This window comes from Danio rerio, chromosome 17 (genome assembly GCF_049306965.1).
Source record: "Danio rerio strain Tuebingen ecotype United States chromosome 17, GRCz12tu, whole genome shotgun sequence".
Classification (NCBI taxonomy): domain Eukaryota; kingdom Metazoa; phylum Chordata; class Actinopteri; order Cypriniformes; family Danionidae; genus Danio; species Danio rerio.
The window spans coordinates 45892076-45953023 of record NC_133192.1 but is presented as its reverse complement, the minus strand read 5'-3'; the positions used below and the strand labels follow the sequence as shown (position 1 = coordinate 45953023).

At 32.8% G+C, this 60948-nt stretch overlaps 1 protein-coding gene and 1 long non-coding RNA gene across 3 annotated transcripts; both read left to right on the top strand.

Annotated features, from left to right (window-relative positions):
* Window positions 1-12607: 12607 nt before the first annotated feature.
* On the top strand, window positions 12608-15048 carry foxa2 (forkhead box A2). Its single transcript, NM_130949.2, is given in 2 exon segments — window positions 12608-12858; window positions 13588-15048. Coding segments are annotated over 2 exon segments (1230 nt in total). The 5' UTR covers window positions 12608-12786; the 3' UTR covers window positions 14746-15048.
* Window positions 15049-16906: 1858 nt separating this feature from the next.
* linc.alien (linc RNA alien) lies at window positions 16907-34940 on the top strand. 2 transcript variants are annotated; one of them, NR_133015.1, is made up of 2 exons: window positions 16907-16952; window positions 34503-34940. It is a non-coding gene; the product is annotated as a linc RNA alien (long non-coding RNA). The 2 variants fall into 2 exon arrangements; NR_133016.1 differs by lacking the exon at window positions 34503-34940 and adding an exon at window positions 18413-19084.
* The last annotated feature ends 26008 nt before the right edge of the window (window positions 34941-60948 follow it).

Sequence of the window (60948 nt, the reverse complement as noted above, 5' to 3'; positions counted from 1 at the left end):
AAAAACTGTAAAGTAAAATGAATAAAATAATCATAATAATCAAAAATTATTTGCTCTTCTGCTATTGTGTGGGCTTTCTTGGCCTTTGCTACACGGTTAGCACAGTAAGATGCGTAGAGTATACATATGACACACTGAGGTTTTAAGCCTCCACAATTTACATATTCAGGGTCGTACTTGCGCTTCAACATATTTGTTGCTATAATTAAATGAAATTTCACATGTCAAACAGTATGGCTATTGCACGCACATTTCAAAATAAAAGTCCGATATATGCAAAATAAGATTTTAACATTTTTTTTACTTTTTCTTTTCTTTTTTTTTTTTAACCACACTTTGCGACCCACTTTTGGGTCTCAATCCACCAGTTGAGAAACACTGCTGTACGGTACTTTATATGTTTATACACAGACAATATATAAGTAGTCGACATTTCAAGTGGATGAAAAATTAAGGATTTGATTAACTTTGATAAATATTGATGACTGTATATTTGATATATTTGAATATGTATGTATATGCTTCCAACTGTTAAAAAATTTTGTAAACAGCCATTTTTGCTATATTTTTTAATTAGTTGCATGTATGACATATTTACAGTTGAAGTCAGAATTATTAGCCCCACTGAATTATTCGCCACCCTGTTTTTTACCACCAATTTCTGTTTGACGGAGAGCAGATTTTTTCAACACATTTCTAAACATGATAGTTTTAATAACTCGTTTTTAATAACTGATTTATTTTATCTTTGTCATGATGAAAGTACATAATATTTTACTAGATATTATTCAAGACACTTCTTTACAGCTTAAAGTGAAATTTAAAGGCTTAACTACATTAATAATATTAACTAGGCTAGGAATAGATGGTTTCTGTTTGGTTACCATAGCTAAAACAATGGAGTTTGGACTGCTTGAATGACATCCGTGTTAACTGTTTTAAAAAAAGGTGAGGAAAATGTGTCAACCCAATGCGAAAGGGTTTACACATTTGCAAGACTTCTGCTCTGCTGGTATAGTGAAAATGAAAATGAAGTGGAACCTAGTTTCTTTAACCAGGTCAAAGCAAACAAAAAAAAACTGTAACTCATTTAAGTTATTATTAGTAAACTGATTTATGTTCTATTTGCTGTGATGACAGTAAATAATATTTTACCAGATATTTTTAAAGACACTTCTATACAGTTTAAAGTGAAATTTAAAGGCTTAATTGGGTTAAATAGGTTAACTAGGCAGGATAAGGTACTGAGGCAAGTTATTATATAACAATGGTTTGTTCTGTAGACTGTTGAAAAAATATATATTGCTAAAAGAGGCTAATAATTTTGATCTTAAAATGGCTTTAATAATGTAAAACTGCTTTCGGTCTAGCTGAAATAAAACAAATAAGACTTTCTCTAGAAGAAAAAAATATTATCAGATTTACTGTGAAAATTTCCTGAAACTGTTAAGCATCACTTGGGAAATATTTAAAAAAATATTCAAAAATTCAAAGGAGTGCTAATAATCCTGACTTTAACTGTATATTGCCAACATTTGCTTTAATCACCAAAACAAAACAGTAAGATCTTTTTTCAATGTATAACTTTTAAAAAATCAGTTCGTTCACTAGCAAACAATACAAAACACAGATTTAAAAATTACTATTTGTACTAATTAGTGCTGTAAAACTGTATATACAAAGCCATCCCAGCAGTCTGACAAAAGCTATATTTTTTGTTTAAAAAGATTATACAACATGAAAATGTGATCAAAGAACACATATAGAAATCATATATATGACAATATATGCAAATTATATATATATATATATATATATATATATATATATATATAGATATATATATATATATATATATATATATATATATATATATATATATATATATATATATATATATATAGATAGATATATAGATATATATATATATATATATATATATATATATATATATATATATATATATATATATATATATATATATATATATATAACATACAAGTTCATTCATTTTCCTTTGGCTTAGTCCCTTATATATCAGGGGTCGCCACAGCAGAATAAACCGCCAACTTTTCTGGCATTTATCTTTTATACAGCGGACCCTTTCAGCTGCAAAATGTGCTGCATGTATGACACTTTTTACTATTCATTCATTTATTTTCTTTTCGGCTTAGTCCCTTTATTAATCCAGGGTGGCCACAGCGGAATGAACCGCCAACTTATCCAGCATGTTTTTTACGCAGCAGATGCCCTTCCAGCCGGAACCCATCTCTGGGAAACATCCACACACACTCATACACTACAGACAATTTAGCATACCAAATTCACCTGCATGTCTTTGGGGGAAACCAAAGCACCCGGAGAAAACACACGCGAACACAGAGAGAACATGCAAACTCCACACAGAAACGCCAACTGACCTGAGGCTTGAACCAGCAACCTTCTTGCTGTGAGGCGACAGCACTACCTACCACTGCGTCACCCTATTTTATACAAGTGAAATCCAAATATGAACTTGTATGTCAGGTATGTATTTTGCACATATTTATATTTATCAGATTTCTATACTGAAAAACATAGTCATTTACATTCACAATCAAAAAAAAAATAAATAAATAAATAAATATATATATATATATATATATATATATATATATATATATATATATATATATATATATATATATATATATATATATATATACTGTATGTACTGTAAAATCATTTTAATTTTACTTTGCATGTTACTTATAATAACCAGTTCTGATCATTAGGTGAAAATAATTAGTAATTGGTCTTTCTGAAAGCTCATGCAGCAAGTGATAACTTGCAAATGATCTGACAAATATCCGAAAAGTTGAAAATCTATAAACATGAAAAATTATTAATTGGTTAAAAATTAAGATCAGTTAAATTAAATGACAGACAATTGTATTAAAGTGAAATGTAAGAGATGTAAATCAAAAGTTTAATTGTGATAGATTTATAAAGGCAGATACTGTAAATGAACCTTCACCTTACCACATGTCTTTGGACTTGTGGGGGAAACTAGAGCACCCAAAGGAATCCCGACCAAACTCCTTGTGCAGAGCTGCAGTCTAGGTGCCGGTGGCTGGAGAATGCTGGACGTGCATCGTGGAGAAGCTGCAGACTCATCTGTAACTGGAGTCTTTTAGAAGTCTCATGCTCTCCACTCCTCCTTGACCACCACAGGATACGACCTAGTCCAGGTAAATGAAGACCTCTAGAAGTCCTCTCTGGTTGGCATCATCTCTTTATATGTGTTGTCCTTGAGGTTCTTGATGGTTGGCATCATCTCTTCAAAGGACTTGGATCACATCAATGGTGCTGCACAATCTCTAGAGGTCTAGATAAACAGGAGCTAGATTATTTAAAGTATTATAGATATGAAGCAATATTTTAAACTCAATACAGAAACAGGCAGCCAGGATAAAATAAGGATGATATGGTCATATTTTATAGACCTGGTAAGAACTCTGGCAGCTGCATTTTGCACTAACTAAAGTTTAATACAGTTTTTATCAATTGCTAAAACGTTAAAACCCATTGGCTCAACTAAGTTCTTAGCTGCCTGACCTCATAAAGCTAATTGTGCAGACTGTTGTCAATACCTTAAACCAGTGGTTCTCAAACTTTTTTCACCAAGTACCACCTTAGAAAAAAATTGTCTCTCCAAGTACCACCTTACGACGCTATTTTTTAACCAGTATTAAAAAATAGCGTCGTAAGCCTAATTAAGCAGCTACAGGTGTGCACATTGTTAAAAACGATGCAGATTAATTTCTTTTATTAAGAATATGTATTATTGTCAGTCACTTTAAACATTTGAAATAGTCTGAACATTAACTGTGCTTGCAGATAAAAAAAAAAGTTTTAGTTAAAATGTGCTTTTAAAAGTTCATAAAAAAATGGCGCTGTTCTTAAAAAGTAAAAAGAAAACTGCTGTACTTAAATCTAAAGTATTCATAGTAGCCTATTCATCAAAAGCTGGAAATGCTGCTTGGACCTTATAAATATAGGCTATATGTCATATTCATACACTTTCAGACAAATCTTGAAATATATGTTAAATGTACATATGGCAGGGTTCATACAGGCACAGCCTTATGAAAATCAATTCCAGCACCTATTTTTTTTTCAAGACTGACATGCTATGTATTGAAGACCTGAAATGTATTCTCAGCAACCCATAAAACATTGCATAGGAATAGATACAAATAAAAACCATTAATAATAATATTTATTAATCATATATTAATAATATAATAAACCTGCACTAAGTGCTTGTGAAATCTTTTTTTGTACTCAAGTAAAAATACTATTACACTGCTAAAATAACAAAAATTTTAGTAAATAATACTAATATTAGGTAAAAGTACAAATTACTCTTTTAAAAAGTACTAGTTGGTTACTTTTGAAAAAAAAATCTGATTTTCATTATGAAATCACCTTTTTTTTTAAGTGTAAACCTGATTTAATGGTTTGATTGCTTACATCCCAAAGCTACATGTATAATTTGCACTAACAAAGGAATTATAGTCAAATTTTCCTTTCATGACAATTAATCTTTTTCAATAGCACTGGTAAAACTACCACATAATCCTTAAGGCCATAGAGACACTTTTTGCCCATTTTTAAAAATATATATTTTTAAGCTTTGAAAGGTTAAATTAAAGTATATGGTAAAAAGATTTAAATTTAGCGTTTTATTTACATATTTTACACTACTTTCTTTACAATATGGCAAATTTGTTTCTTAAATAGCTGTACATCACATGTAGATTTTATTTTACACTTGATCTTAATCTAAAATAGAAACGTAAAAAAAATACAAGTACACTGTCTGTAAAAAATAAAACAAATGACTTTATTTTACTTGAGGTATTTAAAATATGACGACACTACATTTATCAAAGCAGTGCTTTAAGAGCCTTATTGTAAATTTTGATAAATAAACAATAAGTAACAATGGATTGCTTTGACCTGTAATGCTTTAGGACAGATCAGAATACAGCTAAATGTATAAATCACACAAATACCTCATCCAGAAACATTTCCAGCATAATTCTTTTGTCGTAAAGAAATAAAAAATGTTGCACCTTTGCTAAAAGTAAGTTTCACTTCACAACACAGCCAAATAAGAAGACCATTAGCATTGTAATCGATCATGTATCAATCTATTTCTAAATATTTGATAACTTTGAATACTTTTGACTAAATTTAGTTAAGGAGCAAAGATAAATAATGTTTACTTTAATAGTGGAAAGATCGCGATTGTATTCAATCTGAGCACACATGCGATCATGAGAGCACTTGCAGTTCATTTTAAAAAAGCCTATTTAAGAGCTCGCATATCTGTTTTAGCGATTTGTGTACATGAATGCGCTCTCTCGTGTTAAAATAAAGCACTCGCCGCATTTGCAGAAATGAGTAATTGCGCAATACCTTCATTCCCTCGCCGCCATTCAGACTGTGTTTAGAGGAGTGACAGGTCAGAGGCGAGTCGACTGGCTGTCGGAGAGCGAAACGTGTATGAAGATCATCAAATAGGCAGGAAATATGTCCGCGGTTTAATTACTCTGCTAGACATCTCTGTAGTGAAAACATCCGAGAAGCATTATTCCAACAAAACATTTGTTTTTAAGTTGTTTTTTCTGTCTCTGCAACACAGAAAGCATTTGTCCCGCCCTTACGTTTCACGCAACTAGACAAGGTCGACTGTGATTGGCCACTTTTCATGTCAGTCAAATCACGCTTCAGAATCAATTCTTAAACTTCGGAAACTGATTTTCAGCAGCTTATGACACAATGCACTAAAATAAACACTCTAAGCACAGCGTTGTGATCGTACGCTTCACAAAACAGCCAATGCTGATCACATCAATGTTATATTACGCATTAAAGGATTAAAAGTGTTAATTATTTCTTTCATTATTCAGCGATTCCTCCGCGTACCACCAGGAGGAAGCCCGCGTACCACTAGTGGTACGTGTACCACAGTTTGAGAACCACTGCCTTAAACCATTTCACATGGTAAAACACAATGTTGTAATTTACAATTTGTAACTAAATTTTTTTTCCTCTCTCTATCCTCTCTTTTTTTTCGCTCAAAAATATGAAGTTTACCCAAGATAAATGCATAAACATAAAAAAAGATAAAATTTTCCGCCATTACAAACATTCTCTGGGCCGTGTCGTGGCGTTGTAGGTAGTGCTGTCGCCTCATAGCTAGAAGGTCGCTGGGTCAATTAGCATTTCTGTGTTGAGTTTGCATGTTCTCCCCGCGTTCGCGTGGGTTTCTGCTGGTTGCTCCAGTTTTCCCCACAGTCCAAAGACATGCGGTACAGGTGAATTGGGTAGGCTATATTGTCCGTTGTGTAAGAGTGTGAATGAGTTTGTTTGGATGTTTCCCAGAGATGGGTTGCAGCTGGAACGGCATCTGCTGCGTAAAATAAGTGCTGGATAGGTTAGCGGTTTATTCTGCTGTGGTGACCCCGGATAAAATAAAGGGACTAAGCCGAAAAGAAAATGAATGAATGACAAACATTCTTTCGTGCACCCCTGGTGGTCAGACTGCATGTGATGTCGACAAAGTGTTATGATTCAGCTCAAAGAAAAGAAAAAGCTAAGTGACCTTGTTTCCACCTTTGATTTTTGTCCATTTTAGTATTGTATACTGTAGTACAGTGCATCGTAGGCTGTAAACTGTACAATGAACAAATTGTGTGACCCTGAACAATAAAACTGTACTTCTCCCTGAGAACTGTATGTTTTGAACAATGTGTTTTCTGTTTTGTGCTGTATTGTTTACTGACTGCTTGAGAGTGTATATCATTTTGACTTTGTTTATTATTTGAGAGCAGTGCTTGTATTTGAACACAGGTAAAACAGTTTTGAGTCTTAAGTTTTATTTTGCTAGAGAACTATTAAAGCTTGAAGAGAAGGTTTTGTGTTTAATGGTATTAAAAAATGGAGCAAGAGTTCAGAAATTGTGTTTTAGCGATCAAGAAAAACTGTATTATTTTGATCGCTTGTATCAGTTGATAGTTATATCGTGCTAATTAAATAAATGCACAGTTATTTCAAATGTAATGTTTGAGTTGCATTTTGAAATGGGATCCATTTTATGTTTAATTGTGTTATATTGAAAAAGTGATTTCAGTTCAGTGAACAAACTATATTTGACTTGTGTGTATTGAGCATTTGAAAAAAAAGAGTAAAGAGTTTTACAATAATTAGCAATTTTGGCAATGGTTGTAAACTTTGTATGTAGAGTTTTGAAAAAGCAAACTTTTTAAAAATGTTTCCCTACTTTTGGATCTTTTAGAGGTGTTATAAATGCATGTATCAAGATTTTAAAGGTAATATAAACTTGATCAAGCTCTCCAACAATTACCATATTATTAGGCATATGGAATAAGTTAGTACATGAACACATAATGCTGAAAACACAACAGCAACCTCTTTGTGATGGTTGATTCGGGTCAGCCTTCATTCCAGCTCTTTTAATCCCAAACTCGCTATCACCTATCAGGCTGGAATACAGATAAGACTGTCCTCCGGTAGACACAGGAATAATGGAAAACGGGAACAGTCAAATGCCTTCTGACTGATGTAAACCTAAGACGTGACTGTTTTCATAAGAGGCTCTGAACCCCTCCATTCAGGAGATGGAAAAGCTGCTAATCATTGAATGATAAATGGTAGAATCTAAACAAAACGTGGCGTTGGATCACAACATCTTATGTTGAACAGGTATTTTTTGGCAATATCCGTAACTACATTGTATGGGTCAAAATTATAATTGTTTCTTTTATGCCAAAAAAATTTATATTTAGTTACGGTCATGTTCCATCAATATATATTGCAAATGATTTACTGTAAATACATCAAAACTTTTTTTATGTTGTAGTGTGCATTGCTATGAACTTAATATGGAAAAAAAATGTGATTTTTGGTATATTTCTATCTAATCTCATTTAAATCTTGTCCTATTCTAACAAACTATACATTAACAAAATGCTTGTTTATTCCACTTTCAGGTAGTAAATCTCAGAAGTCTTAGTTTCCAAAAATTCACACCAATGGCTGGTTTTGCATTCCAGAGTCACATACTTGGATTGCTCAAAACATATATCAAAAATTCTGAAAGGAGCACCACTTGTCCTTAACACCTCCATTAGCATTTTTTAATGTTACTAATGGGAAGAAAGAAAGAGAGAGGTGCCAAGAAAAACCAAGAAACTCTAATCTCTTACCAACGTCACATTACACTCAATGACACCTCTTTAATAACTTTCCCTAATGAATTGATTTCAGACAAGCTCGCGTTTACTTTACTTCCACTCTGAGGTAAAAATGTGTCAGGTGAGTGTGAACGATGGCAGCTCATAGTGCTCAATCAGGACTGATAGCAGTGATATTTAAGAGCTTCTCTTCCCACGGGAGCCTGCCATTTAATTAGCATACTGAGGCTTGTCCTCACGTTTAATTGCTTTTGGCTTGTAATTAAAATGTGTGTTGACTTTGCAGTTCCCTTACTGATGAATAGTAATGGAGGGTTATGCGATATTACATTTTTGCTGTGGCATACATTAAAATGGCCGGATTAAAATAATGGATTTAATCCTAACCTCTTTGTCCTTAGAGGGGTAATAGTTTGTCAGACATGCCAAAGCATTATAATGCATTAATCTGATCAATTAAGAGATTTATCACCTCAAGCTTTTAAAAGGCTTCATTTTGTTCCCTCTCACCCTTTGGCCATTTAGCTGAAATGAGGCCATGTTTAATTTTGTGCATTCAGAGCCTCCAGTATGCTGGGCTTGATGGATGCGGATTGGCACCTTGTTTGAGGTATGCATGGTTGTGCTCTGTTCTTTTTTGCATTACAAGAGAAGTGTATTGCAGTGGGCCTTGGATACAGACCAAACAGAATTGCACTTTGGGGCAAATGCTTCTCAATATCAAAATGTGCTTATTTGAGGAAGTCCTTTAGCCCATTTACGCCACTGTTTGCACCCAGGCCCCTGTGCAATATCTTCTGTACCACCCCTTCAGCTTTGAATGGCATTTCAATGACGGGCCTGCGTATTCCCCCCTCCTCTGCATCCAACCACCGTTGTGTGCATTCCCCAGTGCACTACTTTTGAGATTCATTTCCAGGTAAACATGCTTTGGTTGGCCGCAAACCTGCAGCCAACAGGAGTTGTCACAGCTGTGCCAGATAATAGCCAGAACAAACTCTTGTCTCACTCTGGAATGTTTACTGTTGCCACAGACACTGTGCAGCAAACATTTTTGCATCTTTTATTTGAAAATAAAGAGAGCCCGTTATCTATCTATCTATCTATCTATCTATCTATCTATCTATCTATCTATCTATCTATCTATCTATCTATCTATCTATCTATCTATCTATCTATCTATCTATCTATCTATCTATCATCTGTCTATCTGTCTGTCTGTCTGTCGGTCTGTCTATCTATTTATCTATCTGTGTTTGGGTAAATTATGGACAAATCAAACCTATCAACAATTTATCTATCAGTTGTAGTAGCCTACATTTATCCTGACCTTTCTACGGTCTCAAACATAAATTCGTAGTGACAAAAATGAAAATGGAGGTCAGTGTTTAGAGATTCCATGACAATATTTACCAAGAATACAGGCTGTAATGGATGAGAGTGAGAGGATCACTGTGGCGCCACCCACAGTGACAGTACATTGCAACACATTGAGAGTGTAGAAATGTATGATGAGCTTGTATGATAAAGCTCTGGACATGCAGGGGAATACTGAAGCTGTAGATGTCAAAAAGTTGATAAAAAAAAAATATTTCAATCAAACGTTTTAATAAATAAACAAAACAAAAACATGACATTTCCAAGCCCAAATTCATAGGCGATCAAAGTATAGACCAATGTTCCAACGTGGTGTGTTTACTCAAAGATGTGGTCCTTTAGCATTTTCACCAAATACAAGATTGTGACCTTCTGCACAGAATTTGTTCACAGTCTGTACCTAATCTATTAATAATTAACTTCAAACCAAAGGGCCCAGGAGAATACTGAACCATGTATTTTAAGAAACATACATTAAAGTAAATTTATCAAAATTAAAGTTACTTAGTTGAATAGCACTGTAAAAATTTTGAAAATGCAACACCTACCAATGGATGTTCATATAAAGGACTTGATTTAAATTTTGGACATTCAGACAATGTAAAATACTAATTTTGAGACAATGTAGTATTATAAAAAAGATTTATCTAATATGATCTCATTTGATAATTCAGTTTATTATGATCCTTTGCATAATTGCCTCAAACTGTGGGTCTGTCAATGATTTATTTTACTGATAATAAAATAGTAACATCACAGGTAATTATGATGTTATTCATTTTCTAAGACATAAATGAACAGTTGCATGAACAGAGCATTGCACACACCCACACCCACACATGTATTTAAATATGTAGATCAAGATTGGGATGTAGATCAAGACAAGGATAGAAATCAGAAATTTAACAGCCCTCTTTTCGTTATTTAATGATATTTACATTAAAAAGATATGTAATAAGTGAAATAATATGAATGACTAGGAAGTCGTCGAACTTTCCAGCTTTTATTAATAAATAAAACACTTGGTTTCTTGGTACTTAAAAAAATCAGATCAAACTAGAAAGGTTTTAAACACAGCCAGTAAACAAATTTCCATTCAAATGAAGAAACACTGGCTACTGTTGCTTAATCACTATTTTCAAGGATCTATCCAAACAAAATATATTGTCAGCATCTACAAATCCAACATTTACAGAAAAGGATTCACTTGCATACAGTTCGAGTCAGTGTTATCTATAGTAGCCTTATTTAACGGACCGAATGAATATTAACCTAAAACACCACACTCTCAAACAACAACAAGGAACGGGTCGGAATTTGGTAAACGTTATTTGTTCGGTGATGTTTAGTGGTGTCTGTGAGCACGCCAAACTTACACAGTTTACACAATACAAACAGGCCCAAATAAACTCGGTGATTAAATTTGCAAATTGTATCCCTGATTTACGCAAATACGTTCTAAATCTGATTGTACAACATTCGTAAGCGCGCGTCAAATCAAGATATAATGGATTTTATTATCATGAATCAATAACTTAAAATGCTAGGGAATAAAAATGTAATGGTTTTCAAGTTTAGCTAAAATTAAATATCATATTGTTACCGAGCTGTAACATGTATAATTTTGTATTATTTAACTTTTTTAAATCTGTATTCCATGTAGAGAGTGTGAATACACATTCGTAAACACACGTGCTTTGTGGCATTTATTTGACTATTTTAATAATAAATATAATAAATAATAATATATGAAATGATACAAAATTATTTTAAAGTTAACGAAGAGCATAATATGCCTATGTTTGAATATATATTTTTTTACTCTTAGACCAATAGAGGGCGCACTAATTTTTTTGCACCAAATCAGAAAACGAATAACATTAAGGCCAACAAAATGCTATCAGAATATAATGGTTTTAATTGTGTATTCAAAAGCAGTTAAGTTAAATATAGGCTATGGTAGTTCAGTATTTTAAATTTGCTGTTTTTTTCTTTGCCTTTAGTTAGAGCTTCACCAAGCACCACCAACTAAACACAGTGGATGGCAAACAAAGTGTACAAATGTTAGGCTACTTTGTTTAATGAAGGCAATCAAATCTTGCCACTGAGCTCTGCAGAATCAACACTGATGACCTGATCTTACATTAGCAAACTGTGTACCGCTATTAGTTACATAAACTAGAGCGCAGGCAAACAAATGAATTCAAAATAGATTTTTTTAGAATAATACTGTGCGTGTTATTCTGGCCTATATTTGTACCTTGATTTTTATTGGCTTACTTAATTATGCCGTGCAATTATGCCGATGAAAAACAAAGATAAATCGGGTATCAGTTAAAACTTTTTTACTGAAAAATACAGGGCTTTAAAAATAACTAACCGTATGGGAAAACGGTATATATATATATATATATATATATATATATATATATATATATATATATATATATATATATATATATATATATATAGACAAGCTATACACAAGCTATACACAAGGTTTTGCCTAAATATGTGACCCATGTATGATAAATACTTTCCTTCAAATTAGAAATTAATTGTAAAACAAACAAAAAAAAAGAATAACTTGCCCAGTTAGCTCTAAACAAAAACCACAGATAAACCGTGTTGGGATTCTTAAATTCGTTCTCCCCAGTTTTATCTGGATGTGATTTCAAACCAAGCCACTGTTCTCACAGCAGTCCAAACTGCTATTCCCCTTTTCTCCCGCTGGAATACAATAAGATTAGGATATAATGAATCTTTTCAAATGGGGCTGCTCTTTTCAAGCTGCGCAGGTGTACAATAGGGGGGCAAATGGAGAAGTCTCACGCCTAGGTGTGAGCAGATTATTCAAATAGGGGCCGAGTGAAGCAGTAGGGATTGGAGGCTAGCCCGGGCGCACAGAGCTATATCACAGCGTTAAGAGCCAGCAGCAGGCGTCATTTCAACTGCAGTCGTCTCAGATACACACACATACACAAACACACATGCGCCAGTCCTTGACAGGAGGAGAGCACAACGACGACACGAGTGTATCCCGTGGTCCCCAACAACCACCTTTGGCTGCCAAAGGACACACAATACAGGCATTTCTCGTGTGGGGAAGCGTTTTAAAAAGTAGACGAAACTTTTTTCCAGGATGCTCGGTGCTGTCAAAATGGAGGGACACGAACACGCAGCAGACTGGAGCACTTACTACGGAGAGCCTGAGGTGGGTAACTCACCTAAATAAATATATAGCCTATGTATTTTTTTCTCCTCGTCGAATTCCGATTCGGTTTTATACAACTCACTATTAGCCCTGAGATAATATTAACTTTGAGATCAAATATTGACTTGAGGCGCCTCCAAATCCTCCCCCATCATCTCGACGCCCTGCACTATCCTAACAAAGTTGTGCTTGACATGCAACGCAAACTTTTCATTTCCAATAGCGAATAGCCTACCGACGAATACACGGGTTTTATTATTCAACAACATCGGGTGTTCAGAAGCGAAAATAACTTGCACTTTCAACTTTGGAACAGATAGCCTAATTCTTGCTTTTAAATATCTGAGCGGCTGTAACTAATTGGTTAGGCTTGTCTATATGTTGGCAACCTGCAATTAAGTAGCTATAAATGCACCCCAAAAATAGACTTTCACTTTAGTAACACTAAACAAATAGTTATCGAGCAAATATTTCCAGATTAAAACATTTCAAACCCTTAAAACTTACAAACAAAATAACTGTTTAATAAAATGAACCCGAACTAACAAATCGAATCTTCAGCACACCCTGACATTCTTTAATCGACTTTTTAATGTTTCTTTTTAAAGGTTAACGAAGCAATAAATAAATAATTAAGTATATAAATAAAAAAACCGAAGTTTTTTTTGTTTCTGAAAAAATACTTTGGCGCATTTGTAATTAATCGAATTGTCTTGTTTTCTTTCGCAGTGTTACACCTCGGTCAGCAACATGAACACTGGACTTGGAATGAATTCCATGAACACTTACATGACTATGTCCGGAATGAGTTCGACTGCAAACATGACAGCAGCTAACACCATGAACATGTCCTATGTCAACACGGGCATGAGCCCTTCAATGACAGGCATGTCCCCCGGTACGGGAGCGATGGCCGGCATGGGTGCGGGTATGACGGGCATGAGCGCAGCCCTGAGCCCTACCATGAGCCCAATAGCAGCGCAAGCGCCCTCCATGAACGCCCTAACCTCGTACAGCAACATGAACGCTATGAGCCCTATGTACGGCCAGTCGAACATAAACAGATCGAGAGATCCGAAGACCTACCGCAGGAGCTACACTCATGCCAAGCCCCCTTACTCGTACATTTCTCTAATAACCATGGCCATCCAGCAATCACCCAGTAAGATGCTGACCCTTAGTGAGATTTACCAGTGGATAATGGACCTTTTCCCTTTTTACCGACAGAACCAGCAACGCTGGCAAAACTCTATCCGCCACTCGCTGTCTTTTAACGACTGTTTCCTGAAAGTTCCGCGCTCTCCGGATAAGCCGGGTAAAGGCTCGTTTTGGACCCTTCATCCCGATTCCGGAAACATGTTCGAAAACGGCTGTTACCTGAGGAGGCAAAAGCGCTTCAAGTGCGATAAGAAACTAAGCAAGGATCCGAGTCGAAAAACATCAGAGGGCGGATCAAACAGCAGCTCCGAGAGCTGCAATGGGAACGAATCTCCTCATTCCAACTCTTCAAGTAACGAGCACAAAAGATCTCTGTCTGACATGAAGTCGGGTCAGGGTCTGAGTCCGGACCACGCAGCGTCCCCGACCTCCCAGGCGCAGCATCTGCTGGCTCAACATAACTCTGTTTTAGCGCACGAAGGACACCTGAAGCCAGAACATCACTACTCGTTCAATCACCCCTTCTCTATTAACAACCTAATGTCCTCGGAGCAGCAGCATCACAAAATGGACCTAAAGACATACGAGCAAGTGATGCATTATGGTTACGGTTCTCCGATGGCCGGCACGTTATCCATGGGCTCCATGGCAAGCAAAGCAGGCCTGGATTCACCGGACACATCCTATTACCAAGGTGTGTACTCCAGGCCCATCCTGAACTCTTCCTAAACTCTCTTGGACCTTGTGACAATTTGTAAATTTGTAAAATGTTTGTGTATATGTATTCATTTTTCGATGTTTCCTGTTAATTTAGATGATCATTAGTTATTAATTTGTAAAAGACATGTTAACAATGTGACGAACTCTTCAAGGCGGCTTTTGAAAATGGACCAAAATTACACCGAAGGACTGCGGACGGATTGGACTTCTTGAATCACATGTGTAAACTTATTTATGGCTTGTAAATGTGTATTCTTGTAGTTGATGACAAGAACAGAATCTATATTAAAGTGTTATTTGGACTTTTTTCGCAATTCAGATTTTCACTCATTTGTGTTATTATTGTGTTCACGACAAAAACAACTATGTACAATAATAAAAAATTTAATAATAGCATAATAATAATAATAATAATAATAATAATAATAATAATAATAACAATGATAAGAAAATTATTATACATTTTATTTTAATAATGCTTTTAAATAATTTCGAATACATTGAATTTGCACAAATAATTGTTAATATTGAGGCCAAATTAATTGATAATTCAATTATTTAAAAAAAAATTGTTTGCATTTTCGATTATGAGTTATGGTATCGAAAATACAATGGGTATAGTCAAACAAATTTATTGTTCTTATAAATAAAATAAGCTAAAATGCGCTTCATTTATATGATCACACGGGAATTACTGACCTAAATATTTATTATTTACTTGGCTACAAACAAATGATACTCACAATAGTATAAATTATGTGTTGTATTTTACGTAAAAATGATAACAAGTGATTTGAAGTCTATTTCTCCATTAGGACAATATAACGTATATTGTGATAAGAAAACCTTGTTAAAGGCCGAATATATGCGTTACAATCACACTTTTCCACGTTTCATATAATATATATATATATATATATATATATATATATATATATATATATATATATGTGTGTGTGTGTGTGTGTGTGTGTGTGTGTGTGTGTGTGTGTGTGTGTACACAAAACGTTAACATAAATGCATAAACACATTATATATATTTTTGAATGCATCTAATGTGCACATGGTTCACACATGAGCTTTAACACTTCGTCGCTCTCTCCCTTTGTGCTAATGTCTATCTATCTATCTATCTATCTATCTATCTATCTATCTATCTATCTATCTATCTATCTATCTATCTATCTATCTATCCATCCATCCATCCATCCATCCATCCATCCATCCATCCATCCATCCATCCATCCATCCATCCATCCATCCATCCATCCATCCATCCATCCATCCATCCATCTATCTATCTATCTATCTATCTATCTATCTATCTATCTATCTATCTATCTATCTATCTATCTATCTACATTTGTGTGTGTGTGTGTGTGGGAAGCAGGGGGGGGGGGTGGGGGGGGGGGGGGGGTAAATATTGACAAATCCCATCCATTAAATTTGAATAGATCGTAACATACATAAACAGATCAAACTTTTAAACTGAGCAAAAATTGGGTTCCTAATAATTTCACCTGTTTTATAACATGAATAAGATATGAGACTCTTGTTGATAAAAAACATGAGTTGTATAGGTTAAATTCCTTCTAAAACAAAAACGACATACATCACTTTGTTGTTCTGACACAAACAAGAAGGCTGTATTACAAACTTTCCCTTATAATAGTAAACTTGTAGACAAAGAAATCATATGATGCCAACAAATCATCCTCCCTGGAAGTATCACATCAATGTTTATAATCAGAGGTTTCTCCTTCAACTTGAATAGGCAAGAAGTTCTTGTTTTGTTACCTCAGTGTTTTTAGTTCTTAGACCATTCCATTGTATTTCAAACTTTCATGATCTGCGAATAAACAACAACTGGCAAACAATGAAAAAGGCGGTATTAATACATATAGTCTGTGTACATGAGCAATCAAATAACACGAGTGTAAACTGAATAAGAGCACGTCACTTCTAGGTAAATTTACACAGAAATTAAATTTCGGTGCCCCTCGTTTTAGTCATAATGCTAGGCTGAATTTTTATAGCGCACTGATCGATATCTTGGTAAAATAATCATTTTTTTTAAACTAGCGGGGCAGTGAAATCTTTGCTTTGTTGCTAAAGTCAACAATGACAGAGTTTGAGCTCAAATAAATGCCGTGAGGCTTCCAGCCTTGTGCAGAAGGCAGCGGGAGAGACAACGAATACCGTCCTACGGGCATCAGGTACGCATATTTTTATGATTAAATTAATTTAATGGTGAAGTTTTCGATGCATTCTGTGTTTCGCTTAGAGAGGATTCCAAATAGAATGTTTCTGCGTGCAACTTCGATTTCACGGGAATATAATTTGACGCTTGAACAGACGCAGCTCAAGTGTTGATGTTAGGGGCTCTTTCAGCCGACTGTCAGATGGCTTTTTCAGCTGATTGATGCCAGTGATACTGAAGAAGAAATGCACTGGTTTCGCTGTGCCCGTCAAATAGAGCACAGGTTCATAGCTATGGTTTTCATCGGACGAACCTTTTTGTCGAGATAAAAGCGTAAGCCACGAGACCATACTATGCGAGGTTTTCATTTAACGAAAGCCAAAAGATCTACATATTAACGTGTTTTCGATAACCAAAACGAAGATTTAATTTCATTTAAATTTGTGGTGTCTTTCCAGAGACACAAATACCAGTAGCCATCTACATGAGCATAAAATTAAACACAGGTTTGACAGCAAACAAAACAACTATTACAATCTCACGTTAAGAAAACAGAAAAAGAACAGGTCTATAGCTGCTCAGTTTTTGATTCTGTACTGCGATAGTATAATAACAATAATAATAATAATAATAATAATAATAATAGTAATAGTAATAGTAATAATAATAATATTAATAATAATAATAATAATAATAATAATATACTAACTACCACTACTAAAAATAATAATAGCAATATAATAATAATATTAATAACATTTATAACAATTTATAATAATGATAACAACAACAACATTAATAATAATAATAATAATAATAATAATAATAATAATAATAATAATAATAATAATAATAATAACAAAAACAACAACAACAACAATAATAATAGTAGTCAGTTTTATTAAGACAGGACGCCTGGAATGAAAATCTTGCTATATGCGTTTTATACCCTACGTTAGTACGTTCAAATAAAACCTTAAAAATATTTAGACATATAGCAATAAGACATAGCCTACCTATAACTCAAACAATATGGAAATTATAAGACAAATAATAAATACCATAAAAGAAAATCAATTATATTTAAAAAAAAAAATTTTGTTGGTTGCAGCAGCTGCATAGATTCCCTGTATTTTACGTTTTTTCTATTTCACTTAACTAACCGTGTTTAATTACTTTTCGTTGGATTTGTCCAATTTGCATATTAGTGCAAATGAAAGCCAAAATGTAAAAAATGATCCACAAAATTCCTATTCAGTGTATAAAGTTTCTCAAGAAGAGCAATGGGCATTACCTAAACTTTATTAAATATCGCACAGAAAATTAAAGCAGGCCTAATAGCGAACAATTAATTGATTTATGTAAACTTATATTAATGTAATTTAAATTCATATTAATTTATTTTCGTAATGTTAAATTGCTAACAATCTTACCAACCATTAATTAATAAACCATTCGTTGTATTTTGTTATACAGACAAAAATTCGAAAACAACTTTGAATATTGCACGAGAAGATGGCATCAGAACACCTCCGTGTCATCTAAATGGTCTGTGCTCAGTGCTGGAACACCCAAGTGGAGCTGGTCTCCCGGGAGATCTGCGGGACACCCATCTTACAAGCTGTAATGCCGCTTTAACCCATTGCTGGGGAGGGACCGTTCACACTACCCCGATTTAAGACCAAATACTCCTAATCCCGCTGATGTCCCACACTATATTAACGCACAACACAGACGCTTAATCTACGCCCTAAAGTTAGAAAGGCAGTTTCACTGCAATATGCCGAATAGGATTAGGTTAGTCTTTGTAATAGTCTTTAAGGCATTTTAAACGCCGGGCAATGCGATTACATGTAAAAGTATTATATTCTCCCCCAAAACAGATAAAAAAGTTCATACAACAATAACAATTATACTAACTATTTAAATCAAAATATAGTTGTATGCTGGGATTAAATTATTATTATTTGTAATTGTAAAAAATGTTTAAATCATTCACTCTTGCTTGTTTTGTTTAGTTTAAATGTTTTTGGAATACTTCCATATTTATCTATTGGTCATTTTATGACAATGTCAGAACACATTTTATCGCCTAAAGATGACCTTGAACTTGTTGTGTATATTTGAAGAAATAAAAATGTGAAAAAGCAATAGGTTGTTTTGTCATTTAGATTTAAGAGATATTTTATATATAATATATATTTTATTTAATCTTTACATTACGTTGTACTATTCTTAGTTAGTTTTGTAAATAAAAGTGTATATTTAAATGTAAAATAACATTACATTATTGTAATGATCTGCATAATATAAAGACGAACAGACAGCTCTCAAAAGATATACTCCACTATATTTCACACAGCAAAATATGAACTGAATCTAAAGTATCAAGTCTAAATCATGCAAAAAATATCCACCATATTTGTCTAGAGAATTGCCTGTTTTCTTACTTTTGTAGTTAATTGTTTGCATTTAATGTGAGGCAATGGATACTATAGAAACCCTAAGTGATATTTAAGGTATTTTGAATACAACATGCTGATTTATTAAAACACATAAGCATTTCTTGAACAGCTTTTTAATAGCATAAGTAGTGGCACTGAACATGAATTACAATCATATATACAGTGCTTAGCACTTACCCCTCACAAATATTCTTTTAAATTCATATTTTTAATAGGAAGCTATACAATATTATATTTGTGCATATACATTAGATTAGTCAGTACTGAAGCCAAATCTGGAGTTTATTTAACAAAATAACTTATAATAACGGTCCAAAAAATAAGTTTTAGTTTACTTTAGTAAATATGTTTTAGAAAATATTAAATACAAATTTTGAAAAGAGGAAAAATCGAGAGAAGCAAAATAATAGAAAAAATAGGTTGAAATGTTTTAAGTTGTCATATTTATTTTTATTTCTTTTGCAATATTTTGCTTGAATTTAATTGTGTTTTCTGTGTAATGTTTGGTGACTGAGATATTATTTTGATAAATATATCTGTTTAACAAATCTGTTTTGTTTAAATGCACCAAAAAACATTGCTTATATTCACTGAGAAATATAAAAATATTCATTTTCAAAATGTGGTGTATTGTGCTGAGCACTGGATATTTACTTTAATATTGACATATTTATATACATATAAATATATATTTTACTCATGATGTCTTTAACCCTGCTCTTAAGATAATACATATGAGTCTATTCCTTCTCAGCTTTAAAAGAAAGTATGATTGTCAATATACTGCAGCAGCTATTAAATGGTTTGTGGTTTGATCTGGTCAAATGCAGCGGAAATAGTGCAAGAGTGTGATGGGTCAGGGCTGTGTTCACACTCATCCAACATCTTAGTGTGAAATTCTTGCTGTGCAAAAGCACAAGCCCTTTCAACACGCCAATCATCTAATTCACTGCTTAAACATCAGCATCCTTTAGAGATAATATTACCTGGATACTTCAGTTTCAGGCTGAAATAGTCAGGATATTACATAAGAAATTACATCAAAGGACTCTCAGTTGTTAACGTCAGCTTTATCATTGCAAGTGCATTGACGTACATGTATACACGGTACAGATGCCAATAGTTCCGACTTGCCCAACATTTCCTGTGGTCAAACTCTGTGGGTAAAATCGAAGTCAACGGGAAGGACACTTGACTCATTAAATCTTAATGAAAGCAATAAACACAGACGCCAGGAATTCATTCAGACCTCCAAACCAATCTCCATTTCTCAGCAAAGGCAAACAAGCCCAGATGCCCCAGCGTGATTCCCTGCATAACAAAAGCGAATCAGATTGTGTCCTGCATGTGTTCCTGATGCCGAAATGGTAAAGGCGATAGGTTATTCCAAGAAAGAGCTTGTCCAATTTATTGTACGTGAGAGGAGTATGTCACAAAGGTGATTTCTGCATATATTTTTATTTCTGCATTGAAGAGCTTGTAGTTTAGAGGGTGATGGACAAGCTCATGAAGCATTCATGAGAAGATTTTTCTTCAAGTTTCATAGAGAAAGCACGCACACACACACACACACACACACACACACACACACACACACACACACACACACACACACACACACACACACACACACACACACACACACACACACACACAAACAATCATCTGGATTTATGAGTTTCATGCTGATGACTCTTTTTGTTTATAAACAATATTCACAGTGAAATCCAAATCATTTGCCTGTTAGCAAAAGCAATGTGATGGAAGAGTAAATACCAGATGATGCTCTATTATTAGATCAAGTATTTCTTGCTGCTGTTGATTGCCATGGGCAAATTTAACCTGCTAGTAAACATATTTCCAGGATCTCTACCCACAGTTTCCCCAGAGACTCCACAGCAAGAGCACTTAAAGTAAATCCCCCAACTCAGAGCCAAATAATTCACCAACCCTTTCTCAAACTAAAGGCAATCTTCAGTTTAATCCAGTATAAATGCATTTATCACAAAGAGATTAATGTGTGGCTGTTGCCTGTTAAAAAGCCCTCTGCTATGTTCGAGCAGTAGTGGTCCCCTGACACAGCATGTTTAACCTCGATCCTCATGCTCACAGTGCCATCGCAGACAGTTTAATTCAATTTCCTGTCAAATCAAGAGCTCCCCTCATTGTTGAGGCTGATTTATTATCACCAATCATGTCTTTGTTTTCCAATTTACAGAAGCAATGACAACGGCACCAATTAGTGAAAACGTTAACAAGGCCCTACATCTGAAGAGTGTTTAACAGTAATGCAAAAACAGTTGTGAACTGCTTATATTCTCTTGATGAGCATACCAATAATTCCTTAAATAACCTTTCAACAATTAAATCTTTAAAGAACCAATTGTTTCTAAGCACAAGAATGTGGAATGTAATTGTTCTTTAGATTTTAAAGATTCTTTGTGGAACCTTTGATGCAAAGCTTTATTTTTATGAAGTTTTAATGATGCATCAAATAACAGGTATTTGAAAATTCAACAAGTTTACAGGACTGTGTATTTAATGGTTTAAGTGAAGGAAAGAATCACAATCCCAACAATAATCACAAAAAAACAAAAAACAAAAATGAAGTCAACTTGAAAAAAACGGTCCTTTTTAATGAAGTATATTTTATTAAGTATTACAATTTAATACTGTTCCATGTTTAATTGCTTGTCACACTAAGCTTTTTCATAAAATTCTGACTGGTGGAATTTGTTTGGTACTGCATCATGAACAATTTTTTTGTTTAGCATTAAAAAATACCCCACAGAGATGAAGCTTAATGTGCACATACTATTGAAAAGCTTTGGACTAATAGCAGATATTTAAAGGTAAATGTGTATATATTATTGTATAAATCGGTCACCAAACTTGCTCCTGGAGGGCCGGTGTCCTGCCGATTTTAGCTCCAACCCTAATCAAACACAACTGAACAAGCGAATCAAGGTGTTACTTGGTATACTGGAAACATCCAGGTAGGTGTGTCGAGGCAAGTTGGAGCTAAACCCTGCAGGGACACCGGCCCTCTAGGACAGAGATTGGTGACCCCTGATATAAATCAATATTCCATGGAGAAAATGTATGTTGTTTTAACTCTGTAACTCTGTTATTGCACTTTAATATTGTTACCAAAAGAAGAGGAAAGAGTAAGGAAATTTTGTTTCTCTGTTTTTAAAAATTTTTTTTCAAAGCTTTTTTTGGGTAGGCTATTACTACACTAAAAATGACACTACTAAAAGTCAAGACAAATGTTTTATGGATCAGTAGCTTATTTTAATCAGTTAAACAATTTTCATCTATTGTTTATTATGCTAAGATTAGGTTAATATTTTATTCAGTTTGACTGATGCAAGATAATATGACTAGAATAGTTCATTTTATTATTTTGATGAACTAAATAAAATTCAGGCAGTAAGCGTTTTTATTTATTTGATATTTTCACAATGCAGCAGCAACTGTTACCATAACTGTGTATTAGCAAGTTTAAAGGGCTCAACCCATCGTTGAGGTCACTCTTCCCATAGACCGTTTTAAAACCAATGCAAACCAAACCTATACCAATGCAAATCATCCACAGGGCCATTTTTACATGCAAAACAAAGCATTGTTGGATGGTGCCTTGTAATGATAAATATAAGCAGTAGGACATATATGAGTAATTCATAATCTAGACAAATGCACGTGCTTTATTGGGATAGGTGAATAAACATATTGCCTTCACAATGCAAATTCTCTCTACATTGAAGTTGAAGGAAAATGGGAACAGTTGAATTATTTAGCATGTGCAGTGCCCTTTGATGGTAACGGACAAGAACAACAATATGTTTACAATTAATTTCAGATGTAAACGGTGCTTGAAGAAACTGCTACTGCTACATTACATGTCACATTTGACATTTAAATAGTTCTTATGGCTTGTAAAAATTGCCACAGATTCCTCAAAATTTCACTTTCCAAATTGAGCTTGACCCATAAATGAAAATGGTAACTGAACAGTTGTGTGATTTGAAATTTCCACCAGCATCGCTTTCAGCTGAATCTCAATTCCAATATGGCATTTCACCAATCATCCCCTCTCCCCCCCAATATAGCTCTGTGCTTTTCAAAGTCATGTGGCATGTTTCTAAAATATAAAAGCTGCCCACTGAGAGGCTCGCGGCCGAAGTAGAGGGCATAATTGCTAGGAAACATCTTACTGAACAGTTGGCGATAAACGTAGTCACCCCCTCCTCGGCTTAAAGCAATTAATTCAGGCACCCTGACATCAACTCTCCAATCCTCTGACAGCTTGGAGCCCAAATCAAAATGCTAGTTCTCCTGGGAACAGCAGAAGATAGCCGGCTCTTTTCTGGACTGTTTGCTCACTGGGCCTGAGAGCAATCTTCCTTGCCGAATGAAATGCAAGGACACAAACAATGTGCCGGCGAGAGAATGGAAGACGGGGAATGAACAGTTTGGACTATTTGCTCAGCAGAAGGGCAGTCACAATAGCTGGCCCATAGCTTTCCCATGCATCAAGCTTCTTAGTCTTAGGGCTCCTTTGTTGCTGAGTTTCGTTCAGATAAGAGTCCAGCTGCCCCATGTGTTTAATTCTCATTGTATGTTGTACTGTATGCTCATTTAGATACTTTTGCACAGTTTTTTTCACAAATCGGGGAGCAGGCATGCATATATCTGTGCATGTATGAGTGTGGCCAGGCTTCACCTCTACATGTGCTCTCGTTTAAAGGGGAAGACAAGAAAAAATGGGGGTCGAGATTATGCTTTAAGGACAATGCCTTATCTTGTAGAGTATAAGGTCTCTGATGTGGGCTTTAAACTGGTGATACAGTTGATCTCCAATGTGATTCACAAGTGTGCGTTGGCAAAAAAAAAAAAAAAAAAAAAATTCATGAGAAGTTAAAAAATGCAGTGGCTACTCTGTTGGATAACAATAAGATCTCATTTGTTAATGCTGGTGCTTAAACAAGCAATTATCAATATATATATATATATATATATATATATATATATATATATATATATATATATATATATATATATATATATATATATATATATTTAACAGCACAATAAAACAACTTGCCACTGGTTTTAGTTAAGTGTGTATTAATGTTACCATGAGATTCAATTAAGATGTAATGAAATGAACTAATTGGTAAATACTTTGAAAGAATTGTTTATTGTCAGTTCATGTTAACTAACCTTATTACCCTATTTTTAATCTAAACTAACAGTTAAAATGATCAACTAATCAATGTTTTTCGTTTAATCTGAAAAATGATTTTATTGTGATAATTTTTATATGAATACAATTTCACCACAACAATTGAATAGCTCTGTTTGAAAGAATTCATCATGATATATTTATTGGGGTGATTTTAAAAGAGAGTAAATCATGCGAAAAATATACAATAAATGGTTACACTTTAGTTTGGTTCACAATTCAAGGTATTATAAACCATTAAATAACACTACTAGCTTAATAAACTACTAATTAGCTGTTAAATATTAATTATTGAGGTAGAAGATGGGTTTAGGGTAGGATAAGGGAGACAGAATAAGATCATACTTTATAACTAACCGTTAATATCTTAATAATAGGCAGGTAATTAGATAGCATGAATTGTTACCTAAACTAAAGTGTTATCCAATAAGATAATTAAAACATAAATATAACAGACCAAAGATAAGTGAAATAAACAGTCCTTTGTGCTTTTGGAGTCAAACAGTATTCAAGTACAGAAATTGAATAATCAAATTTAAATAGCACTCCAAGGCATTCATTGTATACAAAAATAAAATAAAATTAATCTTTGTTAGAGTTGCACACATTACAATTTGTGCTTTAAACTCTCTTGAAATGTTCACACAGCCGCAGGACTCAAAACATGCAAATCCTGTCCTGTCCTGGAGTGTGTTTCCCAAACAACGATGTGATTCGTGGCTGAAATCATAGTACAATGCCTCGTATGGAAAAAAAAATGTAGTGACAAGTGTTTCCCAAAACCCGTAGTTTCTCTGTCGCAGATCCATCGTTTGAACCGCGTTAGTTATAAAGTAAAACGACCATAATGATGCTCTAAACGAGGTGGTAACTTCTTTAGAGAGGAACCCTATAATTAAACTACCCCATAAGTTTTGGTAAAAACATGCACTCGTTTCCATATTAATTGAAATACAAATATTATTTAGAACATTACATACTCTATTCTAAAACTAAGCTAACATGGATTCTAATATCATATATATATATATATATATATATATATATATATATATATATATATATATATATATATATATATATATATATATATATATATATTTATATATATATATATATCATATAAATAAATAATGAGGCTATTTATTAAGAAATGAAATGTATTATTTATTAGAAAATGAAAAAAATCATACTTTAATAATAATATTAATAATATTAATGATGATTATGATGATGATGATGATGATGATTATTATTATTATTACTAAGTAGGATATTGTTTATTTTCTTTTATTTTTTTAAAAAGTCTACTTTTACAATTTGACACCACTGCAGAAATGTGCTAACCAACAGAACCATGTCATATACAGTACAGATGCTTAATAAATAACCTATTATAAATTAAAAGAAAATTTATGTATGCTATGTTTTTTTGTTTTCAAGCTTTGGAGCTGTAACATAAATTCCGCTTTTAAATAATAGTTCACCCAGCTTTCGCCATGAGCCACGACTGTGTTCCAAATGGCATCAATGTTTTCAAAGTGCATTGTGAAGGGAGCACAATTGTAAACATGAAAATCGCTAAAACTAAACTGTAAAAATACTTTGAAAGCAAATTACACCGAAAAGAGATGACTTTTAAAAAAATAATTCCAAGTTTAAAGGTTAGAATGTTCTAAATGTATAGGGCATAGAGGGATAACTGGGAATTGAACACAGCCAGGAACTATGTTTCTAACTACAGCTCCAGAGGTGTAGTTGCAAGCAAAGAAGTTTGCAACGCAGTTTGCGAATGTTCGTTGGAACAACGAATTTGAAAAAAACACCAAATCAACGAACTGTGTTTCTAACGACACAACTTGTGACCTTGGTTGGCTATCAGAGGTTTTCAAAAATGCACTCCAGGTCAACTATAATTCCCATCTCAACATACAGTACATCCTGTGATGTGACGATTGCAGATGCACACAGTGCAACATCGATACTGAAGCAATATATTTTACAGACCTACTTTATATACTAAGCCATATTTGTTTTGTGGTTATGTCTATTGTAAAAAAAACATCAGAATGATATAGTATTTTGGTCATGCATTAACTGAAAGATGATGAGCTTTTTGTGAAACACATGGGTTTGGTTTTGTCTTAAAAGGGCCTCTCACAAAAGTAATTTAAAATGTTACGGTTGGTCTATTTCTGATAAATATTGGGTTCATGGGCACATCAGAAAGAAAACTTGGATATAATAGCCAGCTAAATATTGGGTTCATGGGCACATCAGAAAGAAAACTTGGATATAATAGCCAGCTATCTGAATATAAGAAGAGCTGATATTGCTCTTTTGACTTAGAGGCTAATGCTAATACATTAATGCATAGCTAATACACTTCATGCAGTTGGATTTTATAAAGAATTTTCACTGATTGATCACAAAATGTGAGGGCACAGAATGTAACTGTCCCTGTTAAAGGCCACATATTTACAACAAACAACAAAGGGATAGTTTTATGATGGCATGACTGTGTGTAAAATTGGAGTTGTGGTCTTCATTAGATCCTAAGGAGCAGAACTCATGGTCATGAATAAAAACGTATTAGTAGGAAACAGGCTGAATGATTACGCTGAAACAATTGCTGATGAGAACTTTAATTATGCGACAGTCAACTGCTTCCTGCTTGTCAGGTCAGCAACGTTGTTTTATCTAAATAAAGTTTTAGGCTTATGTTAAAATGCTGCACTGTGCAATCTAATAAAACACAAAACATATTAAGCAGTCTTTGGTGTTTTCCAGTTTTCTATAAAGCCAAAGCAGAAATCGAGGTTGTGTGATGCATTAGCAATGGTGATACAGGACAAGGTCAATGTCACTAGTTAAAATAGCTTATTTCTGCATTTGAACATATTGTGACTTTAAAGAAACCCAAATTTATGTATTCATTTGTTTTTTATGTTGATATTTACGCAAATATGCAAGTGTGTGTATGTACACATGCACGTTTGTGTGTGTGTGTGTATGTGTGTGTGTGTGTGTGAGTGTGTGAACAGGTTGTGTGTAAGATGGTGCAGCCTTATGCTTCAGTGATAGTAAAGTAAAGCTCTGTTCATGGCTTTTCAACACTTCTTTAAGTTGCCACCACTGTGTAATTTATGGGTGCTGAGAATTACTGTGTTGAAACATGACGCAGATCTGTAGAGCACAGAAATGGTTGCGAACAACTGAGTCATATAAGATGAAACACACAAAATCTAGGTGATTAGCAAGTACCGGAACATGCCAAGGATTCAGCAATGGGAACACACACGAATAAAAACACACCCTGCTGAGGGGCTTTTGCTTATATGCATGAAACTTGCTAAAACACTAGTTAAAGTGATACAATGTTTTGGTCATGCATTAACTGATGGACTATGAGCCAGGAATGATATGAGTAATACATTTATATAGACATTTTGTATTAAAAATAGTGAAAAAAATATGAAAGGAGCTGGTTATATTTAATATTTTGTTAAATCTAGAAAAAAATCTTTGATTTCATCAAGAATCTATGTGCAGCATTGAATGTCAGGTTTCACACTAAAAGAAGATTTTAAAAAGTTTTGATGCAATCGTTTGAATAAACCAGTTAGTTTTGAGTTTGGTTTTAGCTTACAAAAACAACCAAAACATACACTGTAAAAAATCTTCAAAGGTGTTTTCAATTTATTTACAATTGATGAATTGCATAATTGGACCTTTATCTCTGCTTTGTCAATATTTGAAGTTGAAAATTCAACAAGTTTAACAAAGTTACTTTTATTGACTTAATAGTAGTTAAAAACAATATGTAATAAATAAAGTATAAACAATGATGTAATATAACAATAAAAGTAGTGACAGTTGATTGTCAAGTACCATAATTTGCAACAGCATCATCATTCTTTTTAAACCGCCAACTTATCCAGCATATGTTTTACGCAGCGGCTGCCCTTCCAGCTGCAACCCATCAATGAGAAACACCCATACACACTCATTCAGACACATACACTACAAACAATTTAGCTTACCCTATAACTCTTTATCGCATGTCTTTGGACTTGTGGGGGAAATTCACACGTACATGGGGAGAACATGCAAACTCCACACAGAAATGCCAACTGACCCAGCAGAGGCTTAAACCAGCGGCCTACTTGCTGTGAGGTGATCATGCTACCCTCTGCACCACTGTGACACTTAGAAACAATATGTAATTATAAAATACAAACATTTAAGTAATATAACAGTAAAAGTAGTGGTAGTTGATTTTGAAGTACCATAATTTGCAACAGTATTCCAGACAATATTTTACTTCAAAACTAATAAAAATATCGGTAACCCTTTGTAATAACTACACACTATAAATAATTTATTAAGCATTAACAAATAGTGAACTCATTATTTGTTAGGCATTAACTCTACATTAATAAGAGTTAGTAAGCAGTTTATAACTGCAGCTACAAATGCTCTATTCTTGACTTATAAGCACCTATATAATGTGTTTAATGATAGTATTTTCATACTTAGTTAATGATTTATTTTTCATTACTAAATTAAGTATCAAATTATTTACAAACCGTTTGTATTTAAGAGTAGTTGAGGGTTTTTAGGATCATTCAGAATAAGTTAGTAAATGAATAATAAAATATTGAAATCAACATTTATAATTCTTATTATTCAGGCATATACTAATAGTTAACTAATGTTAATAAATGCTTTATTAACTCAACTTCATGCAGTTTTGTGACCTAATCTAAAGTGAGGACTATTCATGCTTTATAAATCCCTTATAAATGACAAATAAAGGCTCAGAATGAAATGAACGATAATCTGTGCAATCTTTCTAAAAAGTAAAATTACTGTAAAGTTTAAACATTGCCAAATAACTAGAGTGTCAAAATATGACATTCAACTGGATAAAACAACAACAATATAATAATTAATTAATAAAATAAGATGCAATGTTTAAACTCTATAGTGATTTCATTTTATATAAGCTTGCAAAGATTTATTTTTCATTTGAAGTAGTTTCATTTGTGTATCTTTAAATGAATAGGAATGAATAATGTCATTTTCCCAGCCTGATCTCACGAGAAAACGTAAGTATATTACGTTTTGGCAGTTTAGTGGCTAATTCGTACGAATTCGTACGATTTCAGTCGTACAAAATGATACGATTTTAAAAAGGAAGCGTGGCACCTAACCCCACCCCTAACCCCAACCGTCATTGGGGGATAAGTAAATCGTACTAAATTGTACGAATTAGATCGTACTAATTCATACGAATTAGCCACTAAATGAAAAAGTTACGAATTGCCGTGAGATTGTGTTGTTTTTCCTGTTTAGAATTTAACTGAGCCTTTATTTGTCAATAATGTGTCAATAATGTGATACTTAATTTAGTAATGAAAAATAAATCATTAACTAAGTATAAAACTACTATTATTAAACACATTATATAGGTGCTTTTAAGTCAAGAATAGAGCATTTGTAGCTGCAGTTATAAACTGCTTACTAACGCTTATTAATGTAGAGTTAATGCTTAACATATAAGAAGTTCACTATTTGTTAATGCTTTATAAATGATTTATAGTGTGTAGTTATTATAAAGTGTTACCATTATTTTGGTGACACTTTACAAGGTTCATTAGTTGATGCACTTACTAACATGAACTAATCATGAACAACACATGTACAGCATTTATTAATCATAATTGAACATTTACTAATGGAATATTAACATTCAAGTCAATGCTTGTTAACATTAGTTAATGCATCATGAGTTAACGAACTAATAATGAACTACTGCATTTTCATTAACTAACGTTAACTAACATGAACAAATACAGTAGTAAATGTATTGTTCATTGTTTGTTCATCTTAGTAAATGCATTAATTTACATGAACTAATAATCCTTGTAAGGTGTGACCATTATTTTTATAGTATAATAACTAAAACAAAAAATAAACAAATAAACAAAACATAATAAAAAATGTACAAATATTGATTTTAAAAACTAATATTAATTTAAGTGACACTAAAATAACAAAATTTTCAAATAAACTCTAAAACAAAATAAAACAAATAAGATTCTCAGTTTAATACATTCCAAAATATAATAGCAAAAAACAAAAACAAAAAAATCATTGTGAAGAATCTCTTTAGAAATGCTGCTTTCGCTCTCACTCACAGGTCTGGTCTGAAAGAGTATAGATAAGAGTGACTCGGCCATACAATGTCCTCTCAGTAGGTTTCATTGACCGACTCATGGCACCGGCCAGGTATGCCAGCAATGTTTAACCAGCAATCCATCTTCTACCTGTGGCTGGTAAACAGGCACCTTTGTTTAAGGCGCACAACGGTTAGCGCCTGCTCTGACTCAACAAATGAACTATTTATTTCCCCATTGGCCCGGGCTCAGGAAATATGCCTCTTTATAATCCGCTTTTTATTTGTGTGACAGCAGAGTGTGGTAATACATGTCTGTGTGTAGGAGGGCCGAGGGGCCACACGGTCTGGTTAACTAGTGATTTCTGTGGTGAACTCATGTTCCAGCCTCTTATCGTTAGTGTCCAGGATGAACAAACAAACAGCGTGTGGTGTAAATCTGGCGGATGTCTGAACTTTGTTGGTTCAGTCATCTTTCGGGATTGTGAATTTAACAAAAGCTCTATTTGTATACTGTAAAAAGTGATTAGTTGGGTTTACTTAAAAAGTCAATAAATGCGTTGTCTTAAAATGATTAAGTAAATTAGCTGTGCATGATTTTTAAAAAGTAAGTTGAGTCAACAATTTAAGTTACAATGAGTTTACCCACTTTTTTTCACTTATATATATATATATATATATATATATATATATATATATATATATATATATATATATATATATATATATATATATATAGTCACCTTGGAATTATAAGGTTCTATCTGCGTTCTGAATAATTTTGAGATATTGAGCTTCAAAGTTTTTGCATTCCATAGCAAACACTATGCGTGTAAGATTTGTTTTTATAATTAAAAAGTCTTCAAATGTAAACAACTTATAAAAAATTATTCTATTATGTAAATAAGTTGTCATTTAAAAAGAATATGTCAATAACATAAATTTGAAAAATTGTCATGTATTATTTATGTTATAAATAATACAATGTTTATCAGTGATAATTTATAACAAAAAGATCTTACATAAAATTTCTTACTGTACAAATGTGATCAGAATATGACATGGTCTTTATGCTTGAAATAATCATTCGTTGTAAGGTTCTTTAAGGAGCCCACGATCATTTTTGGATGGCATTGCTGCAAAATCCTCCACTTCGAAACTTTATTGTTCAGAGTGGAGGTAATTTTATGCTGGGTATTTGGGGTCTTTGGAACAACCAATGACAAGTTCAGGCAAAAGTACATTCAATGTAATCTCAGCATCTTTTCAGTTCAGGGTTGTGGCTCAGTCAGCTTAATTCCTCAAAGATGGATGTGGTCCAGGCTAGCACAAACGCAACAGTCTGAAAGTGCTACATTTTTGTAAAACCACAAAAACATACTAAAACATACAATTCTAAAGTAAAATTAATATTATGGCATGTAAGGCATAAAAGAATGATAGCATTGTAAAATCAAAATAATATTATGTTGTCGCAGAGCAATTTTCTCTCTTTTTACTTCTGAAAACACCATTGATTTGGTTTAGGTCAGTGTTTCAATGGTCTAGGTGATCTGTACGGCAAGCACCACATTCTCATCTTGTGTACAAAAACATATATATTAGCTGGCAGCTTGCTCTCTGCATCTCTCACGTTTGCACACTGATGCTTAGCAGGGCTAAGCCTGGTCAATATCTGGATGAGAGACCACATGGGAAGGTTAGGTTGCTGCAGGAAGTGGTGTTAGTGAGACCAGCAGGGGGTGCTCAACCTGCACTTTGTGTGGGTCCTAATGCCCCAGTATATTAATGGGGACTTTATACTGCTCAGTGAGTGCCCTCTTTTGGAGACATTAAACCGAGGTCCTGACTATTTGTGGTCATTAAAAACCCAGGATGTCCTTCAAAAAAGAGTAGGGGTTTAACCTCTATACAACCATCCCCATATCTTAATGGGCTTTATCACTCCGCACTCTGTGTTGTGCGGTCTGGCACATATGGCTGCCATCACGTCATCCAGGTGGATGCTGTACACTGGTGGAGGATGAGGAGATTCCCCCAATGTGTAAATCGCTTTGAGTGTCCAAAAAAGCATTATCTAAATGTCAGGAATTATTATTATTTTCTGAAACATACAAAACAATGTAGCTTAGTAATGTATCTCAGATTCATAATGTGGATCCATCATCCATCATACCCAAAGAAACGTACAGTTGAAACCAAAAGTTTACATACACTGTATAAAAAGGCGCATAACTTTTTAAAAACATGATGTTAATGTGAGTAAACTTTTTCTTTTTAGGCAAGTGAGGATTATCAAATTTGTTTCTGTTATGCTTAATAGCAGAATAATGAGAGAGATATTTTTGGAGAAATTGTTATACCTTTTCTTGAAAGTCTCAAAAAAAAGTTTACATACAAGATTATTATGCCTCTGAAAATGCTCAGATGATGGTGTCAAGGTTTTGTAAGTTTCTGATTGGCTAATTGACAACATTTGAGTTAATTGGAGGAAAACCTCAAACACACTGCTTCCTTGTGTGACAACATGGAAAATCAACAAGCCAGAATCAACAAAAAAAGCCAGATTATAATTTACTAAATTAAACTAGGAAAAATAATAATCTTTGGAGAAATGTCTTGTGGTCTGATGGAACTAAGATTGAACTGTTTGGCCATAATGACCAGTGTTACGTTTGGAGGACAAAAGGGAAAGCATACAAGCCTAGGAACACCATCCCAACTGTGAAGTATGGGGGTGGCAGCATCATGTTGTGGGGCTGTTTTGCTGCAGGAGGGACTGGTCTACTTAACAGCATAGATGGCATCATGAAGAAAGAACATTATGTAGAAATACTGAAGCAACATCAAGACATCAGCCAGGAAATTGAATCTTTGCCACAAATGGGTCTTTCAAACAAATCATGACACTAAGCACACAGCCAAATTAGTTAAAATGTGCGTTAAGGACAACAGAGTGACTGTTTTGGAGTGGCCAGCACAAAGTTCTGATCTCAATCCTATAGAAAATTTATGGGCAGAGTTGAAAAAGCTTGTGTGAGCAAAACACAAATCTGACCCAGTTACACCAATTCTGTCAGGAGAAATGAGCCAAAATTCCTGCAAACTTTTGTGAGAAGCTTGTGGAAGAATACCCAAAACATTTGACCAAAGTTATTCAGTTTAAAAGCAAAGCTAAAAAAATACCAAGGACAAACTTTTGACTGTCTAGAAATTAATAAAAAATTCTCAAAAAAAAAATTAATAAAACAAAATCGCAGTATTCTGGCATTAAGCAAATGCAAATCATTTAAGTAATCCTAACAGACCTAAAATAGTAAACATTTAGTATGATTTACCATACATCAAACATTTTTTTAAATTTGTTATGTTCCTTTTTTAGTGTATGTAAACTTCTGGTTTCAACTGCATTTCAGGTTTTTCAAAATTGTAGGCTGAGGTGCATATTTTGAATGACCCTGGGCTGCATGAACCTCTCATAGACTGTAGCTCTCATGTTCACTGTCATCCTGTCAAATGAGACCACAGCACTGCTTTAGTGGAATATGTAGATTTGCTCACCTTAAATGATTATTCTAATATATGATTATTATAATATAATATAATATATGACTCATAATACTTGCATTACTTTCATTATTATAATCATGTTGAGTGTGCTTTTCTTTTTAGATGTGAATGATCTTCATCATCATGTCATGACCCTTCATCAATTGGCAACAGCCTTCCATGAAACAGGTTCACCTGTCGCAGCCCACAGTCACGTCTGACCTGGATGCATGAGCAAGATAACATTCACATCTGCAACGTCAAGAGAGAGGGGCACAAGGAAGCCTGACATTAATGATTAACGGCGCTAAAAGCCCCTGCTTTTGTATTCCCATGGAGTCTGGTGCATCTGTGATCATGTGACCTGAAAAGAGGAGATTGGGGGAGTGAGCGCTAAAGCAAACACAGGTGTTTGGGCTGCTGCTGTTAGGGACAACTGCAAACACAGTCCACCATACTCACCCACAACCTCACTACAGCCAATCACAGACACAGACAGCCCTGCCTGACATTTCACTTGACAATTAAGACTTTTTGATTGCCTAATAAAGTTTCAGTACATGTAAGGAGCTGTGGATTCTTAATTAAGCACCATAAATAGGTACAGACTATTTAACATAATAGGCAAAGAATAAGTAAACAATGCTTGTTTTCCTTATAAAAAATAATAATTAATCACAACAGCCACAACAGGTCATACGGGAAATGCAACATTCTTTTGAAACAACCCCTGCAAATAATTTGTTGCCCTAATATTTAAATAAAACACAAATACCAATACTAATATATATATATATATATATATATATATATATATATATATATATATATATATATATATATATATATATATATATATATATATATATATAATTTTAAAATGAAAGTGCTTCAAGATTTAGAACTATATACCAGTCAAACCTTTTGAGGATTTTATTACAAATTTAAAGATTTAATGTGTTTTTATAAGTTTTTAAGTCATGATGGCAAACCCGTTATTAGCAATTAGTTATTAAAAGATTTTCTCTTCGTTAAACAGAAATTGGGGAAAATATATAAATAAATGGGGTGAAGCAGTGGCGCAGTAGGTAGTGCTGTTGCCTCACAGTAAGAAGGTTGCTGGGTCGCTGGTTCGATCCTCGGCTCAGTTGGTGTTTCTGTGTGGAGTTTGTATGTTCTCCCTGCGTTTGCGTGGGTTTCCTCCGGGTGCTCTGGTTTCCCCCACAGTCCAAAGACATGCGGTACATGTGAATTGGGTAGGCTAAATTGTCCATAGTGTATGAGAATGTGTGTGTGGATGTTTCCCAGAGATGAGTTACGGTTGGAAGGGCATCCGCTGCGTAAAAACTTGCTGGATAATTTGCCGGTTCAATCCGCTGTGGCGACCCCGAATTAATAAAGGGACTAAGCAGACAAGAAAATGAATGAATATATAAATAAATTACATTTTTACAGAAGTACTAATAATTCTAACTGTAACTATACATATCTTTACATTTAATCTTATTTTATTTGTCTAATCTGACATGATTTAAAGCCCTAAATCAAGAAGCTTATATGGTATATGCCATATATATCTATTTTATATGTGGGTCTTGGTGAAAAACCCTACATTGACACTTATACATTACACATTACTTATACCTTGATTTTTTCTTTACATTTTTACATTTTCTGCATACTGAATCATATAGCATATATACTCTATTTTGCTTTAATACTATGCCAGTCAAACAAACACTTAACACTTAACACTTAAATAACAGAAGATTTAGATGGGGAAGATGCAGGGTGGGGTGCAGAAGATTTAATTTCTGTTTCATTTCTGTCAAATTTACAAAGTCTGAGTCTCTATGTGCTTTATTTTTGATGTATATCCATTTGATTGTGAGATTAAAGATAAAAACTTGCATGGCTTTCAGAGTCTCTGAATATTTGTCTGACTTCAATAAAGTTAGCACTATAGCTGACAGATGCCTGATACACTCATTTCACCTTCAAAAGAAAATTTGTCTTTGACTAAATCCAAAATCATTGGTTTATGATTTTATTTTGGTTTTGAGTCCCAGATTTCCAATGTTGACCATATTTTTTTCTGGACATCTCACATTATTATTATTATTATTATTATTATTATTATTATTATTATTATTATTATTATTATTATTATTATCATTAAAAAAATCAATCATGTTTTTCCAAATACCTTATGTGCCATAAAATAAACCTATCTCTATGTAAATAAAACTGTCTTCTATCTATAGAGATGCATTCATTCATTTGGCAAACACATCTATCCAAAGAAGCTTATATGCTATTTAAGTAATACATATTATTTAATCAATGCATTCCCTGAGAAAAAAAAAAAAAAAAAAAAAAAAAAAACATATGACTAGGCCCACATGGAATTTAAACCCACACAAATCTACACAAAACTGCAGGTTTCCTCATCTTTGAATCTATTTATTTCTCATGTAAATGTGTTTAAATGTATATTTATTGAATTTGTATTATATGAAAATGTTTAGATAATTTATGTTGAATATAGTTTGTAAAGTAATATTTTGTGTCTTTTAGTGAATGTATTGTATGACTCACTGTAGTTTTGTTTACTAAACAAGTGGTTCTAATTGGATTTGCATTATAAACTTTAAATTAAACTTTTAAAATTATTATTAGTTTTGTATACTCACAAAATCATTCTGCATAAATCCAGATCATCAGATTCTGTCTGGCTCTGTTCATGACCTATTGTTTGATGCACGTACTACTGTTTGCGCTGTGTGAATGATGAAAGTGGTAAATAAAAATAGCAAATTAAGGACTAAAATATGCCAATCGGTACTGAAAAAGGTATAAATCAAACCTCTGCTAAAAGATTTGTGGCCATTGTCTGACTTCAGCAAAATACCAGTCCATTGTGGGCTGGCAGTGAGCTAATCAAAGTGAGCCGGCAGTGATAAGCTGCAGATGAACAGTGCTTTTCTCAACTGAGCTTTTGATGTTACAGACACAATGCAACATGTGAAAAGAGCAAGTGTCCTAAGAAGCTTTTTTGTCTAGCTCCACACCTATAATGAGGTCACACAGCAGCCTGTGGTAAATCCGTCTGGTGTATTCATTCCCACGTTAAAAAAGATACAGCTGATAAGTTGGAAAAAAGAAGCTAAAAGACCATTTTTGATGGCTAAATTCACAATGATAAAGTTTCCACAAGGCATATTTCAGGCAGCACAATTTTTTTTTTTTTTTAATGACATGGGTATTAGAAGCAGAAGGTGACTTTTGATGACATTGTACATTAACCCAAAAAATAGTATCTGTTTTTTGAGTTAAGAAAGTAAAAATTATAGTTTAGCTGTAGCTTGTACAGTATAAAAACAATTATGTGAAAAAACAAATGATTTTAACATGAAAAAATAAAAAATTCTACAGTAAAAATTTGTGTACATTACATTTTCTTAATGTATACAGTGAATAATGAAATAAATAGTGAAATGACAGTGAAATAAATTTACTTTCCCAGAATTCTCTGCATGACACTTTTTTTTTTTGTTGACATTCCTGGGGATCTTTTTAGTTTTAGCGATATACATTGAGTTTTACATTATATCTAGTTGATATTCTTTATTGCATTATTATGATGGTGCATTGCATTGCATAATTGATTGAATTACTACTTCTTGGTTTGGTACTTATGGAGCTGCGCATCGATGATCTTGCTCTTCAGTGTTTGGACTTTCAGCTGCGAAATTTAAACTACACTGAAACTAAACTTCCAATCTGAAAACTGAAACTAAAATGCTTTAAGAATAAAGATTAATTCAATTCGTCTTAAAATTGTTTCCAAACTTTGCTATCAATGGTGCATAATTGTTGTGTGAACCATGTTTTTGCTTTTCTATGAGTTGTTTGTGATGAGCATTTGGTTCATTATAACAAATATATATTTATGCAGTTGAAGTCAAAATTTTTTATTTCCCCTTAGATTTTTTTTTTTAATAAATTATGTTAAAATGAGCAAGGAATTTTTTACAATATGTCTGATGATAATATTATTATTTTTTTTTTTACTGAAGAAAGCCTTTTTTGTTTTATTTAGGCTAGAATGAAAACTTATTATTAGCCCCTTTAAGCTATATATTTTTTAGTCTACAGAACAAATCCTTGTTATACAATAACTTGCCTAATTACCCTAACCTGTCTAGTTAAACTAATTAACTTAGTTAAGTTAAATTAGTTAAGCCTTTAAATGTCACTTTAAGCTGTTTAGGAGTGCCTTGAAAAATATCCAGTAAAATCTTATTTACTGTCATCATGGCAAAGATAAAACAAATCAGTATTATAAATGAGCTACTAAAACTATAATGTTTAGAAATGTGTTGAAAAAAAATCTGCTCTATGTTAAACATAAATTGGTGAAAAAATTAATAGGGGGCTAATAATTCAGTGGGGCTAATAATTCTGACTTGAACTGTATATATGACTTTGTGAAGTATTTAGTACTTTAAAACATTGGTGTATTAATACTATAAATAACGACATATAGTACTTTGATTTACAATTTAGAAATTTATTTATTTATTTTTATTATTATATTTAATTTATTAATTGTATTATTATATTTCAAAGGGTATGGAATATCCCCAGTATTCACAAAAAGAAACGTGTGTGTTTGAAAGAGAGAGAGTGTGTTTGCGTTTTAATAAAGGGGGGTAAAAGCTTAATTGTACTGCTCTTCAGGTAGCAATGCAGAGGCCATGTTATGGGTCACTACAAACCCACAATCCAGAGGACCTCTTAAGGTGTTGAACCAGTGAGCGTCTCATATTTACTCACAGGCAAAAGTTTTACATTTTAATTATCCTATGGGGTGGAAATTATGAAGTGTTTGCCTTTGTAATGCGTCATCAAAATGTAATAACTCCTTGGCTTATGAAGTGACTTTCCTTTATGGCTGACATCATCAATGCTCTTGTTTTTGCAACACCTTTTGTTTTATTCCTGAGGCAAACTTTTATTTTTAAATGCATAATAAATGCAGCACTTATAGGGTTGGTTTCCCCGAAAAGGGAAATTCTGTCATCATTTACTCACCTTCATTGTTTTTAACCGGTTTGAGTTTGCTGTTAAAAAAGACAAAACATACAGACATGGTTTGAAGAATGCTGATTACTGAAAAAGCACCGACTTATTTAAGAGAAAATAAATAAAGTGGAAGTCAGTACATGGCAAAAACAAGTATTCTTTAAAACATTTTGTTTTGTGCTCAACAGAAGGAAAACTATATATATATATATATATATATATATATATATATATATATATATATATATATATATATATATATATATAAATGTACTGCCATCATAACCAACAAGACAACAGAAATTAGTTTTTAACTAAAAAACATGTTTAAAAACCCTCTCTCTATTTTAAATATCACTCGGGAAATACATTCATTCATTTTAATGTCGGCTTAGTTCCTTTATTAATTCGGGGTCTCCACAGCTGAATGAACTGCCAACTTATCCAGCACATTTTTATGCAGCGGATGCCCTTGCAATCTCTGGAAAACTCGGGAAATAGTTGAAAAATAATTAAAACTTCACAGGAGGGCTGATATTTTTGTCTTCAACTGCGTTTATTTATTTGCCAGATTACCATGTTACACAGAGTCACCCCCAAAAAAGAAATTTTGTGCAATTGCAGGTGAATGAAGAACACTGTAATGCAGAGCGCAGCTGTTGGTGTTTGATCTGGATGAGGAGAAAGGACAGCCGCTGCTGACAGGTGTACCTGACAGAGGACTGGAAAGCCAGACGCTTTTACCTCTCAGACAGATGAACAGACGGAAGCCATTAGAGTACATTCACTGCCATCATAATACTGACACAAAGAGTGTGGGAGGCTGCCGTATAGGAGCTCATGGCTGAATGACACTACAAGGTTGATGCAAAACAAAAACCTTTATGAGATTTTATAAGACAGATTGTTATTTCCATCTTCATTTTGCAGTAAATCTTAGAATCTTGAAATGGAAGATTTTACTATTATATTATATTATATTATATTATATTATATTATATTATATTATATTATATTATATTATATTATATTATATTATATTATATTATATTATATTACATTATATTATATTATATTATATTATATTATATTATTATTGTGAAATTAGACAGGCACTTGGGATTATGATTTATTAGTTTATTTACTTGTAATTATATAAAAAAACTATATTAGGGATATCTACCGAATACACGTTAAAATATTAATATATTTTAAATCATTATTTTGCAAGGTTACTTACATTACCGTTTTAATTTTGCAGCATATCTCGGAATCTTGAAATTAAAGGTTCTTTACTAGCATTATATATTGAAATGTAACTTTTTCATTTTGACAACAGGTTGAAACAAAATCCTCATTAGCTGAGCAATCACAATCAAAGTTTACATTAATCAAAGTAAACCTGTCAAATGAAGTAAATTTGACAGACATGATAGTATTTTTGTTGTTGCTGCTGCTATTTTTATGTATTTCTGAGCAAAACAGCCACCTGGAACAAAAAAATTAAATAAAAAAAAAGTATGACAGGAATTAATTTGGTCAAATGGAAATTGATAGGAAAATTTAAGGGATATTTCATTTGATTATGTAGTGTCTATTCTTTTCTATTATATTCTTCATCTTTTCAAACTGCTTTTTATTTAGTGTTGTAGGAGGAATGTATTATATTATATTATATTATATTATATTATATTATATTATATTATATTATATTATATTATATTATATTATATTATATTATATTATTCATTTTCTTGTTGGTTTAGTTGCTTTATTAATTCGGGGTCGCCACAGCGGAATGAACCGCCAACTTATCCAGCAAGTTTATATATATAAGTATATATATATATATATATATATATATATATATATATATATATATATATATATATATATATATATATATATATATATATATATATATATAATATAATATAATATAATATATTATATCATACAGTTGATCACTTCGAAAATTTGTACTTCAGTGAAGAAAACTTTGCAAAGTCAAGTGATTGTGCTGTTGTGTTTCTTTCTTTCTTTCTTTTCTTATTATTTCTAAGTGAACTGACCGACATGATAGTACTTTTGTTGTTGTTGTTTTTTTTTTTTGTGTGTATTTCTGAGCAAAACAGCCATCTGGAAAAAAAAGTATGATTGATAGGAATATTGATGGGATATTTTATATGATTATATACTGCCATATCCATTAAAGATTATAAATGCATATGAACTGTGCTACTAATACTTATCAACACAGATTTGTTATAATAGATACTGCATTTTATCATTTAAGGCCACACTTTTTAAAGGTACAATTCTCTCTATTAATTAACTGTTAACTATGACTTTGCCTCAAAAAAACAAACAAAAAAAACAAACAAAAATATTAATACATTTTTGCTGTTTATCAATAGTTATTAAAGTAGTAAGTGGGTGTAGGTATTGGGTAGGATAAGGGATGTCGCACAAAATCATGCAGAATATGTGTTTATAAGTACTAATAAACAGCCAGTATTGTAATAATAGGCAGGTAATAAGCCACTAAAAATAAAGTGTTATCAAATCTTCTATGAAGACCTTGACATTATAGAACAGATTTTTGAAAATGTACTGCTCCATTTTCTGAAGTACATTCTCATGAATCCTGCACAGAAAACAGACATAAACTGTAATGAGTATTTTGGTTGAGTGCAGTGAAAGGTACTGACTGTGAAAGTGTGTCTTGGAGAATGTTTTTTTTCTTCAGTGGAGCATCTGAGCAGAGCTGATTGTCTGTGTGAATGGCCGTGTGTGTGAATGAGTGTGACTGCATGCATGAATGATGTTTGTGAGTGTTAGACACACACACACACAGACACACACAGACACACACAGACACAGACACAGACACACACACACACACACACACACACACACACACACACACACACACACACACACACACACACACACACACACACACACACACACACACACACACACACACGTGCAGCTGCTATGGGCTACAGGTAGCAGCTGGAGAAACTCACCTGTCACGCAGATTCAATCCCTTCTGTCAGCACCAAGATGCAGGAAAAGCCTCCTGATGATTCAGAGCCATCGCTGAAACAAACACAGACAAAGCTGGAAGATAGTTTCCATGAACGACAGAGGAAGAACAGAAAAACACTGGTATTTCTGTCCATATTGCTGACCTTCAATTCAGAATGTTATTACATTGTTTAATATAATGTCTAATTTAATATTCAGTTTGCTATTAATAAAAAAAAAAAAACACATAATCAAACACATTATATTGAACTATTAATACATGTAATACACAATTAATGTGTTATTAATGTAATAAGTTGTTGACTTGAGCACTAATTTATATATTATATTATATTATATTATATTATATTATATTATATTATATTATATTATATTATATTATATTATATTATATTATATCATATTATATTATATTATATTATATTATATTGTGGCGACGCAGTGGTGCAGTAAGTAGTGCTATCGTCTTAAATCAAGAAGGTCTTTGGTTCGAGCCTCGGCTGTGTCATTTGACATTTTTGCGTGGAGTATGTATGTTCTCCCTGTGTTCGCGTGGGTTTCCTCCGGGTGCTCCGGTATACTCCACAGTCCAAAGGCATGCGGTACAGGTGAATTGGATGGGCTAAGTTGTCCGTGCTATATGAGTGTGAATGAGTGTGTATGGATGGGTTTCCCAGAGATTGGTTGCAGCTGGAAGGGCATCCACTGCATAAAACATGTGCTGGACAAGTTGGCGGTTCATTCTGCTGTGGTGACCTGGGATTAATAAAGGGACTAAGCCAAAAAGAAAATGAATAAATGAATGAAGATTTTATTGCTCTGTAGATATAAATTCGATGTTGTTTTAATTAACAAGTCTTAACTATGTATTAAATAAAAAGATAAAACCTTCATTTTCGTTGACAACTTTTTGGCTTTATTATTGTTTATATTGATGACATAACATAAATAATAATAATAATAATAATAATAATAATAATAATAATAATAATAATAATAATAATAATAATAATAATAATAATAAAACATGTTGTCCTACTTTAACAATTTTTAGTAAACCAGTTTTTTAAGTATTCTATTCTATTCTATTCTATTCTATTCTATTCTATTCTATTCTATTCTATTCTATTCTATTCTATTCTATTCTATTCTATTCTATTCTATTCTTCATTTACTCAAACAGCTTTTTATCTGTTTATGTGTGTGTGTGTTGTTTGAGAAATTTATATTAAATATGTTGAATCATATCATATCATATCATATCATATCATATCATTTCATGTCATGTCATGTCGTATCGTATCATATCATATCATATCATATCATATCATATCATATCATATATTATATTATATTAAATTATATTATATTATATCATATTATTATATTATATTATATTATATTATATTATATTATATTATATTATATTATATTATATTATATTATATTATATTATATTACATTCTATTCTATTCTATTCTATTATATTATATTATATTATATTATATTATATTATATTATATTATATTATATTATATTATATTATACATTTGATCAAGTTCAGTGAGAAAAACATTGCAAAGTCAGGTGATTGTTGTTTTTATTTCTTTCGTTTAGAAAAGATTTGTCTGTCTCTATAGAGCAGACTGAGGAATCTGGCGAGCGGATTATGTGCTGGTGATCAGTGGGGTCGGGATAGGCCTGATAAAGAGATGACACCACGGATAAGATAACACAGCCGTATAGCACACATTCAGATGGGGGCAGGAAGAGTGCGATGCAGAATTGGCATCAGATAAAGTGAGAAGGGCCCCTGGAGGCCAGAGAACAATAGGGGAGGCGGAGAGGGAGTGAGTCGACTAAAGAAGCGCTTCCGGAAACATGCATGGAGAGCAGCCTTGAAAGAGTGGGCAGGACCCGCAAGATGAGCCTTCCAGATCCCTCCATTAACCTCATTGAGTGCATGCACACTACAAATTCATTAACACACAGAGTCAGACGGCTGGCCTGATAATGCCAACATACCGTCACCGTGGCTCAGCAGAGCTGAGTGAGCAGGATGTGACAGTGAGCAGATCGCATGGTGCAGAATAATTACTGTATTATGTATAATGTATATAATGTATAATTATTGTATTGCACAGTTGTTTTTACATGCACTATAAAGTAGTGACCTGCAATTAAGAGTCAGTGAAACCTGATTTAAGAAAAATTTGATTTTTGACAGTTACATTTAATTATAAGCAGATAAATATATATTAAGATGTTGTCTTTTTTAGGTTACCATATTTTTCCCTGATCAAACATGTTCAAAACCTGGCATTAGCAAATGAGTTCTGTCGGTAAATATGAATTGGTTTGTGAATTTTAAAAAGTAATTTTAACTGGAATCAAAATAGTTATTTTTGATGTTACAATTTAAAGGTTACTTTGCTGTATTATTATTATTTTTAAGTTTATTTACACTTTATTGTCCCCAATGAAGAAATTTGCCTTGGACTCAAGGCCCACATTTGCATACACTGAACAGAAACAGACATCAAAAAACACAAATAAACATAAACATTCATTCATTAACAAATATTGCATATTTAAAAGTCCAACTGATGTAAAAAGATTTCTTAAAACGATTATATTTGCACACAGGTAGCCTGTATCGTCGACCAGGAGCAGTAACTCATATTCACAAAACAAACTGTATGAGGGGTCAGCTAATATTTCAATCGCTTTGTCCTAAACTGATTGCTCATAGAGAGATTGTAAGGATCGATATTTCCTTTTTCCCTATGATTCTCATATAGCTGTCTTGACCAGCCCACAAGCCCCCAAGCTTAGCTTTAGATTGAACTGTTTAATCATGTATAAACTGATTAGTTTGATTCACTCACGCCTAAAAAGTCTCATAAATATTCCGTTGCCATTTTGAGTGAACAATTGTTTTAACAGAAATGTTGTTGCTATTAATTAATTCAGTGATACATTGATTGTTAAATGGGAAATGTATCATAATTATTAGAATATAAAAGAATACGGTCCCTTTTTATTTAATGTGCTACATGTATTTATGTTGCTTAGAATCTAGGTTAGGTTTATGGTTAATGGAATATAATTACGCATAATTAATTGTAATTACCACAATAATGGCATATTAAAATAAAATTTATATAAAAAATAATATCACATAAAAATAAATAAAAAAGCAGTTACTGTTGATATACTTTTTAAATACATGTAAAATTAAATATTTTGTGTGATTTTGTAATGTTATATAAACATATACATACAAAAAGCCTATACCAAAACAAAAGGTAATTGATATGATTAAAAACAATCATTTTAAATGTCTGTGTGATACTCAAAAATCAAAACAAAAACAAACAACCATGTTATTACACATTCAAGTATCAGTTCCCACTAAATTTATCTTTTAATGCCCTATTATTAAGATATTACCTGTTTATTAGTTTTTTTTATTTTTTTTATTTTTTATTTTTTATAAATTATGACCTTATTCTTCATCCCTGATCCTACATCTAAACCTAACTATTATTACCATAATAACTATTAATTTGTTCTAGTTTAATTCATTTGGTAATACCAGGACTGGTGCCTTAAAAATAATTGACCAAATGTTGTAAATCGTTCCATTAATGTTATATAATTTTAACTTGAATAAAAACAGCAATTTTACAAATCATTTTTGTTGTATCAAAATGCACATCTAAAGAAGCCAAAGCATTACCCCTGATTTCTTTTTTTTTTTTTAAGTACAAGTGAATAAGTGAAGAGGGATTTAAACTAAGGCCCAGATTTAATAGTAGAAGTGACAAGGGAGGACAATAATTGTTCCTTTATTTATGGATGTGAACACACAACAGAACAGCCTCTGAATCTAAGATGAACTCATTTTACTGTCAGGACATTGACAGTGTGACAAAGCTGCCGAACGCCCCTACACAACGGGAGAAACAAAGAGAAAACTAACTTTCACGTGCATGAAAAGAAGAGGCTATGAAGCCAAGCTCTTTTTAATGGCGGCGACATTGACAGGAGGCAGGCCGTATTTAACGGTGCACATCGGCCCATTCAGCGGCGCACAGAGCAGCCTTTCACAGGCCTTTGTCAGTAACCTGCGTTGACCTGCATTCACAGCCGCGTCACAAAAGGTGGTGCGGATGGATGGGGGTGTTCAGCTGACCACCGCTCATGACCCCAAAAACACCACCCGTCTCGGACGGAGCAGCGGCGTCTATGAAAAATGAGCCACACAGACAAACAAGCTAAAGAAGAGCTAGGTACACACGTACAAATACGATGGAAACAAAAGGCCTCTTGTGATGCAGACTGGGATCTTGATGAAAAATTCAAACAATATTATATGGGGTATGTCAACAGCCGCCACACTTCTGCTGAGGGCCCTACAAACAGATGGAGCGACTCTGCACACACATTACAGCGGGCATCTCCAGCTCTCCGTGTAATGATGATGGTGGTGCTTTTAAACACTGCCGATGAGAAGGGAGAGCCGTCTGGACCTGTCTGAAACACACACACACTGCAGGGTTACGGGTCAGCGCTGGTAACCTGCCGTCTCCTGACCGCTTCTCAAAGAGGCAGATTAAGGCCTCGGCGCTCCTGCATTCCACCTGTCCTGCTCCTGAACACCAGACTTTAATTCCTCCTGACAGAGCAGCTTAGGAAAGCCAATGACTCCAGCACGTCCTTCAGTCACACAGAAGAGGTTGAACAAACACACACTGCTCTGAGTAAAGGCCCAGAAGAGTCGATGAGTGCAGACCTTTCAGAGTAATTATTGTATTTTCGTCTTATTATTTTTGTTTAGAATATGTATTCTACATAGTATTCATTTTCCTCCTGTGGAAACAAATGATTACATGTTTCCAACTTTCTTCAAAATATCTAGATTTGAATTTTAACAGAAAAAAGAAATTTATACAGGTCACTTTTACATACATGTACAGTAAATGATTTCTATATTAAAAAAATAATAATAAATATATATATTTATATATATATTTTTTTTTCAGTAGATGTATTTTATACCCTAAGTCATTTTGGTACAATGAGTTTTGAGTTCTACAATTATAAGTTGACTGATGCCTTTTTGTCATCCCACATTACATGAATATTACAAATGTATCAGACAACAAATATTATTTAACTGCACTACAACATTTTGGGTTGTTTTGACCCAAGTTTGGGTGAGATGGACAAATCCACCCATTGTTTTAAAATTTTAATAATATCAAATGGCAAGGTATAACCTGACATTCGACAGAGTCACACTTTACAATAAGATTTCATTGGGTAATAATTTTACTAACATGAACTAAGAAGAAACAGTACTTTTTCAGCAATTTATATATAATTTTTTACATTTCTATAGCACCTTAAAATGTAAATTGTGTGAAAGCATTATAACAGTTTCCAATTAAAATGGTGTCAGACCAGATTTCAGTTAAAGTTCAATTTAGTTCAGTTCAGTGAGGTTTAATTCTCACTGCTGAAAGTTCAAACACGGTAGAGCAAACCCATCAATACGCAGCTCCACAATTCCCAAACCAAGCAAGCCAGTGAATGGCAATGGTGAAGAAAAAAATTTCACCAATTGACAAAAGTGAAAGAAATAAAACCTTGACAAAAAACAGGCTCACAATCATAATGCACTATTAAGATCCAAAGTTGTGCTTGTTAACATTAATTAATGAACTGTGAGTTAGAAAAAATGACTTCATTTTCAGTGAGAGGTGTTAAAATAGATGAATAGATACTGCAGAGTGTATTGCTCAGAGTTTGTTCTTGTTAGTAAATACATAACCTACATAACTAATGAAATTTTAATGTAGTGTTGCACAAAACAGGTATTTGTATTGTTCTTTTTTTTTTTTTTTTTGCCTACCAGATTAGTTTATTTATTTATTTTTTCTGTTGGTGAAAAAAATGTATTCTGAAAAAAAACTAGATCAATTGTTCCTGTGTTATACATAATTAAAATACAAAGTATAATCTGTATTCACCACAAATCATTATAACAGCATTATTTAACACAAGTAGGCTATATATATATATATATATATATATATATATATATATATATATATATATATATATATATATATATATATATATATATATATATATATATATATATATATAGTTGAAGTGAGAATTATTAGCCACCCTTTGGATTTTTTTTTTCTTTTTTAAATATTTCCCAACTGATGTTTCAAAGAGCAAGGCAATTTTCAAAGTATGTCTGATAATATTGTTTCTTCTAGAAAGAGTAAAGTAAAGAAAAAAGCAGTAATTAATTTTTAAAACTTATTTTAAGGTCAAAATTATTAGCCCCTTTAACAGATAGACCTATTTTTTTCTATGGTCTACAGAACAAACCATCGTTATACAATAACTTGCCTAATTACCCTAACCTGCCAAGTTAACCTAAATAACCTAGTTAAGCCTTTAAATTTCACTTTAAGTTGTATAGAAGTGTCTTGAAAAATATCTAGTCAAATATTATTTACTGTCATCATGGCAAAGACAAAATGAATCAGTTATTAGAAATTAGTTATTAAGACTAATATGATTAGAAATGCGTTGAAAACATCTTTTCTCCGTTAAACAGAAATTGGGGAAAAAAAATTAACAGGGGGGTTAATAATTCAGGGGGTCTAATCATTCGAATGAATATGTGTTTTGTGTATATATAAAATACTAAATACACCAATTGTACATGCTTCAAAATAAACTACAAAATACAGCAGCCACAAAGACATCAAAATAAAACACTGTATTTTGTATTTTAAAAAATACAACAAAATACTTTTAAAAGGCAGCATGAAATTTCTTTACAAACCTTTCATCAATAGGGCTATTCAAACTAATAAACTGACTCAGTGAAGAAAATTGGTATTCATAAGCCTTTGTTTCTTTTTTATTTTGGTATAAATTTTATACAATTTTCATACAGAAAGTCCTGTTTGGAAGATGTTCTATTCAATCACTGTAAAACCATATAATGCAGATAATAAGTTGAAACTTAGTACTATATCTCTTCATTCTGTTTGCATGCTTTGTTTGGCCAGTAAAATTGAGACCATCTCTTAACAGCCTCATATTTTAAAATGGTGATATACGAAGAGGTTTTTTTTTTTTTTTTTTTTAATTTTTGCTCACATAATTGTTAAAAAAAAAAAAACATTTAGATTTAGATTTTTTTTTCATTAATTTTTTTTTTTGCAATTAAAATGTTCAATACCTAATGTAAAAAAACATGATTTCTGAAAATTATTAAAATCTCCAGTTTTAGTCATTTCCATAAATCATGTTTTTTTGTGATTATTTAGTTATCAGGGTTTTTTTTTTTTTGCAAAAAAACCTTTTTATATATTTCCTGCGGCTGCCATTTAATTCCAAAGTGCCTCTGCATTTCTACCTGCAGCACTAAGACTGAGAATGTTCTGAATGCTCCTCATTCCATATTTTATTCCATCTCATTTCTTAAGCAAAGATACTGATTGTACACCCTCTTAGCGTTGTGCAGTATACTATTTTCAAAGATTGCTGACTTTTGATGCCATTTGTTAGATATTTTCTTTTTGTATGTTGCATAATTTACATCCAAGCATTGACCACCTTTTTAATCAATTTTCTATTGTTCTGATCTCAAGCTTAGGCAAATAACTTTTTAAAAAGTATTTTACAGTATTTTAAAAGTACAAAAATACAAGACAAGAAGTATTTTGATACTACATATATAGAACACATTTTTCATTAAATGCAGGCTGGACTTGAACAATGTCCAGCACAGTGAAAGAAGTTTGCCTGTGCTGAAGCCTGAAGCAGGAGAAAATCGACCAACTTGCACACCTAATTGTTATTGCGGCAGTGTTTGGCCTGGAGCCAGTCGATAGGAATCAGGGATCAGCTCCTGGGCTGTTGCTTCCACTTCCAGTGTCTTAGTTGTAATGCATCCCTCTACTAACAGGGATCAAGGTATTAGGGATTCAGGTTATTTGTATTGATTTTATGTGCTGTCATGCCACGTTTCAGCCAACTCATATTTGTGGAAATTGCAAATTTCACCTCGGAAATGTCACCTGCGTTTAATCTTGCTGCCGTGGTCAATACAGCACTGTGAGCCGATCGGGCCGCATTATTGCACAGGGGCCCGGAGCCTCTGCTGTTGCCATGGCAGAGATCCAGCAAGAAGAGGGAACGTCAGGAGAGAAAATGATCATGAGCCTATAAGACATCTCATAATTTTCACTAAAATATCTCACCGCTGTACATGTGTGCTATAACCAGTCTGCATAGACAACATTATTATACACTTAAATATTACAAAAATAGCATAGTGTAAAGCCCAGATATTTCAGATATATTATTTTCCATTATATTACAAATAACTAAAGGTAAAGCTAATTGTAAAGTAAAAATAGTTATTTACTTTAAAAAATGTATTAAATAAAGTCTCTTATTCTTACTAGGACTAATTAAAATTTATTTGATCATAAATAGAGTAAAACACCAATATTGGCAAAGAGTTTTGCTAATTTAAAACTTTCCTTTTAAAAATATAATTTATTCCTGCAAGGTTAAACTCCTAGAGAAACTATTACAATCTATATTTAAAAAATTTTAATGTTGGTGATCAATTAAAAATAATTAGGTTGGGTTAGGTTACTTTATTTGTTCATTAAAGTATTTGGTTTGCAGTCAAGAGTCCTCATTTCATGACAGTGTAACACAAAAACTGACATAGTGACAACAACAAATGGACATAAAGACATAAAACATAAAAATACAAAACTCTCTTCCAAAAAACAAAAAAGAATGAATAAATGATCACTTAAAGTGGAAAAATGGATTTAATAATACTCTTTATCTGCTGGATGTACAAAGCTTATAAACCACTTAACAAAGACCAAAGTACAAGGTAAAACAGTTTAAAGAAAAACATGGTCATGCAAAATAAAATAAACATGTGTAATGGTATTATTTGCTAACTGAAATCAGTGGTAAGTTAATCCTCAGTATATATATATATATATATATATATATATATATATATATATATATATATATATATTTTTTTTTTTTTCAAATTGGGTACAGAACAAATCATTGTTATACAATGACTTGCCTAACTATCCTAACTTGTCTAGTTAACCTATTTAACTTAGTTACGCCTTTTAACTGAATACTATATGTTGAAATATATCTAGTAAAATATAATGTTTTTTTCATCATAGGAAAGATAAAAGAAATATGCTAAAAAAATGCAATAAAATAAATAAATAAATAAATAAATAAATAAATAAATAAATAAATAAATAAATAAATAAATAAATAAATAAATAAATAAATAAATCTCTCAGTTAAACAGAACTTTGGAAAAGAATAAAAATAATTAAAATTGATCATGGAAGGACTAATAATTCTGACTTCAACTGTATTTAATTTAATTTAATTTAATTTAATTTAATTTAATTTAATTTAATTTAATTTAATTTAATTTAATTTAATTTAATTTAATTTAATTTAATTTAACCAGGAATGTCCCACTGAGATATACACTATATATTCTACCAGGGCGTCCTGGTCAAGATGGGCCATGTAGGACTGAGTAAGAAAAAAAATCAAAAATGCATTTAACAACACAAATATACACACAAAAAACAGTATAAACCATGATCAATTGTTAAAATGTGCAGTGTTCTAATTTAGCAATAGATGGTTCGGATTCCATATGTAGTATATCTTGAATCTCATTCTACATGTGGAGCATATTTAGAGAATGCAGACAGACCTAACTCTGTGTGAAAAAAATGGCATCTTAAGTAAGAGTATATCTGCTGATCAGGTATCATAAGTATTTAAACAGTACTCCAACAAATTAGATATAAACTGTGGTAATGTACCAACTAAAGCTTTAACAATAAAAACTAAGATATGTTGTTTTCTCCTTAATTGTAATGAGGTCCTTTCTGTCATTTTATATAATTTACAGTGATGTGTTCGTGCACTTAAACCAGTGACAAATCTTAAGACACTATAATAAACAATTTTAGTTTAGTTTAGTTTATTTGTTTACAGGGTCAATGCACATTAATAAACATTACTGTAAAATGTGCCAGAATTAGCCAAGAATGGCTATTTTTCATCCGTAGACCCTTTACAGAATGTTAAAAAGTCACACCTAAACTAGAAGCACAACATTAAACATTAAATACACTTTCATAAGAAATACAGTTAAAAAAGTAAAGAAAAGAAAAAATAGAAAAAAAAAAAAAAAAAAAAAAAAAAGAACAGACTGATGGGAGCAGAGGACAAAAAGCCAAAGACAACAGTACAGATGTGTCTAGAATACAGTACTAATGCTGACAATGCTGATTTGTCAATAACCAATTTCTAACATGATATATCCATATATACTGTTTCAAAATATTTTGATGAATACATAGATCAAAGGAACATAATTTATTTTAAATAATCTTTTGTAAAATTATAAATATCATCATTACAGTTGCGTTTAGGCAGATTAGTGCATTCTCATTGAATAAAATGATTGAATGACTGATTGCTTGTTTTAAATGACTAATTTTATTGTTAAATGACAATTCCATTTCAACACTAATATGAACCATCACAGCTGTTTTCAGCATTGAAAATAAAGTGAAATATTGCTCAATCAATAAAACAGCATATTCAAATTATTTCTGTAGGATCATGTGATGCTGAAAAAATGCGTATGATGCGGAAAATCCAGACTTCAGAAATAAATTACATTTTACAATTTATTAAAATAAAATTTTAATTGCACTAATAGTACTTATCTAAGAGTTCCTGTATTTTATCAATTAAATACATTCTCTGTGACCATAAGTGACTTAACTTAAAAGAAGTTATATTCCTCAAACCAAATACAATTTAAATAAAATAATTATAATAAAAAAAGACTACAACATTACAACTAAATATACAATTTAGCATAATTTCCATGCTTCAATCTATGCAAAAAACGTTATAACTTTCCAATGAGGCGTCACCTGCTCATGGCCATTTTCTGCTAGCTTTACCTCTAATAGTCCTAATGGCTTTACCTGCGGGTAAAGGTTTATCAAAACAAAGCTGGAGCCATGTAAATATACAACGACTCGCAGTGGCACAGTTTGTTGGCTCACATGCCACAGGCGATGTTTTCTTTCATTCCAAATTTGCTCTAGAAACTAATCGTGTCCCGATAAAGCCCACGGCAAATATGGGCAAGAATGACACCCACATGTGGAAGTTTACATAGCTTGGTCAAATGTACATATAGGGCACTCAGTGGAAGGTTTGTACTGGTAATTTCCGGAGGGTCAGAGATGTATCCTGAGGTTGTGGGATTTGACAACAGTGTTGGATGTAAAGGTTAGATAGAAAATTATCAACAATAGTGCATATACAAAGTAGAATGACACAAGAAAAAAACACAGGGCTGGAAAAACCCATCAAGCAATCATTGTTTGTATTTACTATTTACATTAAAAGTATAGTTCTAAAATTGAAACCTTTTTCTTCTTCTAATAAACATGGTAAAAGAAATTTAGGAAAATGTTAGAATTGACTTTAAATATGTTTTTCCTACTATGGAAGTCAACGGACATGTTTCCATCCACCTATTTTCATGCACATTTTGGAAAATCGCATAAAAAATGCTTAATAGAAATGCCAAAACATGCATACATTTTGAAAAACAAAACATTTATGTGCTCAATTGATTAGGACGTTTATATGATAAGATAAAACTGTGCAGGGGTGGCAGGGTGGCTCAGTGCTTAGCGCTGTCACCTCACAGCAAGAAGGTCACTGGTGTGAGTTTCGGCTGGTCCAGTTAACATTTCTGTAAGGAGTTTACATGTTCTCACCGTGTTCACCTGGGTTTCCACCGGTTGCTCCTTTTTCCCCCACAGTCAAAAGACATGCGCTATAGATGAATTGGATGTACTAAATTGTCCATAGTGTATGAGTGTGTGTGAATGAGTGTATGGGTATAGGTGTTTCCCAGTACTGGATTGCGGCTGGAAGGGCATCAGCTGCGTAAAACATATGCTGGAATAGTTAATAGAGACTAAACCGAAGAAAAAAAAGATTTAAAATGTGCATAAATTACCACTGAAACACACATAGGGCTCTATTTTAGGGCTCTATTATTATTATATAACAATCTAGGTGCAAAGTCAAAAGCGCAGGCTGTAAAAGCATTAGGGGTATGTCAGAATTACTTTTGCTATTTTAAGGACGGAAAAATCTGCTTAGCGTCACGGCACATGGTCAAACAGGATTGAGCCTGTTCTCTTAATGAGTTGAAGGTGTGTTTTGAAAATAAACAATCAGAGTTTCATTTCCCATTTCCTTTAAGAGCCAGTTGCATTGAGTATACTGCATTTTTTATTTACATGGCAGACTTTGTAAGTGGAAAAACTGAGCGCTTCACTAGCAAGAAAATGAGCCTCCTCATTCTTTACTTTCACTTTCACTCTCTTTCGTGGATAAGGAAACATGTTGTACACACAGACATCCATTAGCCTACATCATTAATTTCATTTGTTAAGCACAAAGATTTGTTTCAAAACTATTTCCAAATTCAGTTCTAATTTCCAGCAAACGGTTAAATTAACAATAATAATGAAATGTGGTCAAAAAACTGAGTTATATCCAAATACACATGCTATGCCACATAAGGTCAAAAACCTGACAGGTGGGCAAATCTAAGCTTGTTTGTGATAAACAACAACTACTACTTATAATAACATTATACAAAAGCAAATTGTCATGAATAAACTGAAAAAGCCCCCTAAGATGAAGAAGGCATGGTTTTTATATTTTCGCAGAAAGTAATAATTTTTGTAATATTTTCATCCTTTAAATATTTTCAATTTTTAAAGATATTTGCGTATTGCTGTACATCTGCTGTACATCTTGTGTGTATTAACCATGAGGTGCACAGGCCCGGATTGGCTAATCGGGAGAACCGGGAGAATTCCCGGTGGGCCGGTCCATATTTTGGCTGCGAGGGCCGGTGTCCCTAGCTGCTTGCACTCTCAGCAGTTGCACTTTTTACATTTATTTGTTTATTTGACCATAACCTCACTCTTTTTAATTATTATTTTGCCGCAGCTCCACTCTTTTTATTTATTTTCTCGCAGCCCCGTGAGTTAATGATAATCATCATTACCTGCGGGTTGCACCCCATTCCACCCCAAACACCGGCACCTTAGTGAATATTAATTAATATTAATGAATATAACACCTGCTCAATGAAAATCAGATGATTTACTACATTAATAAATCTTAACTTTTAATCTTAACATAACTTGATCAGAAATTTAAAATATAGAGAAAGAGTAGGGTGAAAAAAGACACACTTTGCATTGCAGTGCTTATCAGTGCCATCGTGGTCTAGTGGTTAGCACACTACGCATTGACACAGCCAACTTGAGTTCGAACCTCACCAGAGTAAAAAATGCTTTTTTTTCAGTGTTAAGACATAAAATACTGTTTGGGATACTTATGTAGGAATACATTTTTTTTTTTTTTTGTGTGACGACTGTTACAAAGGACTGGATATCTATAAAGAAATAATGTTCTCATATTTATGAAAAACATTTGAAGTTCTAAAGCAGCTGTGTGCTTGAAAAAGACGTGTTAGTGTCATTTGAAACTGAATTGGAAATGACGTTATTTTAATATTGTCATTCGTCGACTGAGATAGGCCGGTCTAAGGCGTGAAACTCCAGAGCTAAAAAGGAGTCCCACTCCGGCCCTGGAGGTGCACAACTAATGTGCTCTGTGCTGGACTTTAGACCTGCTCTCAGCTGGTCTATTGTGCAGTCTAATTTAGTGCCAGCAATGCGCCTTAACACACCTCCTTTTTTAGACCAGAATGGGCGCACATATGAGCGCAAATGCATTTGCTATTTAAACAGCGTGTTGCAAAATGTCAATATGACACTTGCCCCGAGCTGAAACTAGCAAATAACATTTGCTTCGCGCCTTGCACCAGGTATATGATAGGGCCCTTAGTGAATACATTCCCTCATATGCAATTAAAAAGTCATGTGAGTTATTAGTCATGTTTTGTTTTACAGATTATGTGATAACAAAAATGGAAATGATTCGATGGCATGTATGGACGAACCAGTGGACCAACCGCATTGCACAACATATGAAATGCTGTTTTGGTCATTCTAAAATGCCCAAGTCATCAAAATGTCTGTCATCAAAAAAATAGATTGGTATGTTTACGTCCCAGAGCTGTGCTGAGAATGGTCTTACACCTGGTGGTCTTGCTCGTTTATTACATTTTATTTTCCAATGTGCAAGTTATTTACTATATAAGATAAAGCCCAACAGTGTCTTACACAGAAGAATTCATTTTAAAATAATTTAATTTTTGCCATTTGTTGATTTGGAAGTTATGATTTTGTTTTCTTTGAGTGGTTGGAAGTGGTGCTTTATTTACAAAACATTAATGCAATATTTCAGTTTTGTGCAATTGGCATATTTGGATAAAAACATGTTTACAACATGTTTACATGTTTCTTAACTTCTTCAAAATATCTTTGTATATCCTGTATATATGCTGTAGACTGTTTCAAAATGTTTTGACGAATACAATGATCAAAAGAACAGCATTCATTTAAAATAATCTTTTGTAAAATTAAGAATACCATCAGTAAATGGTGAGTAAATTTACATTTTTGGGTGAACTACTATCCCTTTCAGACCCATTTAAACAAGGCAACACAAAGAACCACATATTGTCCTTCTATGCCCTTCATTTTAAGCATATGCTAGATTTTTAAGAATTAAGTGGGAACAAGCCATTTCTTTTGCCCTTTCACAAACTACTTGATGAGGCAAAGAAAAGACTGAGCGATGAGCAGGCCAGATCATCCTCAAACTGATGAGTCTGATGCTAATCTATGGATCAATTAGGAAAAGCCACATGGGGTCAAACTGCAGATATTGCAGTGCCTATTAGTTTTTCTACCTGCCATTATTACAGAGTCACATGTTCAAACAAAGAGCAGAGGCTTGGCGTGAAGGCAGCACTAGCCAAAGTAAACACAGCGGCAATGAGGCTCAAACAAAATATTGATCTGACACCAATCTGCAGACGGTCTTCAATTCTCTGATTAGGGTTATTGTGTGTCTTCAAACTAGAACGTTGTGAATTATTTATCAAACATTTTTGGAATATTCACCTAAAAAGACATACAATATGAGACACGTAGTTATTGTTAGCTAATGTATTTAACACGACAAACAAAGAACAATACATTTATTATTAGAAGTATTATTGCTATTAGTATTTTTTCTTATTCTTTTGTTAACATTGGCTAGTGAAAATACAGCAAGTTTTTAGTTCTTGTTAACTCATTGTACATTAATGCTAACAAGCATGAAGCTGTGTTTTAATAATCCATGTTTAACTAATAAATGCAGTACTAGCATTGCTCACTGTTTATTCATGTTAGTAAATAACATTAATAATAGTTTTTTTGCAGCAAAAAAGTATTTTTTTATTTAAAAAAAAATCTGTGAAAGCATGTTGGTAAAATCTTATATTGTCAAGATTACCGTCTTCTAGGGTAAAAGATGAAACCATTTTGAAAGATGTAAAAACACACAGTGACTGCTGGCCAGTTATGAAGAAAACATGACACAGCGGGGTTAGTTGTAACAAGATGGTAAAATTAAGCCGATCACTCTTGGACATCAATTAAACCAACAAAATAATAGTTGAATTTGGAGTGTTCTGTTAAAAACTTTTTAAATATTTTTTTTTTAATAGAAAAAATTATATATGTATATATATATATATATATATATATATATATATATATATATATATATATATATATATATATATATATATATATATATATATATATATATATATATATATATAATTTGCAACCTTATTCAATTGTTACAGTATACATGAAGAATAATGAAATATGTGTGTTAACTATATGATTAGGGTTAGGATAAGGGTCAGGTTGCATTATAATTTCATGAAGAATATTAAAATCACTTATAACATATGATTTTTTTGTTGTTAAAATTTTTTATTCATTTTCATGAATTCAATGGTTGTTCTGGGATTGGTGATACTGCACATTTTATAATCAGACATTTTACAAAAAGAATATCATTAAAGGCTAGGCCCAAAATACTTACTTGATTAATTGAACAAAAGCTTTTTTTTGCTTGATTGAAAAAAAAAAAAAGAAAAAAGTCAAAAAACTAATTCTATTTATCTTCCTACAATCAACACGTGGATCCATCACATTATGAAACTCTTTTTACAATCACTGAAGCTGTTTACAATATAAATTTCTTAACAACAGTTCATGGAAGGGTTTCTGCAGGTTTTATGAGACTTAATTGAACCTTTTAAAGACCTACTTAAGAACATTAAAGGGATAAAAAAAATCAAAGGGAAAGCAATATATGTCGACAGCAATGTCTTGAGAACTCCATGAAGCACATGAAGAGTTGTATCAATTGCAACATTTCAAAATAAATCTATAATTAAAATGAAGAGACGATTTTTACGTAAAACATGATTTATGTTAAGCTTTAATACCTCTGATTCAACCAAGTAATTGTGGAGCTTTTACTTTCTGATCTTTCTTTTATCCATCTTTATTTCTATAGTGCTTTTGGAATGTAGACTATCAAAGCAGCTTAACATAGAAGTTCTAGTAAACTGAACCTGCTTGTGTTCAGTTTTCAGAGTTGTTCAGTTTTCAAACACCGAAGAGCAAATACACCAAAGCGGAGCTCAACAAGCACCAAATCAAGCAAACCAGTGGCAACTTCTTGTGCAGAGCTGTAGTCTAAAGTACTGGTAGCTGGAGAACGCTGGACGTCCATCCTGGAGAAGCTGCAGGTCTAAGTAGGTCACAGGTGGGTGTTTAGATTGGCCCATGGGATAAACTTGTCTGTCACTGGTGTCTTTGAGGAATCAGTTTCCCGCTCTCTACTTCTCCATGACCACCACAGTATCTGCTCAGGATATGGCCTTGTCCAGGATTATGGAGACTTCGGGATAAGGAGAAATAAAATAACATAAGCGTAGATGCCATTCAAATTATAATGTCTTTCCCGGCTCTGGTTGTCCTAATTAATGCAACCTAGCAATCCTTTAGAGGATTTGGATTTCAAAGCATTCTTGTTTTATGTGTATTCTAATACAAAGACATGTGTCTTTAATCTAGTTTTAAACTGACAGAGTGTATCTGCCTCCCGAACTAGGTATTCTGCTCCTGAGTTTAGGGGCCAGATATGAGAAAGATCTACCTCCTACAGTTGATTTTGATATTCTGGGAATAATCGATTGTCCAGAATTAATTGAGCATAGTGGATGTGAGAGGCTAGGGAGCTAAGCCATTCAGAGCTTTGCAGGTATTCAATAATTTTTTTAAACGTATATGTATACTTAGATATTTATTAGAAAGCCAATGCAATGATTAAAGAACAGAGTAATATAAACATGTTTCTTTATTTTAGAAAGCACTCTAAAAGTTCTAAACTGAATTTAGTTAATCGGGCCTACAGGGCAAGGATCAGACTCATTGTATCTCACTATCTTTGTCTAGACTCATTGAATATATCTCACTTTGTTAGATGGCAAAATTTGTAAAAGTTCAAAATTCAGGCTCTTATACTGACACTTTACATTCATTTTTATGTTTTACTTGTGACAGTTGCAATAGATTTAGCTTAATCATGATGGGCCAAAGGACAATTTTGCCAATTGTGTTGGCCTATCATTGGACAATGTTTTAAATACTATTTTTGGATGAAGATACAAATGGTATTGTTATATGTTTACATTTTTTATTTTAAATTAACTTTTTTTTTTCCACATGTCTTCACCGAAAACAGCCAGTGGCATTTGTCAGAGGAAGAGATTGATATTTGCACTGGTAATTCATGTGCTAATTTTCATAGCTATGCATTCATTTAAAATTACTCTGTCTAGTTATGAAAATGAGCTCTTTGAGAAAAGTGCACGTGCAAATAAAGCAGCTTTTGCACAATTACTACCACATAATAACATAAAAATAACTGAATTAAGGAGCACTAAGGCATGTAATAAGGATGAAACGTGACATTCCAGAGTTATTTGTGCTCCAGACATACCTCAGAGCCAAATGTGACCTGGCTGTTTCGTTTGGGTTAGGTTGTCGACTCCCAACACTGGACACAATGTTGAACCTCACTTTCACCTTTTATAATCCGTGTGCACACATTAGTTATGAATAATTTCAGATTTGTCCTCTATAGATTAGATTAAGGCAGCCGCGGGGGGTATGAATGCTAAATGAATACATGTGAAAAGTTG